Below are 72089 nucleotides of genomic sequence, written 5' to 3' on the forward strand. Positions count from 1 at the left end.
CCTAGACAAGAGCAAGAAACAAATATCATATTAGTCCAAAACTTCTGTAACCCAAAATGGGGTCCCAATGGCAGACGTTCAACACCACTATTGTCTGTAGTGTGGTCCACTTGATAACTGGATCTGTCTCATCTCCAGTCTCAATCTTGAGACAAGCTAGCCAAATGGATGGACGGCTGGATGCAACACATCCATCTGACGGTGGGGCGGGTGTGGCAAAAACCCAAACATCACAGTAGCCCCACGTCCACACACAGATGGACAGTAGGGATACAACACACGCACCATGGTGGGGCGTACCTAAAATGCCAAACCCACCATGATATTTATTTAATATTAAAATATTATATTATATAATAATATATATCGTGTGTGTGTGTGTGTGTGTGTGTGTGTGTGTGTGTGTGTGTGTGTGTGTGTGTGTGTGTGTGTGTGTGTGTGTGTGTGTGTATATATATATATATATATATATAACAGCAAGGTGGTTTCCACGTGGGGCCACCATCCCATATATACCTAATATGAATATTATATTATATAATATATAATATTACCTTTCTTTCTTTTTGAAAAGAATAACGTCTAGACATCCAAATCCAGGCCTGGATGGACGGCTTGGACGTAAACACATATATCAAGGTGGCCCCCACCGTCCAGGCCATGGACGGCATGGATATACCTCACGTGTGGGTCTCACATGGGTGGATGGCCTCGATTAAGATGAAAAACAAATTCCATATAGATCCAAAACTTTTGTGACCCAAATAAGGTTTCAATGGCAGGTGTTCAATTCCACTTTTCCCTGTGATGTGGGCCACCTGAACTCCAGGTATGACTGATTTTGGGAGAGGGCCCATGCTTAAAGGGGCCCACCAAATGCATAGAATAACGTCTAGACATCCAAATCCAGGCCTGGATGGACGGCTTGGACGTAAACACATATATCAAGGTGGCCCCCACCGGCATTGTGGGGCCGGTGTTTTTTTCCTTATTGGCTTTAGTGCATCCACTGTCAACTCACACTTTACTGTGAAGCCCATCCAGCATCCAGGGACACTGGACAGCTGCATATAACACATTTAAGGTGGGCCTCACCCATAGACGTGCTACTAGGGTGGGCCACCAAATGTTTGGATGGTGTGCATAAGACACATCAAGGTGAGGTCCATTTGATGAACGGTTTGGACATCTCACAACTCATTAAGTGGGTCACACAATCACATCTTCACACACAAAACAAATGAGAGAGAGAGAGAGAGAGAGAGAGAGAGAGAGAGAGAGAGAGAGAGAAGCACCCACCTCTAAATCTTGAACTCCTACTTCCTCCAATAAGTCTTAGAGCTCCAAGGAAAGAATTTCAATGGTTGAGATTGGTTTCAGAGGGTGGAGATGAGAGATAGAAAGGTGGGCCACACTAGCTCCTCTCATGGAGCCATAGACGTTGGGTGCTCGCATGGGGTGTTGTTTGAAACTGGAGAGAGAGAATGAGAGGGAGAGAAGTGATGGGAGAGGAGTGATGGGAGAGAAGGATGGATGGGTGAACTTGGGTAAGGGATAGAGTTGACTTTTAGGGGTTGCTTTTGTACTTGAGGATGAGATAGATTAATATGTGTACTTTGACAAGTGAAGTGATTGATGTAATGGATTTTCTAGGGATTGCAACGCACGGCGTTTTTCCTCGAACTGAACGCGGGCCCACATCTCTTGGCCTAGGTAACGGCTCGGCACGTAATACGCGGCGTCGGAACTACCGTGACAGCGCGGTCGTACTGGTACAAGTCTCGGGTCGAGCAGACTCAGATATACGGGAACATCTCAGGGTTGCATGCATACGCCGATAACCGATCGCGGGTTGCCGGAATTCGACTGCGATGACCGCGGAAGCCTACGGAACAGTACGGGCTAGGATACGGATCTTACATTACACCTGAAGATGACAAAAGAAGGAGAAGGAAGAAGCATGGACTCGACTCTATTTAAGAGTCTGATTGGAAGTCTCAGATACCTTGCAATCACTAGGCTAGATATCGTCTATAGTGTTGGGCTTTTAAGTAGGTATATGGAAGCACCAAAAGAATCACACTAGCTTGCGGAAAAAAGAATCCTCAGGTATGTTAAAGAAACTATGGAATTCGGTCTCTTCTATCCATACAATGATGAAGCAATATTATATCTATACTCATACAGTGATTGGAGAGGTGATCAAGATGAAAGAAAAAATATCACAGGATATGTATTCTATCTTGGGTCAATTGCCTTCACATGGAACTCAAAGAAGCAAAGTCTAGTCACTTTGTCCACACGTGAATCAGAGTATATGGCAGGATTGTCCACAGTCTGTAAAGCAATATGGTTGAAGAACCTGCTAAAGGAGCAGAAACATCCACAAGAGGAATCCACAGTTATATACATGGATAACAAGTCGACAATTGAACTTGCCAAAAATTCAATGCAACATGGAAAGAGCAAGCACATTGATACTAGGTATCACTTTCTAAGAGATCAAGTCAAGCAGAAAACAGTGAAATTGGAGTACTACCATACTATCGAATAAGTGGCAAATATTTTCACCAAGGCACTATCGACAAATGCATTCAAACGACTAAGGTCGATGCTCGGAATGAAGCCAGTTATGGTTTGAAGGGGAGTGGTGGACGTCCAAACCAATCTGTTCAGATTCATCCATATACATGCTTCTTGCTATTTTCTAGATTCAACCAGATACATCCTCCCCTAGCATTTTCCAGGTTTATCCAGATCCATTCTCCCTGGAATTTTAGATTCTTCCAGCAGATGCATTCTCCCTAGAATTTCAGATTCATCCCACAAATTTATCCTTCCTATTTAATACAGATTCATCTAGAAAAATGTTTGGCTGCCTAATGCTATTTATTATTTTCAGAAATTTGTAGTGTATTTACTCCTGGTGAATGTATCATACAGGGGCATTAGTGTCTTTTGTAATCTCTTCCTAAACTTATAAATAGGAATGTTGAAAACAGGTAGTTGCATTAGGAAAAGCAGCAAGTTCTTTACAACAATAGCTTGGTTTTGAAAAAGTAAATTTTAATATATTTTCTCTCTCCCTTGCAAGTGGAGGTGCACTTGTCACCATTTGGGGTTCGTAGAGCCAATAGGCCCTGCCTTTAATATGGGTTGTCCATCATTTGGGGTTGCTTTAGATATTTAAGCCATTCATGTTTAAGGGCCTACCTTTAATGTGGATAATCCATTACGTGAGCTTACCTAGACGTGGGTCATCCATAATGTGGAGCCCAACTTTGATATCGACCATCCATCATGTGGGCCACCTCTTATGTGGACCACCCGTCATGTGGAGCCTCATTTGGACCATCTGAGTAGCTGTACAGTGACACTTGTCAGAGGATGAGTAACCCTGATTTTATTTATTTATTGTCGAAGGCACGGGGGATTCTGGATAGCTGTCTTGGATACACTACAAGATTAAAGGTTATACGCGACCCTTTGGCGGGATCCTTTATCGGCGCTTGGTAAAACCGAGCGCTGGCACAAGATTAGTATAAATACAAAACCACAAAAACCCAACAACCCTAGCCCCTGCAGATCACTCTCCTTCTCCCCGCCCCCCCTCTCTCTCTGCAACTCCTCAACGAACGCTGACTCTCTCTCTCTCTCTGATCTCTCTCTACAACTCTATGACGGACGCCAACTCTCTCTCTCTCTCTGATCTCTCTCTGCAACTCCTCGACGGACGCCGACTCTCTACAACTCCACGACGGACGCCGACTCTCTCTCTCTTTCTCTGATCTCTCTCTGCAATTCCTCGACGAACGCTAACTCTCTCTCTCTCTCTCTCTCTCTCTCTCTCTCTCTCTCTTTACGTGTCAATCTCGAGCTCAATCTCTCTCTTGAGATCGAGTGTCTTCAATGTTGAAACCCTAATTAGGGATTTATAATGTTGAAACCCTAATTAGGGATTTACAATGTTGAAACCCTAATGAGTTCATAGAGGCGATTCCAAATGGCCTAGTAGGGGTTCTTCTTGTCAACAGACCAGGCGATTCCAAAAGGGTGAAGAGGCCCTTCAGCATCTGGCACGCATCTGCTATCATGTCACCATGTACAGTCATGGCCCACTTGATGAATGGACCTTGTCAGCAGACCAGGCTGAGAGATTCGTGCGTTGGCCCACCCCTGATTCAACTAAACGGGGATGCTTTTTTTTTTTTTTTTATAGCTTGGCTCCGCTAGATATGAAATTTTGAAGAACCTAAGATCGAGCTTCAAGCTCAAGTTCATACTAGATCCAGGGCATTTATTACAGGGCTGAGGACAATTAATATCAAGCCTGATCTAAAACCTGATGGGCCAGCCCAGCCCACCATTTGCCTTCTGTAATTGGGATGTGAATGTGGAAGACTGACCAGATTCTGATTTACAGTTCAAAGCAACACCTGTTTCTCATTGTTTTTTAGTTCAATGGATCCTCTGTTTTGTGCTTGGCATGGAGATTCCGGAGGTGGCTTTGGCTCCTGGAAATGGAGATTCTCCTAGGTGATCATTATTCCAAGTTCAACTATAAAGGAATTTAATTGCAATTTGTACTCCATTATGAATAACACTAACCGTCGATACAATTTGATCATTGCCACCTAATTGAACTGAACAATTGAAATCTAACTCAGGTGTGTTTCAAAATGCAGCGTAAAAGATGCATTTAGATCAATGGATTATTTCTAGCCTGGTGAACCTGTGATTAGCTCTGTTTCGAGCTTGTAGATTATCTTTGCATTAAGTCGATGAAATTCAATCAGGTCTTAAAAGATTTGAATTTTATTTTGTATCATGACTTGAATAAAAGATCTGATGTAATTGAAACCCAAAAGCCACAACTCAGTTTTTTTTTTTTTTGCAGGATGCCAATAAGGAATCTAAGTCTGTTACAAAAGCTTCTGCAATGAAAGGTGTAATTGTCTTTGTTCTTTGCATGTTTCATGCTTCCTGCAATAGCCCATTCAGAACTATTGTTGCTGAAAGTATTGTTAGTTTGCTTTCAGCAATCATGCGTTGGACGGAGAAAGATGTTGATGAAGTGGGGAAAATCACCCGCAACATAAAAACAAAATTAGAAGAAAATTCACCCATCTGAATTTTCTACTAGGCTGATCTCTTATATATGCATGGTTAACATGAGAGGTTCCTCACTTGATGAATGAAGTGGATTTCACACATATAAGTTGTTGGCTCCAAAGAGCCTGTTATAAATGGTATGTGTAAACCATATGGGAGCATCTGCTAGGGAAGATGTTTTTGCTGTTGATCGTCTTTTATCTGGTATACTCGTGCTGTGAATTACTTGGAGTAGTGCATATGCAGTATTCCATCAAGTTTTGTTGACATATTTGCATTCTGTTTTTAATTGTGGTCCAATCTAGTGAACATCTGCTCATTTGAATTCTTTTTCTGCTATTTTTGCAGGATTAAGCAACACGTCATTTACAGGTTAGTTCTCATTAGACAAACTGTATATGCAAGGCAGTAAATTTTAAAAGAAGAATGTTAACATGCCGGTTCAAATGCGATTCTAGTTCCATGTGCTATTTATGCTCAGTTTCCATGAATAATTTGCATTATTTGGTTGCAGCAATGATAATCTACTCAGCCAAATGGAACAAGATTGGATTTTTCCTTCCTTGATGTTGGGGCTTTTGGACAGTATCAAGGGGCTTTTAGACAGTCAAATCTCTCTCTCTCTCTCTCTCTCTCTCTCTCTCTCTCTCTCTCTCTCTCTCTCTCTCTCTCTCTCTCTCGCTTGATACTGTCAACTATAATATAGCCCCTTTAACTTGTTTTTTTTTAGTTTCCTCTATGTTATTGCCCTTTATTTTCAGTTTGTGCAAGTCTGGCCACCTTTTCATCTTTTTGGTGCTCCATTCATAGTGGGACCACAATGCCAGCATTTTGGGTTACTGAACAATAAGCCTGCTTGTAAAAACTGAAAATTGAAATATTACTCTGTAATCCTTCGTACAAAACATTGCCTAATACCTGTTGTACATCATGCGTTGTACATCATGCATACCAATTGTTGGATGAATTACCTCAAAAAGAGAATGTTTTGTGTGGATGTCACTTGTACGCCCATTCTTTCTCTATCGATGAATTGTCCCATATGGCTGTATGGTTGGAAGACCATACCATTGATACAAACCTGTGCTAGGTTGGCACATTTTACAGTTTTTGCGTTATGCTAACCTACAACCAGTTAAAGGTGAGAATTCCTCTTCTATTTTTCAAGGGGAAAATGGTTTTTAAATGGGTTGAAGGTTAAGTTAACCTGCAGCCAGTTGTACTACAATCATGAGAATTCCTCTTCTCATGATTTTGTGTGTTTTTTTTTTTTTTTTTTTTTTTGATTTGTAATGTCTTTTAGCATCTTATTCTCTTCTTCCAGCAACTTATTATCTGTACTTTAAAGTTTATTACCAAAATTTATCAAACACTTGAGCCTCACTAGATTCTTGTGTTTCACCAGTCTGTTCATTCAGTTGAGGATGTAAAAGTTTCTCATCTCCAAGCTGTACAAAAAGAAGTACCAATTTTTTTCTTTCTAAAATCATGATATAATTTTAGAAGACTTGCAGTGTGGTAATTTTAACTTGGCTTTTATAGTTTATTGGACTGACTACTAATTTTTCTTGTATTGACAAATAAATAATGGGATGTTGCAATTGGATATGTTGCATAATGCATTACTTGACCTCTGTATTCTTAACCATAATGCATAATGAATAATACTTGTGATTGAGAATGACAATAAACAACTTATATATATAAGGATTTATTTTTTAAGGGGACATGATATTCTTGCAGCCTATGGTATGGTGCTCTAATATTGTTTATATGTTACTAGTATGTAGTAGATATTACTAGGTTAATTTATCAAAACAAAATTTGTTCCTTTAGTTTAAAATACATTCTATTATTAGTTAGCTAGATGATGAATGTCAATTGCGGTTATGTAATTGTTTAAGTATAAGACAATCAGTTGCCCATTTGAAAATTTTTATGTGGCCAAGTATAGATATAGTGTGCTTTTAGAGGCATAAAAATTCTCAAATTGTCCCACGTTTGGACAATTCAAGGCTGGATAGATTAGAATGCTTTTGGTTCCCTGATTTAAATGCACATGCTAGTTCTGCATTGTATCTGTCCTTTTCTCTCTGGTTATATTTCTTATATTTATTTCTAATGTCAAATATCCTCACATTATATAGATACTTGATGTGGAAATCAAATGCAAGATCAACGTATCTAGAGAGACGTGGGGAGATGCTGCCGGAATTTTGGTGTGGACATTTAAATGAGAACGTAAAAGCATTGCAATCTATCCAGTCTTAGATGGATGACTAATTTAGCCAGTCAATTAAAGATATCATTAGGGATTCTATAGGAATCCCTAAATCGTCATTGCTTGTGGGGTGAGTAATGATGGTGTTTGTTTCATTGTAATTTGTCTCTTTAATACTCTTCCTTGAATTTCTCTTATACCCATTCTAGTTTATCTCTCCTAAGAAGCTTAGTCGGGCCCACGTTGTATTTCAACTAACTTGTCGAATTAGCTAAGGAACATAGTGATGGATAAGAATTGGATTCATTTGTTAAGGCATCTCAGTAACTTCTCCTTCCAGTTGTTATGGCCCAATGGTTAAGATGCATTGTTTGATATGTCCTCCAATTGCATTGAATGATTTAGGGTAAGTAATGCATACTTAAGTGGAGCTACGGAATTTCTAGACTTTGCATTTACAAATACAAGTGATAGAGGGAGGATCCTACGTCCATGTAAGAACTACAATAACAACTTCCGGGTATCTCGACAAGAAGCATACGATTATATTGTGTGTGACGGATTTAATACGAGTTATACTCATTGGCGTTTTCATGGGGAAGCCACGTCTTCTTTTATGCCTAATCTGGATCCAAACGATCTTTTTTGCTTTACTTCTTTGGTTACATCAAATATTTTTCCTATTGTTTAATGTTGTGTTTGGTTACATCAAATATCACATTTCATTAAATTGCATTAATAATCAATCCAGTTTGGTGCAATGAAACTTCATGATATTTGGTTCAACCAAGGGCAACCTTAATAAAATATCTAAAAGTGGCATGTAGCTTACACGTCACGCGTCATTGGGACGAACACTACGCTACATGCTATTCACTATTTAAAACACAGCCACAATTTGATTTGCACCGGTAGTTTGACTCGAAGTTTACACAAACTATTTCATCATGGCTATCTTTCTCTGCAGGTTGCAATTGTTGTAGCACATGAACTTGCACATCAATGGTTTGGAAATCTTGAATGGAATGGTGGATACATTTGTGGCTTAATGAGGGTTTCACGACATGGGTATTTCTCATGGGTTCCTTCATCTCTGACATTAGTGCTGGGTTGACAGCATAATCTTGCAAATGATCAAGTGAACTGCTGTGTTTCAGGTGAGCTATTTAGCAACTGATTGCTCGTTTTCTGAATGGAAAATTTGGACGCAATTTCTTGACCAGACTACTCAGGGCCTTAGGCTGGACTGGCTTGCAGAATCACACGCTATTGAGGTAAGAAGCATTAAGCATGGTCATTATTTCATTTATTTGATGTTGTGTTCTTAAGGAACCATAACCTCTCATTTTCTTTTGAATAAGATACTTTGGCCTAGGTTCTGGATTTCTGTATGATCATGCTTGTTCTAGAAACTTAATTATGGGTTATCAAGATTACTTTTAATCATTACCAAAATCTCTAAATAAAGTAGTTTGAGTCATTTTAAGTGGCAACCAAACAGGGCCTAGGATTTGATTTCACAGTCTCATATCAAGTTCTGGTATGGTTCAGTGCAAGGTTGACTTATATTATGTTATGTTGCCAGGTTGTACTGTGGATGCTTGCTATGAGGAAAGAAGAGTCCAGCAAAACCTGATACACATGGGATATATCTATATATACATGTGCAAGTGTATGTGTGTGTCTAGGTTCCAGAGGGTCTTAAAGTTTTTTTCTTTCCTTTTCTTTTATTTTTTTTTCCAGCCACATATTGACAAAACTTATTTTCATGCATAGTTTCAACCAGAATCTCCCAGAAAATCGTTATCATATGAAAGATAAAGGTTCCTCATCAGAATTTAATCTCAGTCGTGCCACTTGTTTAATTATATATTAGTTTAACACCAAACTGTTTATGTTATTTTCTTATATTGCAATTCTTTAACATCTTTCTAATGTAATAGTCTTATGGAATTTAGTTTATTAGTTTATTCTCTCATCCATTTTCTTCTTCTCTGTCTTCTTTTCTTTTATATTAAATAAATAAATAACTAAATAAAAAGGAATCTGCCTCAGGCAAAGTTCAAATAATTCCTGGCGTACATTCATATAAAAAGAATTCCTGCATTTAAATTACTAACATTGGAGAACCTTTGGCCAGGAAGATAGAAGAGGCTGCAGCATTGAGGATGCCAAAGTTGTTTGTGAACCCCATATTTTGGACCAGAATCTGTCTATATGAGTAAAAAGACCCACAACTTTTTCTTCTTTTCATTTTCTGAAGTTGGTTTTGGTTTTTTTTTTTCCCTCCTGTTTGGAAGGGATTCTTGGATGATCAATACACACAACAGTTCTTCCAGGATTAACTGTTCATTATAAATTAATAAAATGATTTTAAGGATTAGAAAATATAGGTCTAAAATGATTTATTTTAGCTTTCAAAAAGTGGTGAGATTTTGAAACTCCTGATGCTATTCGATAATATTGTTTGAGCAAAATTTTGAGATGATATTGCAAGATGTACAAAATCTCAGAGATATTTGTCGCACTGATTGTAGGATCCTATGTGATAAGTTTAAGCTCATTTTGCATAAAAGTTTCCTCATTAATGTGCATAAAATGAAAGTCATCTCACCATATCACAGTCTCTTGTTTCATTAAACCCCTCATAAGGGAATCTTAAGTTGTTTCCAGATGGTGTACTTGTCCTTGAAAGTGTGAAAAATGGTGATGCTATAGCATCTTACTGAAGTGCTCTTCTTTATGCTTTCAACATGATTTATAGATCATAATTATATGTATACTAAAGTCTTCATGCACAAAGCTGATATGGCCCAAAAATCAGACCAGTCTCTGCTCACTATGGCAGATTGCAATTTTTATTCTTATCAGCTCTAATATCTGATATATGGCCCATTGCACCACATGTTATTACATTTAACTCCTCTTGGGGAGGGCCCACCACATGTTATTTGCTTGACATGCCTCTGTTGAGAGCATGTCCAACCTTTCTCGAACAGGACACCATTGAAATTTATGAAAAGTTATTTGATTGGAAGCTTTCACCTGCACCAAAAGTAAGCTTCCTCTAGTAGTGCCTACATCAACACATTCTAACAAAAAGCAGATCTTCTTTAGCAGGTCCTACATCAACACATTCCAACAAAAGACAGCTTACACAGCTTATTTCATTTGAAAATACGTGTCCTTTATAGCAATGGGCATGAATATAACAACCACGCACCTCTTTTCTTAATTTCTTTCTTTCTTTCTTTTCTTATCGCAAAATAATTGCAAGTCTGGAAATATTATGGTATTTTGACCATCCAATCTTTATGTAGATCATATTCTTCCTATGAAAAAATATTGAATTATGTAAAACTGGTATTTGGTAGATCATAAAATTGTAATTAATGAACCAGATTTACAATTGATATGTGTCACTTGTACACTTGAATGTCACGTGTGAAGGGTGCATATGGATGGACAGGCGTGTATAAAACACATGCATCAATGTGGGGCCAATAGATGTAATGGAATTCAAGTTACAACATTTGTTGCCTTGATAGTTTTTGACTTTTTAAAGATAGAGGATCAAAGGATTTATTGTTTTCCATGCATCAATTTGTTAAATGCTACTTTTTGACTTTTTCCTTTTTTCTTTTTCCTTGTATATAGGAATTTAATCAATTGTGCTTAAATTTAGTTTGAATAGACCACATAGAGGATTTGTTTTTTAAAATTTTTTTTTTTTGTTTTTTCTAAATTTTTTAATTTTTTAATTTTTTTTAATTCAAGACCAGTTTCAATTGAATTATATATATATATATATATATATATATATATATATATATATATATATATATATATATATATATATATATAGGCCTGCGTTGGGGCCTCTCAAATCTATATAAAGACTTTTACTGGCGCTTGTATAGACCTTTGTCGGCGCATTTCCATGAGTAAAAGTGTCCAGAAACCATACTTTTGTCGGTGCTTGGACAGACTTTTGCTGGCACTTCTGTTAGAAATACCAACGGCCAGCAAAAGCGTTGATGAAGTCAGAAATGGCTATGTAAATTTCACGCCTCAAGAAATTTTGTTGCTTGCCATGTGGTGCGGGGGAGCAGATTAGGTGAGACCCTGGCCTCACCCAAGACTATGCAGCCCTTGCCATAGGGCCCACTTTGACGTGTGTATTATATATCCGCCTTATTCCTCCATTATTTCATATTATTTTAGAGCCTGGTCTCAAAAATTAAGAAGATCCAATTATTAGGTAAACCATATTCCACTACTGTTAAAAACTTCTTACCAAGCACCTTAATGTTTCATAGTTTTTATTTGCCATCCAATCTCTTGATAAGTTAACCTAGGCCCCGATGAATGGAAAAAAGAACTATCAGCTTGATCTAAAACTTTTGTGGCCTATTAATTGGCCAATCACCATTGTTTCCTATGGTATGGTCCACTTACTAATTGGATCTGCTTCATTTATTGAATAATGCCCTAGAGAAAAACGGATAAACGGAGTGGTTACCACGGTACCAGGTCTTGCCTAATCTGCTCCATGGTGGAGCACATTGGGAGGGAGAGGAAAAATCCAATAGTGATGACATGTAGAGCTTTCATGGGCACCATTATAATGTATGTATCAGATCAACACCATCCATCTATTTTTCCATTTTACTTTAGGGAATGAGACAACAACTAAGAAAGACCCAGGCTCAAGTGGGCTTCACGGAGGAAATTGGACGCCAATTATTGAAAACTTCTTAGGGCCACAAAAGGATCTGATCAAGCTGATATTTGTGTTTTCCCTTCATCCAGGTTTGTGTGACCTTATGAAGAAGTTAGATGGCAAATAAACCTTGCAGTGGATCCTAGGGAGGTTTCAATTGTATTCGTTCAATACCTCTACTTTGTGTGGTCTACTTGAGATTTTGATGTGTCTTATTTTTGACATCAAACTCTAGAATTATCTTTCAAATTTGATGGATGGTGTGGATTTTAAACATAAATCATTTTGGGGTCAAAAAAGTTCCACACGTGAAGAGTCATGCGTAGCACGCAGTCTATTTGGGAGAGAAATCGGGCGTATCTTGTTAGCTAGAGTCATTGGCAATGATGTGATCCGTACTCATATGTACGCGGATTTCCTGCGAAAGCCTATGGCTCAAAGTTCCTGCACTGGATGTCACGTGGGGTCTACCGTGATGTTTGCTAAAAATCCACCTGTCCATCCGGGTTTGCGGGGTCATTTTATGATATGCAATAAAAATAAATAAAGTGTATGTATCCAAAACTCTAGTGGGCCATAGGAGAGGGAAAACTGGGGAAAGTGTTTCCTACCTTTGAAAACTTCCCGGGCTCCATCTTAATGTTTATATGCCATCCAAACCATTCATGAGGTAATTCCTACTGGGATGAAGTGTGTATCTTGATAGGTAACTTTTGTGGCCATAAAAATGTTTCAACGGTGGTCACAGAATTTCCACTGTTGCCTCTCGCGTGGATTCACCTCATTTTCAGTCACATGTCCTAAAATAACCTCACAAAACGGATGGATGGGGTTGGCTTTCTAACAAATATCACAGTGGACCTCACTTGGCATCCCATTGCAGGAACTTCCTGCAGAAGGATTTTGCAGGAAATCTATGCCCCTTGTTTTGGACACGGATTTCCTGCTAAAGCCTTTCCTAGGAAGTTCTTGCCCTCCAAACTAAGGTGGGGCCCAACTTGATGTTTGTGAGAGATCCGCCCTGTCCATCTGTTTTTTAAGATCATTTTAGGACATGGGCCAAAAATTACCTGGGGTCCACCATCAAATAAGTTACCGATTATGTGTGGCTCACCTTCAATATCCACCGCACATCATGTGGAGCTCACCTTTGATGTGGACCATCCATTGTGTGGGCCCCACCATCGATGTGAGTTGCCCAACTTGTGGAGCCGTCCTTAGACATGGGCCATTTATCCTTAGGGGGTCGACCTTTGATGTGGACTGTCCATTATGTGGGGAACACCTTGATGTGGGTCATCCATCATGTAGGTCCTGCCTTAAATGTTATTGTCTGTCACATGGGACCACCTTCAATACCCACACCCACAACTCCTCATGTCCATCCATCGTGTGGGTCCCACCTTTCAATATGGGCTATCCATCACGTGGATCCTGCTTTAGATGTGGGCCATTTATCACAAGGGCGTACCTTTGATGTGGATAATCCATTACGTGGGTTCAACTTGATGTGGGTCATCCATAATGTGGGCCCCACATTTGATATCAACTGTCCATCGTGTGCGTCCCACCTCTTATGTGGACTGCCCATCATGTGGAGCCTCCTTTGATATGGACCATCCATCACATGGGGGAGGGAGAGAAGTAGGAAAAAAAAAAAAAAAAACTTACCTGTATAAATAACTTTCATCACATGAGTAAATTTTATAACGTGCTGACCAAACTTAAAGTTGAAAAATCAACTTATTAAAACATAAAAAGTTTCTTATTGGGTGGTATCCCTACGGGCCGTCAGCATCCATGGTCACAAAACCTTCAAGAGAGGGTGATTCCAAGGTTAGCACGAAGCTTGATACCTGCCACGAGGGGCTCTTTCATCCTAAGAATAACAGTATAATCATCAGTCATGTCGGGGCCATCCCCATCAGCGGCAACCCATTCAAACTTGTTAATCAGATTAGCCAGGGTGAGGCCCACCTGAAGCTTGCCCAGATCCATTCCTGCACAAATTCGCATACCCGCTCCAAACGGAAGAAAAGACTGTTCCATGGCCACGCTGACATTACGTGCATTTTCATTCAGGAACCGCTCTGGCATGAACTGCTCTGGATGATCCCAGACCTTCGGATCGTGATGGACAGCATAGATATTTACCATAACAGCAGTGCCCTTGTCGATCTTCCAACCCTTCAATGTAGTATCTTTCACTGTCTTGTGGGGGATGGCGAGAGGTGCAATCGGCTTCATACGAAACACTTCATTCACTACAGCTTGAAGATATGACATCTTATTCATTTGATATACAGTCACCCTCTCTGTCTTCTCATCTCCTCCGCTTACTTCTTTAAATAGCTTCTGTTGGATTTCGGGGTTTCGTATAAGGAATGCTAGAGCCCAAGCAATAGTAGACGATGTGCTATCAACGGAGAGCACGAACATCTCGAATAAGATAAAGATAATGGTTTCCATCGGGTAGCCATGCGAGAGGAGGAAGTGCAAGTAGCAAGTGGTGCATGGCGATTTTGATGATTGGTAGTGAGTGATTTCTGACTGTACCATCGACACTATACGACAGCGAATTTCAAATGCTTGTCTAAATGGACCCCACAAGCCCGGGATGTAGCGAATGAAAGGGAAAGCATCGGAAAAACGGGCAAGACCGGATAGGTTGATGACATCGTCGATAAGAGGGTCTATGCCAATAACAAATCCCTCATTGTTGAAGTCAGGGCCAAAACAAAGGCGCCCAACTACCCGTATTGTGTTGTGTCGAATGTAGACCAAGGGGCGGATAATTCCACCATTGACCATAGCTTGTTCTTGAATTGTTTGTGTCATGGCAATCGCTTCGTTTTCTTGAGATAGTGTTTGAGTAGAGATGGCTGATGGATTCATAGCATAGCCCTGGACACCTTTTCGAAGGGATTGCCAATATGGGCCATGATCGGAGGTGGAAAGAGTTGTACAGTTAGCAGATATATATTTAGTGATGTAAGGGATCATTCGCGACGCATAATCGGTGGATTTGTTTACAAGAACCTCCCAAGCTCCTTCATGGTCGCTTACGATAATCGTCGGTTTCATGCCTAACCACGCTGTCATAATCCCACCATACTTCTGTGACATTTTGAATAAGGTGATGTGGATCAACTCATCACCACCACCGATCTGGCGCAGGTTCTGGTGCAAGTTCCCAATTATCGGCAATTTAGGCGGTCCCGGCAGCAATTTCATTGTTGATTTTGGCCTTCGTCGTCTTTCCAACACGATGAAGATCATTCCCACCACCATGGAAACTATTATCCACAGGTTTATGTCCATCTCTCCCCTCTCTCTCTCTCTCTCTCTCTCTCTCTCTCTCTCTGGTGTTGTTTTTCTTTCAACTCCTTCCTCTCTTTTTAAACGCCAACTGCATGGAAGCCCTGAAGAGCCTATACTCGTGTTTTAGTACTGTTTAACCATTTTAAAAATGGAAGTGGCTCCTTACACTGCACGTGAATTAATTTTATGGTAGTCCATACGTTTTAAATTGATGACCTAAATATGGACGGAGCATGGCTGAAAATTGGGGTTTTGACGGTACTGGAATCCTTGTATGGTCAATTCCTTGAAGAGATTCTACCTGCCAAATATCATGAGGGTAGCCATCTGGCAAGCTCCTGAAAGTTTTTTGGACCAATTTGCCCTTGTCCTTGAATCAAGTTGTACCATTAGGAAGGCAGAAGAAGTCACTGTGTTATTTCAATCCCTGGAAAGTGAATTGGATAGAAGTTTTCATTGTGCCCAGTGAAATGTATATCAAATCCGTTCATTTTGTTTGAAGCCCTTTATTTTTATACGAATATGTTAGCGTCTTGCTGACACCATCTCTCCATGGCCCACAAAACCTGATAATCTGTAACGGTGTCTGCTCTATATGAAATATTTTCTATGCAACGTCTCTAAGTTTCAGTTTGGGATTTTGATCAAATCCGATCCGTCCAATCTCTTCATAATTTGAAAGAAGGAAAATGTCAAGAGAATAATCAAATCTTCGTATCTGAAGGCCCACAACAAAACTAGATAGTAGGTATTGTACAAGCAAACCATTGGTCCTTTTTCCTCACTATGGGCCACAGATAGCTCAATACGACATGAAGATTACATATTTTTAAGGAAATCGTGAGCCTTGAATATTATTAACAGATTAGATCTATATTAATTTTAATGACCCCGTGATTAAAATGGTAGGATCGACCCTTGGATTTGGGCATCCAGAATTGTGAATCACTCCGGCTTCTCACCCACCTTCTTTTACTGTACCTACATGTGCTTAACCAAAACGGTACAAAGCCAGTTTTGTGGGGCCCACAGTGATGTTTATATGTCATCTAACCTATTCATTATATCACATATACATCTATAAAGAGATGGCAGAAATATCATACTTATTAGCAAGGTGTATGGCCCACCTGGTAGTTTTCAATGGTTGTTGTGCGCAACCCATACTATTTATTATGGTGTGGTCCACCTCATTTGTAACTAACCTTTAGATTTTGGGATATATATTAGGATGAACTTGCACAACTAATGGACGTGTAGATTGAAAACTTACATCACAATGGGCCCACAACTAGGAGAATACCATCCAACACAAGACTTCCAGCCGTCGTCCTCTTTGCATCATCGTTACTTAATTTTGTGTGCAAGCAAATGGTCCGAAAAACTTTCTGAAGCTTGTTAGATGGCTACTTTCGGAATATTTGGAAGGTCAATTCTCTTTCGAGAAATTGACCATGCAATGATACCAACACGGTCCAAATCCCCTAGAAATTTTAATAATAACCATCTGATTTTTCCCACCAACTCCAAAATGAACCAGTCACGATTGAGTATAGCTTCTTGTTATTATTATTATTATTTAAAAAAAGAAAACAAAAGTGGGAACACTCCACTTATAAATTTGTTAAAAAGACTAGATGCATGTGCACACATTCAAGTAGGCGCCACAAAAAGAATAGGCTATCGTGAAAACCGTGAAAAAACTTTATATAAAGTAAACAGGATGAAGACAACCATGACAAATTATTGGAGAATCTGAGTACGTCGATGGCAACAGGTCTGGTAAGATAGTCATGGAAGTGAATGGAAGATTGAACAAATGTGGCGTCATCCGTCCTCGCTTCGTGTCGATGTCAAAGAAATTGAGCCTTGGACTACAAGGTTACTCCCCTCCGGACAGTTTGGCTATATTGTGTTGACAACGTCTGCAGGCATCATGGATCATGAAGAGGCCAGAAGAAAGAACCAGGGTGGTAAAGTTCCAGGATTCCTTTACTAGGTGGAGGCATTGGAATTGGAATTCTCTTTTCCTTTTCTTTTACTATACATTATATCACATATACATCTATAAAGAGATGGCAGAAATATCATACTTATTAGTAAGGTGTATGGCCCACCTGGTAGTTTTCAATGGTTGTGCGCAACCCATACTACTTATTATGGTGTGGTCCACTTCATCTGTAAGTAACCTTTAGATTTTGGGATATATATTACGATGAACTTGCACAACTAATGGACCGTGTAGATTGAAAACTTACATCACAATGGGCCCACAACTAGGAGAATACCATCCAACACAAGACTTTCGGCCGTCGTCCTCTCTGCATCATCGTTACTTAATTTTGTGTGCAAGCAAATGGTCCGAAAAACTTTCTGAAGCTTGTTAGATGGCTACTTTCGGAATATTTGGAAGGTCAATTCTCTTTCGAGAAATTGACCATGCAATGATACCAACACGGTCCAAATCCCCTAGAAATTTTAATAATAACCATCTGATTTTTCCCACCAACTCCAAAATGAACCAGTCACGATTGAGTATAGCTTCTTGTTATTATTATTATTATTTAAAAAAAGAAAACAAAAGTGGGAACACTCCACTTATAAATTTGTTAAAAAGACTAGATGCATGTGCACACATTCGAGTAGGCGCCACAAAAAGAATAGGCTATCGTGAAAACCGTGAAAAAACTTTATACAAAGTAAACAGGATGAAGACAACCATGACAAATTATTGGAGAATCTGAGTACGTCGATGGCTACAGGTCTGGTAAGATAGTCGTGGAAGTGAATGGAAGATTGAACAAATGTGGCGTTATCCGTCCTCGCTTCGTGTCGATGTCAAAGAAATTGAGCCTTGGACTACAAGGCTCCTCCCCTCCGGATAGTTTGGCTATATTGTGTTGACAACGTCTGCAGGCATCATGGATCATGAAGAGGCCAGAAGGAAGAACGTGGGTGGTAAAGTTCCAGGATTCGTTTACTAGGTGGAGGCATTGGAATTGGAATTCTCTTTTCCTTTTCTTTTATTATACATTATATCACATATACATCTATAAAGAGATGGCAGAAATATCATACTTATTAGTAAGGTGTATGGCCCACCTGGTAGTTTTCAATGGTTGTGCGCAACCCATACTACTTATTATGGTGTGGTCCACTTCATCTGTAAGTAACCTTTAGATTTTGGGATATATATTACAATGAACTTGCACAACTAATGGACCATGTAGATTGAAAACTTACATCACAATGGGCCCACAACTAGGAGAATACCATCCAACACAAGACTTTCGGCCGTCGTCCTCTCTGCACCATCATTACTTAATTTTGTGTGCAAGCAAATGGTCCGAAAAACTTTCTGAAGCTTGTTAGATGGCTACTTTCGGAATATTTGGAAGGTCAATTCTCTTTCGAGAAATTGACCATGCAATGATACCAACACGGTCCAAATCCCCTAGAAATTTTAATAATAACCATCTGATTTTTCCCACCAACTCCAAAATGAACCAGTCACGATTGAGTATAGCTTCTTGTTATTATTATTATTATTTAAAAAAAGAAAACAAAAGTGGGAACACTCCACTTATAAATTTGTTAAAAAGACTAGATGCATGTGCACACATTCAAGTAGGCGCCACAAAAAGAATAGGCTATCGTGAAAACCGTGAAAAAACTTTATATAAAGTAAACAGGATGAAGACAACCATGACAAATTATTGGAGAATCTGAGTACGTCGATGGCAACAGGTCTGGTAAGATAGTCGTGGAAGTGAATGGAAGATTGAACAAATGTGGCGTCATCCGTCCTCGCTTCATGTCGATGTCAAAGAAATTGAGCCTTGGACTACAAGGCTCCTCCCCTCCGGACAATTTGGCTATATTGTGTTGACAACGTCTACAGGCATCATGGATCATGAAGAGGCCAGAAGGAAGAACGTGGGTGGTAAAGTTCCAGGATTCCTTTACCAGGTGGAGGCATTGGAATTGGAATTCTCTTTTCCTTTTCTTTTACTATACATTATATCACATATACATCTATAAAGAGATGGCAGAAATATCATACTTATTAGTAAGGTGTATGGCCCACCTGGTAGTTTTCAATGGTTGTGCGCAACCCACACTACTTATTATGGTGTGGTCCACTTCATCTGTAAGTAACCTTTAGATTTTGGGATATATATTACGATGAACTTGCACAACTAATGGACCATGTAGATTGAAAACTTACATCACAATGGGCCCACAACTAGGAGAATACCATCCAACACAAGACTTTCGGCCATCGTCCTCTCTGCATCATCGTTACTTAATTTTGTGTGCAAGCAAATGGTCCGAAAAACTTTCTGAAGCTTGTTAGATGGCTACTTTCGGAATATTTGGAAGGTCAATTCTCTTTCGAGAAATTGACCATGCAATGATACCAACACGGTCCAAATCCCCTAGAAATTTTAATAATAACCATCTGATTTTTCCCACCAACTCCAAAATGAACCAGTCACGATTGAGTATAGCTTCTTGTTATTATTATTATTATTTAAAAAAAGAAAACAAAAGTGGGAACACTCCACTTATAAATTTGTTAAAAAGACTAGATGCATGTGCACACATTCGAGTAGGCGCCACAAAAAGAATAGGCTATCGTGAAAACCGTGAAAAAACTTTATACAAAGTAAACTGGATGAAGACAACCATGACAAATTATTGGAGAATCTGAGTACGTCGATGGCAACAGGTCTGGTAAGATAGTCGTGGAAGTGAATGGAAGATTGAACAAATGTGGCATCATCCGTCCTCGCTTCGTGTCGATGTCAAAGAAATTGAGCCTTGGACTACAAGGCTCCTCCCCTCCGGACAGTTTGGCTATATTGTGTTGACAACGTCTGCAGGCATCATGGATCATGAAGAGGCCAGAAGGAAGAACGTGGGTGGTAAAGTTCCAGGATTCCTTTACTAGGTGGAGGCATTGGAATTGGAATTCTCTTTTCCTTTTCTTTTACTATACATTATATCACATATACATCTATAAAGAGATGGCAGAAATATCATACTTATTAGTAAGGTGTATGGCCCACCTGGTAGTTTTCAATGGTTGTGCGCAACCCATACTACTTATTATGGTGTGGTCCACTTCATCTGTAAGTAACCTTTAGATTTTGGGATATATATTACGATGAACTTGCACAACTAATGGACCGTGTAGATTGAAAACTTACATCACAATGGGCCCACAACTAGGAGAATACCATCCAACACAAGACTTTCGGCCGTCGTCCTCTCTGCATCATCGTTACTTAATTTTGTGTGGAAGCAAATGGTCCGAAAAACTTTCTGAAGCTTGTTGGATGGCTACTTTCGGAATATTTGGAAGGTCAATTCTCTTTCGAGAAATTGACCATGCAATGATACCAACACGGTCCAAATCCCCTAGAAATTTTAATAATAACCATCTGATTTTTCCCACCAACTCCAAAATGAACCAGTCACGATTGAGTATAGCTTCTTGTTATTATTATTATTATTTAAAAAAAGAAAACAAAAGTGGGAACACTCCACTTATAAATTTGTTAAAAAGACTAGATGCATGTGCACACATTCGAGTAGGCGCCACAAAAAGAATAGGCTATCGTGAAAACCGTGAAAAAACTTTATATAAAATAAACAGGATGAAGACAACCATGACAAATTATTGGAGAATCTGAGTACGTCGATGGCAACAGGTCTGGTAAGATAGTCGTGGAAGTGAATGGAAGATTGAACAAATGTGGCGTCATCCGTCCTCGCTTCGTGTCGATGTCAAAGAAATTGAGCCTTGGACTACAAGGCTCCTCCCCTCCGGACAGTTTGGCTATATTGTGTTGACAACGTCTGCAAGCATCATGGATCATGAAGAGGCCAGAAGGAAGAACGTGGGTGGTAAAGTTCCAGGATTCCTTTACTAGGTGGAGGCATTGGAATTGGAATTCTCTTTTCCTTTTCTTTTACTATACATTATATCACATATACATCTATAAAGAGATGGCAGAAATATCATACTTATTAGTAAGGTGTATGGCCCACCTGGTAGTTTTCAATGGTTGTGCGCAACCCATACTACCTATTATGGTGTGGTCCACTTCATCTGTAAGTAACCTTTAGATTTTGGGATATATATTATGATGAACTTGCACAACTAATGGACCGTGTAGATTGAAAACTTAACATCACAATGGGCCTACAACTAGGAGACTACCATCCAACACAAGACTTTCGGCCGTCGTCCTCTCTGCATCATCACTACTTAATTTTGTGTGCAAGGGCAAATTGGTCTGAAAAAATTTCGGAAGCTTGTTAGATAGCTACTTTCGGAATATTTGGAAGGTCGATTCTCTTTTGAGAAATTGACCATGCAACGATACCAACACGGTCCAAATCCCTTGAAAGTTTTAATATTAACCATCTGATTTTTCCCACCAGCTCCAAAATGAACTAGTCATGATTGAGTATGGCTTCTTGTTATTATCATTATTATTTAAAAAAAAGAAAAGTGGGAACACTCCACCTATAATTTTGTTAAAAAGACTAGATGCATGTGCACACATTCAAGTATGCGCCACAAAGAATAGGCTATCGTGAAAACTTTGAAAAAACTTTATATAAAATAAACAAGATGAAGACAACCACGACAAATTATTAGAGAATCTGAGTATGTCAATGACAACGGGTCTAGTAAGATAGTTGTGGAATTGAATGCAAGATTGAACAAATGTGGGGTCATCAGTCCTTGCTTTCATGTCGGTGTCAAAAAAATTGAGCCTTGGACTGCAAGGCTCCTCCCCTTCAGACAATTTGGCTATATTGTGTTGACAACGTCTATGGGCATCATGGATCATGAAGAGGCTAGAAGGAAGAACGTGGGTGGTAAAGTTCCAGGATTCTTTTACTAGGTGGAGGCATTGGAATTGGAATTCTGTTTTCCTTCCCTCTCACCCCCCAAAGGATGGATTTAAATATTTTTGGCTTTCCAGTTGACTAATTCTTTACTTGTTTCAAACATCGATATCATGAATTGTTTTTCTCTGTCGAACCTAAAACAATTGAGATTGTCTGCCATTTGGAGTAATTTTAAGAGTTCTTGCTAAGTCTAAGCTAAATAAAAAATAAAAATAAAATAAACAACGGCAAATGCTAATTAAAGACAGAAACAGGGCCATGATAGACTCTGCCTCTTGTAAGCTGATACCTTATATCCAAGAAGCTGCTCAAACAAACCTGTTATGAATATTGGCTATGGTTGCATTCTCCATAGCCAAGATACATCTCATCTCTCTTGGAAGGTTAGCCATGCTTTTAAAAAAGACAGTGCACTACGAAAAAGGGTCAAAGGCTATGGATAAAAGCCGTTGCTAAAGACTTATGGCTACGGTTCTAGTCCGTAGCACGACCATAGCCATTCATAGCTATTACTTTTGAGGAGATGGCTACGGATTTAATGCATAGCTATAAAATTAGTGGCAACAGATCTAATCCGTATCTATACTCTCTGTAGGTAAATGTACATACAACTACGGATAATCTTTGTAGTGAAAAGTAGAATAAGATCCACAGCAATGGTTGAAGTTAGCAATAGCAACAGTTTCCAGAATTAGGTCTACGGCTAATATTTGTAGCCATTGTCTTTTAAAAATAATAATTTATAATAATGGTGTCTTTTACAATTGCTAGTACATACCTTGATAGAAACTCATCTAAGCTAATATAGATAAAACTTTATTGGCAAGAGAAATATTATGAAAAGATTAAGAAAATAGTGGAATTTTCTAGTGGAACTTAGAAAAGTTAAAAGAGATTATTTAACACTTAAACATTACAAAAACAACAACCAACTATGAATAATGTGTTTCAATTGTATTAAGGTCCAAAGTATCCATTGTCAAACAAAAGTGACTAGTATCTCCAAAACAAGTAGAAATCAAGATAAGCTACTTGAGGCATAAGTAGCCTAAGTAACTTACGATCCAAATGTCCCCCCAATGGAGCTGGGCAGAGCTACCATGTGCTGATCAGAAGCAAGGCTGTTGAGAGAGCTGCTCGCCAAACAAAAATTTCCAAATTCCCAATCCCAAACCTGATCACTCTATTCTTACATGAAGGAGAAGGAAGCAATCAGCCTTCTTCTTTTGTTAAACCTGACATAAACTTCTAAAGGTAAATACAATGCAAGCAACCAAGGCACCAACTCCCAACATCTCTGCAATAAGGTACAGAAGCATCAGCTCCCCAAACATCATAAGAGAAAACCATACAACAACACACCCTCCAGTCTCACTACACAAGGCTTAAAATAAAATATCAGCACAACACCAGCTAAAAGCCAATTCAGCACAAAAACCCAACATTTGACCAGTGGCCACCATAACTTTGGAAAGGATACAAGCAATCCTCCAAGTCGCTGGCTTGAATTGGATACTCACACCTCCAATTGGCCAACATAACTTCGGCAAGGATACAAGCAAAGGTTAGTGCATTATCAAACTGATTCCATATATTTGGCCAACTAAAATTCATGGACCTTAGAGGAAAAAAGGATCCACACAATTTAAGAGCAAGATGGCTATTCCATCTTGTTGCAACATAATCCTGTAAGCAAGGGAAATGGAATAAGTCCAATAATTTAGGAGCTCTAAAACATCTACCCTACTTGTACCAGCTTCAAAAAAATAAGTCAAAGCCAACTACATATTCTTGGACTTGCATTATAGCTATTGAGAGAATTTCCTCATATGTGAGATAACGATGTAAAAGCACAAGCCACTTTTATAAGCACCATAGATGCAATCATGTTTCATGGACCATTCGCAAAATACACATATTGGAGATTATATTGCATCACCATTGCTAGGTTTTCGGTGCATAAAGTTAGCAAGTGCTTCTCAATGAATACAGGGAAATGCTATTTGAAGCATACAAATGAATGCTCCGTATATAAGCCCCACACATGCGTCATGGCAAGTGCGTACAAAATCTGGGATGTTCATCAGGCAAATGCAATGGATGCTTTCTAACCTGGAATTAAGTCCACTCATTAACTGGGCGAGACAGGGATGTAATTAGTTGCAGACAGTTGGTTAATACTTCTACTCACTATGTAGCCATCCTTTTTTTCCCCTCCACTTCTAACACACCTGACGGGTGTGTCAGCTGGATTTTTGCACCAAGGAATGTTCACCGTGGACTGCATTTGATGAACAGGCTAGATCTCACACACGTGTGCCACATTGATTCATCTGGGCTGCTTGCATTGGTGCCCACCACTACACCAAAATCTCTATTTAGGAACAGTTGAAAATCGTTCCTAAATGTTTTAGGAACGGTTTTCAACTGGTTAGAGGGCATTGCAAAAATTAGGCACGGTTGAAGTGGTGCAAATTCTCAATTTCGGAACGGTTTTAAACTGTTTCTAAAATAGGGCGTCACAAAAAGTGAGGGACGGTTTAAAACCGTCGCAAATTTTCAATTTCGATAGTACACTAGAAATTTATATATATATATATATATATTTTTTTTTTTCATTTGAAAATCGTTTGCAATTTTCTTAGTTAAGATAATGATTACATCCAAACTCAAGTGTAAAGCAAAGTTGGATCAAGAAATAAATTTTGAACAGTTTGGATTAAATCACCAAAATGATTAATGTAGTTGAATTCTAAGTCTTGAATGGGTCTTGGTTTTGGGATATAAGAAGAAAATGTAGTGGCGAATGTGATGGACAGATTGGGTATCATGCAAACAACATGATGAGCTTCAAACCCACATTATCAACAAACAACACTTCATGGAAAATGATTGAGAACCATGACTCCCTCCATAACTCCTAATAATACCAAGAGTCTTTGTATAATTTAGTAAGAAATGCCGCAGCTGCTACAATGGAAATCCTGGAGCTCTCCACAAAATCCTAAATCTTGAGATGAAAACACTTGATAAAATCACTATGTACACTTATGTGGAGCCCATTTTGGATAACAATTCAAGCGATGTATCTAATTCCACTAGGATTATCTTTCTCCCTCCCTAAGTACTCCCTGTGTATAAGATCTTCTATCCATCTACTAACCAACTTAACGTCTGGCTACAGAATCAAATCATCAATGTTCATATTTTGTCTATTGCCTAATGAGAAATGCATTTCAAATACTATGGCTCATTTGGATGTCCAACGGAAATGGATTGAAAAGTTCAGTTCAATAAAGAGTAAATGAATAAAGATGACCCATTTCGGTGAACTGAAAATTGTATAAAGCATAATGGAAAACAAACCTTTTGGCTCATTACATCATCTGCACATTTGACCCAAGGTCAGACCTTCAGTTACATGCTGCATTAGATGAAATAAAGATAACTGACAAATGAGTAGAGAAAAGAAGGGTCCAAAAAACCATGACTTACAAAATTTGGATAGTATGTGTTTGATAAAGAATGTCATTAACTTCTAAAAGAGCATATATATGTGTATCAGTAATAAATAAAACTTATTTGTAGCTTGAAAACTCTAGAGACTATAGTATTTAACGGTTCTCCTCCCAAAATTGATGTTTATATTGTAAGTGGTCCAAACGTACCGTTGGCATCCAAGACTGCATGTCTTTGGTGCACATTCCAAATCTGGCCCTCTGAAGTTTTCAAGTGAAAATTGAGCTTTTCGCAAACCTGCGTGATGCAGGACAATTAACCACTTGATCTAAAAGCTCGAATTGTTAGAGTATGACGAACTAATCCCTTTATCTCATAGCCCAGGCCCCACATCTCATGGGTTAGGACATCGGCCGAACTCCCTTCGTGAGCCCTAAATCACATGGGCCGCTCACCCCAAGTGTGTCCCCGCATCCCACGGGCTACCCCACTTGAGCCTGGTGTGAAATGCACATTAATCACCCCCTGGTAAGGAGTCTCGAACACGAGACCTCCCCCGTGGGCCCCAAATCGCATGGGTCACCCACGCCAAGTGTGCCCTTGCATCTAACAGGCAACCCCACTCGAGCCCAGTGTGAAAATGCCCCTGCATTAATCACCCCCAATGAAAAGTCTCGAACACGAGACATCTTGATTTGATACCAATTTGATGCAGGACAATTAACCACTTGCTCTAAAAGCTCGAACTGTTAGAGTATGGTGAATTAATCCCTTTATCTCATAGCCCAGGCCCCCACATCTCATGGGTTAGGACCTCGGCCGAACCCCCTTCGTGAGCCCCAAATTACATGGGCTGCCCACCCCGAGTGTGTCCCTACATCCCACGGGCTACCCCACTTGAGCCCGGTGTGAAATGCGCATTAATCAACCCTGGTAAGGAGTCTCGAACACGAGACCTCCCGTATGGGCCCCAAATCGCATGGGTCACCCACCCCGAGTGTCCCCCTACACCTAACAAGCGACCCCACTCGAGCCTAGTGTGAAAATGCCCCTGCATTATTGCGGCTCATGATGATCAAAAACTTATTTTTTGGCTTAGGCAACATGAAAATTTCACCACCCTTGGTACCTACCAACAAATTTAAAATCTGGAAGATGACCATCTCATACAGCAAGTAGCAAGTGCTGCGAAAACTTAAGTACTATGCCTATATGGAAAATAGAGTATGCAATAGCATATGTGCACATTGACACATGTCACATGTTGGGTGCTTGAAATTTTATTATGCTAAAGTCTAATAAAGGGGGAAAACCATACTTTCAGCATTCATTTTGAGAGTCTTGGCTCCAAACTGCAGTTATGTTACATTCCATTTAAGACATGAAAGAAAAGTAACAGCAATTCGATGGCCACTTCCTCGTTGAAAAGCACCAGTTACTTCGCTAACTTTTGTCAATTGCTCTTGATTAAATTGAATGCAAGCAACTCAATTGACACCCATAAAACCAACAACAAAGATATTAACAAAAGAAAATGTAGAAAAGCAGAACTCACCTTCTAGATTCTACAAGAAGGGCACCCTCTTTGGTAGTTTTTTCTGAATGTATGTCTATCACCTTCTAGATTCTACAAGAAGGGCACCCTCTTTGGTAGTTTTTTCTGAATGTATGTCTATCACACTCACAGTATAACTGTATAAAGATGAGCAGCGCCACAACATTAGGGACATATTATTCATGATGAAATAACAAGGATATCTCCCATTTTATGGTGAGATCAAACATTACTTGACCATAGAAGCTTGTTGTGCATGAAAAACAAAATAATATATGATTCCCCATCATATGAGCGTGCATGACAATAAACCCACCAATAAAAATTGATGAAGAACAAACAAAACATTGAATCAATCAAAAAAAAAAAAAGTCTGTTTAACCTTTACTGCACAGAAACAAAAAAGTAAAAATAAATAAATAAAAAGAAAATGAAAAAAACCTAGAAATAGGTAAAGAGTTAACCCAGCAGTATCGTGGTCATTAATTTGGGAATCTCCATACAGGAGAAAGCAACACTTTTTTTTTTTTTTTTTCCATTGGTGTAGGAGAGATTCATAGTGTGTAAAAATACCTAAATGGTTCTAAATGTATGCATCATACAGGCAACTTCTGCAAATTCAAGAACACTGGAAAAACCTGGGGAAAATTGAAGGGCATTTGAAATGTCTAGAGAACAAGTGATACTTGGGTTGTTCATTTGAATCTAACCAGCATCGCAAATGTATCAGACCTACAGCTAAGAATTGCTTATGGATATTTCACAAAACTGCCAGACCTTATGCTGAATGTTGAGTGGTTGGTCCCTTCACCTGGAAGACAACAAATGCAAAGAAGAAATTCCTGAAACTAAATGGTAAAATGCTTTATCCAATCCGCTTTACCTGGAAGGAAGAACTGCTTGAGGAACAAAAGGAGCATATGTTGTCTCCCTCTCAGCAGCAAGCCGCTGAGCTTTCTGAAACTTAACTGCTTGGAAATCTTTTGCAATTTGCATCAGCTATCTTTTGGCTGGCCTGCATTTAGATAGAAGCTCAATGTATAAACACAGCATCAATAACAAAATGGAATTTTTATGCTTAAAACTGAATGACAAGCGAAGGTTGACAAAGATGCATGTCTAGTGTGGGAAAATTCACTTCAAATGAGACCTTCAGAAAGAAAGATAAAATGAACATGACAGTTAATTTACATTTATGGCGTGAGCATGAGCATGCACATGAATAAATTAGCAAAATTCAGTGTTCCCATGGATGTGAAGCTTTCAGGGAAGCAACTTAGCAAGCTGGCCCCAAGATCATCACTCCCATTCCCCTTTATGTCCAGCTCAGCCAAATACCTGTAACCCATATTAAATTTTAGGATCTCCGACAAACAGCGTAACAAGCAAAAGATTAAATAAAGGGACCTAGAAATTCTCAAGTATTCAGGTAATAACTGAAGTAGCACAATTTGAATCAGGAGGAAAAACTCTGATTACCCAAATCTGAAAAGAATATTATATTTCAAGAAAAACATCTTCTACCTCACCTGAACATGGACAAACAAGCTACCTTTTTAAGATAGCTCAACCATAGTGAGAATGTAACATACATACCAGAAATGATGCAAACTTGATTGGCTGTCACCCTTGAAAGTTGTTTTAGCGACTGCTGCATAAAACCTGTCCATAAAGTGTATGATCGTGACATTGTGTACATCCAGTAAATGTTGGAACTTACACATGACCAGTTTTAACTTACATCCCTAGAGTCATTACTGTCAAGACACCTGAAACATCAGCCCCATCTTGAGCGTAGCAGAAAAACATGGTAGACATTTTACGAAGTGGTGAGGATAAAAAATGAATAGTAAAATAGGTGCCACCTTTGCATCAAATCCATCATATTTTACTATTCTTTTTCCATTGATATGGTATTTGGCATGAAAGCAAGCGAAAAGAAAGAAAATTATGCATTCTGCAGAACAACACGACAACGTGCTGCCTTTTTTTAAAAAAACAGAATCATACAAACTAACATAAATGCATCACATACGACAATTTAGAAACCTGTAGCCAAAACCCAAAAGCTAAAATTTATAGGAGTCGGCTTATATATAAAACTTGGAATTCAGGTGCACTGAGATAATATATGATCTTCATCTAGGACTAGATTTAAAAGTAGGAAGTAACCTAACATAGAAAACCAATTAACTGTAGCCTTCTAAAAACAGATGGACTGATAATTCAAGAAAGAGAATAATGATTAAGAATGAAAAAGGTCTTGTGCAAATTATTCAAGAATAGTTTGTCCTTGGTGTTGTCAATTTTTTAAATGGCTTATGTTTGCTAGCTGAAACCTGAATGAAATCCATATGCATTTGAACAAGAGATCTTAGTAAATGGGAGGGAAAAAAAAAGGAAAAAAAATAAATATAGAAGTAACAATTGGAGATCTGCAGCATGTAATCTTTTTCACGGAAAATTTTATATTTTCTCATCATCATCATCTTAATAATTCAAACAAGTATTTTCAATCCAGGTACTGAACAAGAGCTGCAAAAGATTTTATTTTCTTATCTTAATAATCACCATGAGAATTGATTCTAGCAAAGGTATCCTCTTATATGATATGTCATCCAATTTAATTGAAGTGAATTCTCCAAAGAATCCTTTTTTTTTATCCCGAAGTGAAAAAGGAAAACAGTCTTACCTGGGAATCCAACAACTAAAGATCATCAGAAAACTAACACTATAGAAAAAGTTCATCAATGCCGCTTGATCCAAAATAACAAACTTATTGGGGCACACTTCTCCATTTTGTTCTCTCCTTTTTTTTCTTTTCTTTTTTTATTCAGACTTAAAGCCAGATTAAATACGCAGAAGAAGAACTGGATACGAGAAGAAGTGAATTTAAATTCCTATATAAAACAAAAGAGTGAGATTCAAGAAATTTGTACACGATATACCTCAATTGCAGACACAGATGTCTTGCACTTTGCAATCTCAAAGAGATTTGTATCAGTTTTCAGTCTGAAACTCACCCTGCAAGACGTATAGAAAGAAACAAAGTATGACATAATAATATCATTTGCAATAAACACCAACAGCGAAAACGTATGCTTAAATTTATAATACGAAGGACAGATGTTCAATAATACTCCATCAAAATCTTGTGTTGATAATCACCATGTGATGCACCTAATCCATTTCTATCATAAGACAATCATAAATTCCATGAACACCCTTGCCAATGTGCCCCTATACAAAAGAAGATCAAGTGATCCTAAGCATCCAATGGGGGTATTTTTGTACACCAAATCAATCATTACTCAGTCATCCATTTGCGACACAGTAATATAATAACTAAGATAATTCTACCACCATAGCTTTTATGCTATAGCTGATCATCCATCTGCTTGATAATTGAATCAAAGGTCCAAATAATTGTAACCATGTTTCACATGCACGGCAGAGATGCACATCAAACTCCAATAAAAGTACAACTATCAATTGTCGTTTGCTTTCCCATGCTAAAGTAACCCAAATAATTGGGATCAGAGGTGCCTATGTAACAGTCTATATACCTAAAACAGGACACAGTTATGCCCATCAGATTAATGATAGATCTCAGACAACTTAGTCACCTGAAGTAGCAAAAGAGTAGGAGAAAAGAAGCAATCTTAGGACCTGACACTGCAAAGAACCATGAGATCTAAGCAGGTGCAGGTAGAAAATTCTTACAAAATCATTTAGATGAGCTGCAATGCTTCATTTGCTTCAATAAACAAAGGCTTACATCAAGATTCCTGAAATAGCATAAAAGGCTGCAAAAAGATACATAGTGATCAATAGTTTTAAGAAATCTCGTACATTTTATGGATCAATTCATATTTTAAAAAACATGGAATATGATATAAACTTGGTATTTCAGTCCCATTTCAGTCCCCTAATTCGACTGACCGTCCTGTCTTTTTTAAATCAGCATTTGGATTTCCATACTGAAGGCTGGATAAATTGGGTCAACTATATGAAATTCCAAATTGACTGGTAGGTTTCTGAGCCTTGAACTTAAATTACAAAGAAGACTGATTTTGGCCACAATCAAAATGGAAACCCCAAATAAATGGCTGTTATCTAAATTACCGGATATGTTTAGTTGAAATTGTTTGGACTTTCCAATTAAATCATTGCCACGGGGGGTGCATCAGTGACAAAAGCACAAGACGGAAAAGAGAAAAAAAAAGGTGGGCGCACTTGTTGATGGGGACATCTCGCGCATACGCACACGCACGCCGCCTCACCTACGCACGTAAGCACAGAGTAGGAGGGCCCCACCATCGATCTGTCTCGATGACGACGTCTAGGGAGGGCCTCCTACCTAGAAGACAAAGTTTGGTTCAAAAGATTGAGCCCGATAATCAAGAAAAGCCTATCATGGGATCTCATGATTGTGGCCCACTCGTCGGATTGATTTCATATTCTAAGTTTTGTTTATTGTTATTATTTAGAACATTGTGAACGCTTTAGATTTCTCTGTTTGGTTTTTTAGTTTACTTCATCGCCAAGTAATAGGTTGCATATATGGTGTGAGTTTTGAGGTATAGGATTTTCCTTATAAATAGGCACCCCTTGTAGTTCTTTTGATTCATTGAAGTTAATAAAAAAAATTTCTACTTTATTTTTCTGCTCTCTTTGTGAGTTGTGGAAGAATTCAAAAGTGGGTGCAAAGCCCTTCCTTTTTGAAGGGCTAACTACCGTGGTGCGAAGCCACATCGATCCCGATTCATCCCCATCCTCCATCATCTTTTTTTTTCATCTTCTCCCACCATCCATACTTCGAATTCGTCCTTTTGTTGCATCAGATTTCTTCATTACAGCAGGTTTCCAGATTTCGGCCCGTAGGCGAGCTGAAACTTCGGCGGAGCACCATGCACAAACCGTACATCGGATCGAGCTGAGATTTGGGGGTTTTGCAGCCTAAGCCTAGCCGACCAAGGCCTAGGAATCCATTTCTGGATTCCGTCCCCCACCACACGTGCGCCCGCACCTGGCTCGCTGCCCACACGCAAGGACTGTCTCGGGTTTAGGTTTCTTCCTATTTTCCTCTCTTTTATACATGATTTCATAAATCCTGACCCTAGATTAGATTATTCCTAATTGATTTGCCCATTTTCTCATACTAGGGTTCCTTTAATTGAGATTAGGGAATCCTTTGGATTAGGGACTGATTCTTATGCATGTGTGGGTGATTTCTATTTTCCTTTGAGTATTGTTTGGTTCATAATTTTCATTGATCCAGCCCTAACGTGTGTAGGCCTGGATCCACATAGATTCCCCTTTAATTGAATGTTTGGATTTTCATGTGGGATGTGGAATTTGTGTGATTGTTTCTAAAATGGTGTGATCTAAGCCTGAAATCTTGCATATCATATTTAAATTCATGTCCTGCATCACTTGTACCATCATAAGGCTTTTAAATAGAACACTAACCTTTGAGGCAGCAGATTTGGGTCATCTGACATCATCATATGCTGACCATCATTATTGTGAAACCATGATAGTGGCTGCGCTTGTTGTTCACCACCCATTATTAACGGTACATGCATCACATTCCGAAACTACAAAATCATGATAATATCAATCACTATTTTTTTAGAAATATAAGACATTTGTATTATCCATGCCCATGATCAATTGGGACTAGATTTTATCCAGTTTCTAACCTAAGCAAAACATTCTAGTGACATAAGCAGTTATTTCCCAAAATTTTCCTGTCAAGCATTACGAATGGATTCAATATGCAGTATAGAGCTGCAATCTAGAAGAACAACTCCCTTCTTTTTTCTTTTTTCTTTTTGAGAGAGAGATAAACAACAACTCCTTACTAGGATGAAAAATTAATAATAATAAATGAGAATAATTAAGACCATTAAAAAATACAACAGGCCAAAGAGCGTTCTATTCAGTATTGTCCAAAGAATGGGCACTATTCGATCAGCCAGAAACTGAAATTACGCAGATTACATAATCCTCAGTCTGACTAATGGATTTTTACCCTGGACTGTGGGGCAGTGCTCATTTCATTTTTAACCTTACATTTCAGGTAAAAAAATCACACTGCTGGGATCGTCCAACCAGTGGTGAAAACCTACCATAGTGGACCAAGATTAATGAGTTTGGGCCATGTGTATAGTGGAATCACCAAGATCATCTAATTACAGAGATCTCCTCAAAGCTATGTTGCCCTAATTAATGGTGGCAGGTCATCTTAAAATCCTAAAGTATTGGTGCCAACCCATCTTATCGAAATAACCAAAAGAAATTCAATGCATATACGCCATAAGCCATTCCATAGATGCAAATCAAACTCTTAAATAGGAATCAAATATGTACATCAAGCTTGTAAGCATAACACATTGTGCAAAACATATAACCCAATAGTAAAGGCATACCTTATGTGTCTGGATTCGACTGAGTGATTCCTGGAGAGATTCTTCCAACACCCTAATATGGTCTACACTGTTGATCTCATCCGGATCAGTCCAATAGCTGAAAGAACACCACAATAAGATACAGTTTGAATTATTAGATTTAATGGCATCAGTCAAGGCATGATGAATGCATATGTACACTTTCAGAATAAGAACTTCAGGAGATAAAGAAGACATTGTGAAGTAAAAGCTTCCTATAGATGAGTGACATGGAATACTACATTAAACAGTGCCAGCATCCTCTCCTCTCTTCTTCTTTGATACTGGTCATCATCCCAGCTGCGGCATGGGCTGCCATTAATGTTGGCATAAAACCTCAAAAAAAAAAAAAGTAGTCGACCACTGCTGGTCTTCAGTACCAGCGCCAGCAGCCTCTGGATGGTGTCCCCTGTTGAAACTCTTGTCGTTCTTTCGCCGCTGTGAGTAGCTGCGACCATGGTTGATGACCCATTCAATGGGTTTTATAGAACCTTTTCTTCTCACTTACTCTTTGTCGTCCATCACATCGGGATCAGATTCAGATGACCGTGGCCGTGCTTCTTTTTTTTTATGCCTGCTAAGGTTGATAGTTGCCCTTTCTTATTCTCTTCATAAGAATCAAGAAAGAAATATCACCTCCATGGTACAAGACATGCAAGGATCTGTCATTGAGCAGTAGACCTAGATTTCGAGAAGAAATCCTCTGTGATTTGGGGAAAAAACCCGCTGTTTCACTAGTGGATTTTCACCAGACGGGTGATGGTTGTACAACCACAGGGAAGATGGTTGCACGGCCACAGAGAGAGGATGCGTGGGCTGTAGGAATGAGAGGGATAGAGAGAGAGGGAGGGAGGGAGGGAGGAAGAGAGCGTGGGAAGCAAGGGTGAGGGAGAGGAGCTGAGATCTTGAGAGAGGAAAAGAGAGTGGGAGAGAGAATCTGATGGTTTTTTTTTTTTTTTTTCGAAACATTGAAATGGAGGAAGACCGCTCCAAATCGGTAACAGCCGAAAGCCGTTCCTGAACCCAAAGACAAAATAACAATTTTGGTGTAGTGCACCTACAAAATTACATTCCTCAACAGTGAAAGAAGCTGGAAATGTTCTAATATAAACGAGCACCAAAGAGCATAAAAAATCACAACACAACCATGAACTCCAAGAAATCACTCTCACGTCTTACTAATGTGAGATACATTGGTTTCTTGCAAATTGAACACATTATCATCATGTATTCAGAAACACATTACATCTCGTCTCTCTTGGAAGGTCAGCCTTGCTTCTAAATAAGACATTGCCTCCACCAAGCTACCTAATATGGCCAAATTGTCTGCAGAAGAATTCGCACCCCAGAAGATATGATAAATTTTATAATTTATGTATAGCTATAGCTTGTTTGTAGACATATGCTTCATCCACGACACGGCCCACAATTTGGACAATCTGAGTAGCTATCTAGTGACACGTGAGAGGATGAGTCACAATGATTTTTTTTAGAGTGCGGATGGTTTGTGGTGAAGGCATAAGATATTCAATGCCATCGCTCCTCATTGGTACAGATCATCGCCGATGACTCCAGCTAACAAGATAAGCCGGTTTTCTCTCTCAAACAAAATGTGTCCAACTTTTTTTTCTTTTTCTTTTGAAAAAAGGTGGGAACTTCCACCTGGATGTATATTGTAAAAGGAGAGAATTACTCATGATTCGAGCGGGCCCAATACAAAACACAACAGGTCACACCTATCATATAGGCATGCACAAGAAAAAAGAAAAGGAAAAAACTATGCAAGAGAGATGTTGATAAGCTTCTGAAGGGCCAAAAAAAATGTCCAAACAAATTTGGATATTCCAACAAAGGCTGAGGCGAGGAGCAGGCCCAGACAATGCAGAAAAAGGAGACCGGCATGGGAAGGCAACAAGCAGGATGAACGCAGTGGGTGGGCAGAGGAATCAGCCACAGGAGGAGCTAGAAAAAGGGCCGGGAGGGGAAAATCATCCAATTCCCTTCTTGGAGAAGGATCTTCTAGTGTTGCCAACACCCGCCTTGTCCATGACGAGAGAGCCTCTAATCAACGGCGGGAGACGAGTTATCTCTCGAAAGAATGAGTCGGGGCAACCAACACTAGCTAACTTGGCAAGGCCATCCACCATCGTGTTGCCCTCACGCTAGGTGTGAATGAATTGGATGTTCAGGGGACTTACTTGGATTCTGAATAGCTCCCATATGGTACCAGATATTCCAGCAGGAACATTGTAGGGAGTGAGAGGCAGCTTCGAAAATAAAACGAGAATAGGTTTCTACTACAATGTTGCACAAGCCCAGATCGGAGCAGAGATTCAGGCCATCTAGAAGGGCGCGCGCCTCAGCGACGGAGTTTGAGATCTGCCTGTAGTAGTTGTGAAAGGCACAAAACAAGTTGCCTAAGTGATCCCTGCAAACCCCACCACCTCCTCCCTCTTCAGGGTTGCCTCTGGCCGATCCGTCTACATTGAGTTTGAACCATCCCGGAGGAAGTCTCTTCCATTTGATGATGCAAGGAGCGTCCTCTGAGTTGATGATAGGAGAAAAGAAGTCGTTGGAAGGTGAGGGGAAGATCCGTCTCAGGTGAAGGACTGGAATTGGGAGCTGAAATCCCAACTCTTTCAGCCAGTTATGGAGTCTGCAAATAATGTGAGGAGCAGCAAACTTGTGGTTGTCGAATCTGGAGGCATTTCTACCACACCAAAGTTCCCAAATGATGAAGGGCGGAGTTAGACCACGGAGGTTCTGCCAGGAAGAGGATCGCTTCGCAAGAGCACTCCATTGAATGAAGCAGTGAGAAATAGGTGGATCGTGGGGTAGCGGTACACGTAAAAACTGAGAGAAGTGGGTCCATACCTTGGAGGCGATGAGGCCATGGCAAAGGAGGTGGTCTAGATCTTCCACCTCAGGGGAATGGATGGAAGGGAACTGGTTAGGAAGATCGGTTGTTGGCGGGAGGGGGAGAGAAGGGGGGCTAGTAGGGTAGGCTGCGGTCAGTAACGCAGCAGGGGCGGGTTGGTATTGAGTCCAGAATGGGCCAGGGAAGAATGGGAAGGATGCAGGAGGCTGGACTCTCCAACGTTGAAAGAAGGGAGAGGGGGATTATGGTGAAGGAATCTAAGTGGGGTGGGCTCATAGGCTGGGGGGGAGGGCGAGTAGTGACTGAATTCAGTAGCATGGGCAGCAGGAGAGCCTACTTGGGTGGGAGAGTTTGAAGGAGCGGGGGGAGTGGATAGGCACAAGGGGGGGTGGGACGGCTTACAACATTCACATTTGGAGGCAATGGAGATGTCGATTCTTTAGACAGTTGTGTCCATTGGCACTGCTCGATGCATGACTTTCCAGAGGAAAATTGCTATCTTCGGAGGGACCAACATGTTCCATGCCTACGAGGTCCACAGATGTTTAGGACGACGAGATCGAAGAGCATTCCAGGCTGATTTGATAGAGAAGCTTCCGGAGGGATTCAACTTCTAGATGAGGTGGTCCCTTCTATCAGAAATGGAGATGTTGTTGCTAATGATGGATCTAATCACTGCTTCTGGGATGAGGCCTTCAACAGAAGAGTTCCAAGAGCCTGAGGAGCTCCAAAAGTCTTTGACCATGGCGTCTTTTAACTCAACAAGGGGAGGAGAAGTGGACACGCCTATCAGTAGACCTCCACCCATCCAGTTGTGGTTCCAGAAGTTGATGTTGCCTTCGCCCACCATCTATCTCGAATTATGGATGACGAAAAGTAGATTGGCAGACGTGTCTTTCCAAAGGTTGGGGGTTCTGGAGTGAGCTGGACTGTTCTGATAGATGAATTTCTTCATGTATTTAGCTGTGAGAAGTTTGGCCCATTGAGATTTGCCGATGAGGAGCCTCCAGGCCATCCTGCAACGGAAGGCTTGCATGACTTGGGGTAGTCGTCTAGTGCCAAAAACACCCTCGAAGACAGGGTAGCAGGTTTCGGCCCATTTGACCCAATGGCATTTGTTACCTGAGTCATTACTTCCCCAGAAGAAATTAGCTAGAGAGCTCTCAATCTGATGGATGGCCTTTTTAGGGATGTTGAGGGCTGATAACAGATGCAGTGGGAAGCTGGAGAGGATGTGATTGATGAGCACTAACTTTGCCCCCTGGTTAAGAAGCCTCGCCTTCCAGCCGGCAACCTTAGATTCTATTTTGAAAATTAGGGGGAGCAGCTGAGGGTATCAGATTCTTCCCTTGACGATCGGACGCCTAGGTAGGTGAAAGGGAGCTTCGCTTGCTGGAAGCCTGTAATAAGGCTGATTTTTCTAGCACTGGGCATTAGGGCTCTTTGAGGGAGAATGAAAGAGCTTTTGGAGGCATTAACTCGTTGGCCAGAGATTCTCTCGTAAGCCTTGATGAAAGCCTGGAGAGAGCGGATGGATGAGATCCTGCCATTAAGAAAACTAATGGTGTCATCAGCCATTAAGAGAGTGGATGGATGAGATCCTACACAACATGACTTTTAATGTGTAAAACTTCTCTGGCCCCACAATGATTTATGTTTTAGATCCACACCGTCCATCAATTTTTATAGATCATTCTAGAGTATGAGCCCAAAAATCAGGCATATCCAAAGCTCACGTGGACCACACCACATAAATCAACGGGGATTGAACGACTAACGTTGAAACGTCCCTAGGGTCCACTGTGAGGTTTATTTGCCATATAACCCCTTCATAAGGTCACAAAGACATGGATGAAGGGAAAACACATATTAGCTTGATCAGAGCCTTCAGTGGCCCCCAAGAAAATTTCAACTGCTTGTACCATTTTCGCGTCGCTCCCGACAAAGTCAGGGAGAATGCTTGGCACATCATTGAGCTCGAAGTGCCATGAAGCTCCATCCAAGCTCTGAAGGACTCAAGATGATCGACTGAGTCTCTAAATCCAGAGTAAGGGGTGATCCGAGGCATACGGAACCTTGACGGGAGTTGAGACTTCATGATGTCATCGGCAAATGGATGTTCTATTTCTTCCAACATGGCTTCAACAGAGGTTGGGATACGAGCCCGACACGCCTGTTGGATGTCACCGAGCTATCCTCGGATCTCTTTGAGCTTAGCTTCCCACGGGACCTCACTTTCTACGATGACTTCGAGGGCCTTCCCACGCCTCCTTTTTTCTAAGGTGTGGCGTACGCCAGATTCTGTGAGTATGGTTGTACCTGCGGTAGTGTGGGAGCTTGACCATGTTGCCCTGGTGGTCACTGTTTCGCCATGAATGAGCCGTGAGGTAAATGGGGAGGCCGGGATAGTTTGGTCGTTGCACCAGCTTCTGCACCAAGATCGGGGGGTGGTTGTTGTCTCTCTAGTATCTGCATTATCTGGTCAACATTGCCGACTAGGGCCTCAACCTACTTTTCCAAGGAGGTGAGTCGACCCCCTATATTGTGGGGCCTTTATGCAGCCACCACCGGAAGAGGGTTAGTATGATGTTCTGAAGGCGGATCTTCAAGTTGTTTGTCTAGTACAGGGATTGATGTAGTGATGGTGGCCAAAGCCTTCTTTCTTCCTTTAGTGTCGATAGGTGATTTCTAAATGGCTTTATTGTCACTTCCCATAGACGACACTAAATTGTTGATGCAATAATCTGGCTGGTCTTACTTGTCCTCCTGCTAGCCTGTTGCACACTTGCAAAATAGAGAGATACTAGGGGTACCAGTTGTAGTCGGGGACCCTCGGATGCCTAAGTCAGGGTAGGCACACAATGGGTGTAGATGAGTTAGGGTAGTTGTGCATACCTTTCTCTTTAACAGGGGGTCACTATTTATAACCCCTTGAGACCACTTACGCGTGTGGCAATGAATATGCTAGATAGATGCGTACCATAGAATGAATCTGTTCCCGAATATATCACACCTTTCTCGACGTGATTGTCAGCTAAGATATCGAAAGGTAATCCCACATGTATACGGAGAGGATCCTCCCTTCTATTCTGAGGTAGCGGTCAGTCCCCAGGGCCGAGGTCGATGGTCGAGGCCGACCTCTGAGTTCGGGGTCCTTGGTAGAATCTGGTCCTCGAGGTTGACAGTCGAGGCCATCCCTCGAGGTCGGGATAGGAAGCCGACCGCCAAGGTTGTTGGTCAAGACTATGAAGTCTTAGCTCAGTGGCTAAGGTCGGTATTCATGGCTGCTACTTGGGTTGGTCAAGGAAGTCGTGATCGACACCTATTTCCCCTAATCTTCCCATTTTATTGCAGGTGTTTAGTCAGTCCGATTTTACCTATAACATTAACCATCTGATTTTTCCCCACCAACTCCAAAATGAACTACTCCCGAGTATAGCTTCTTTATTTAATTTTATTTTTGAAAGAAAATTGGGAACACTCCACCTATAATTTTGTTAGAAAGACGAGATGTATGTGCACTCATTTTGAGCAACTGCTACAAAAAGAATAGGTTATCCTTTAAACCGTGAAAAGAAGAAGAAGAAGAAGAAGAAGAAGATATTTTTCCAATGGGATGCCTACCTTTTTAGCTATGTACAGTAAACCACCTACTTTTAATCTATTTCTCAGAACCAGCCAACCTATTTCACATACATCTTACAGTCGCTTACAACAATGGATACTTGATGGATTGAGTTGTTAACTACTAAAATGTGGATTGAGTTGTTAACTACCAAAAAGTCCATTTTACCCCTAGCTGGCTGTAGATATTGTTGTTTAACCCTTACCTTTTCCAAATGTCATTACTGCCCTCCACCAATGTTTCAGCTGCTTCATCGATTGTATGAATGTAAGACATGGGGATAGGTGGGGTACACATGAACGTCTTTGCATGATGATAGGTACGGCCCATTGGAACAGTGCTAATTCATCCATCTTTATGTGACCCGATCAACAGGTTGGATGGAATTGTTTATTGAAAATATTACAATGGGTCTTAGGAAGTTTTTAATGATAAGGTGTTCAATCAACATTGTTTCCTATGGTAGGGTACAACTGAGAATTGGATCCACTTCATTTTTTATATCATGCTCTCAAATGACATGGCAAAATGGATGGACAGTGTTGATATAGAATATATGCATCAAGATGCACCCCAGGGTAAGGGTCACACCATCTTGGGTGGGGCCGGGGGACGAGCCGCACCTAATCCGCTCTCCCCATTTCTCTATCAATCATTTCATGCACTGATGTACATGAGATTTTGCCGGAATGCAAGTCTGACTGTACATGGGGGCCACTGTAAGTTTATGACAAATCCACTCCGTTCATTTGTTTTTATAGCTCATTTTAGAGAACGGGCCCACAAATGAGTCAGACTTGAATTTCAAGTAAGCCACATGATAGAAAAAGTGAGATTCAAGGGCTATTGTTGAGACATCTTGGGGTCATCGTGAGGCTCGATTACCAAAAAAACAGGGCAATGCCGACAGACCATCGGGAAAGCAGGCATCAGTGTTGCTCGCCAACGGATTTAAACCGTCGGCATTTCTCATTAATTAAAATTTTTTTTTAATGAAAATTAATTGCCTAATCAACGCACATCCAAAACTAGATATACTCAGTTCTCCGAAGCCCTAAACCAACAAACCTATTTGAGAAGAAATCAAAATCAGATATATCATCCAAATTCCAAACATAAAATTTGTATTATTTCCATAAAACACCATTAGTTTCGAGATAAAGATGGAAGTGTTACAAGGAAAACACATTTTGGTACGAGAATACCAAAGTTTCTTTCTCCATTTTACAGGCATCACTTATCTATTCATAATAGAGTACTGATTTCTCAAATACCCAATCACTTAAATTAAAAGAATATTAAAAGATTTTTAATAAATTGACTGTTCTGCTTGTTCAAAACAAACACCTCCGGAGTTTCTACAACGCAAAGTCTTTATGACCGCCGATGTCTAAAAGTTAACATCATTTGTTAGGGTGCAAGAATGTTGCTGCAGCTTAAGGGTACATCTAAAAAAATAAAAATAAAAATAAAAATAAAAAAATAAAAAAATAAAAAAGAAAGAAGAAGAAGATATGCCACATGGGAAGTCACTTTTCTATTTTTCTATCAAAAACCCTTCCAGAATGCATGTCTAAAACCCATGTTTTTGTCCAGGACTTCATACACATTTGTGTCAAGTTACATACTTTAAAATAACTAAAACACATGCAGTAATGAAGTCCACACCATAGAGGTAACTTAAAATTCTTACCCGTGCTCTTGAAGTGGCACCAATCTGAGGGTACTTCAATATAGTCCAGTCAAATACATAGTCGAATTGATAACCTGCAGTTTTCAGGAGACAAACGCAGCTAGAAAGTTTTAAAGCTCTAGAGTAAGCTGAGACACCCATCTCAAAATCTCAAAACGTGAATTTCAACAATTTCAATACCTCCATCTGTTGCTTGGCGAGCTTCTCCTCCTGTTCAAGTTGATACTGCAAATGCAAAGCAGAAAGGGACACCAAACTAATTATTAAAAATATTTTTTAAAAAATCCAGAACATGGACCAAACCAGCATGATGGTTTTCGGGCATGCCCAAAATGTAAATAGATTGGAAGGAGAATAAAACAAGAAAGAGGGATTTGACGATCCTTGACAGGAGGCTATGCACGATGGGTCATGATCCAGTGATAACAATTGGTGTGCAGCCCACCTTGATGTGTTTTTTACATCCACTCCGGCCATCATGCACACCATACCTCGTTTGGTCATGTGCCTAAAAATCAGGCCAATACGTAACTCAAGGGAAGGCACGAGCAGTTGGGAGGGGAGGGCATGTCCTTTCAATTGTTCCCTATGGTGTGGCCCATCTGATGGATTGGCATTACTTTCACTCAGACCAATTGACTTACTGCTGTGAGGGTTATAAGGGGAAGGAGAATGCACAACCAGTCTCAAATGCAATTCAATGACTTTGAAAAGTCCATTCATTTATTAAAGTTCACATTCTCATTTCCATGTTCACAAATCAGAAATGTCTAACCATTGTTATTTTTCGACCATTGACCAAATGCTATTGGAAGCATGAAATCACTAACATTTGTATCTTACTCAACAATTCAACAACGTACATATACAAAAACAGGCTACATTGTCTGGTTAAAGGCATGATGTGTTCCTGAAATTATTTATTTATTTATTTATTATTATTATTTTTTTTTTAAAGAAAACAATAATGAAGAGAGAGAAATCATTAGTGTTGAGAGCCAGTGTATGGAAACCATAGTTCAGTAATCCAAAAACTCTTAACTCAACTTGGTGTCCAGTTAGGAATTGATTGAGTCTTCACTCAACTCATTTAACTAAACATATAAATGAAAGGTGCTTGATGTGGCACATGTGCATGAGATCAGATCTGGTCGTGGGATGGCAAGTTTGATACTCTGCTAGAGTGTGATGGTCGACACTCATGCATTAATAGATATTGTGAATGGGACATACATTGAGACAAATATAACCATCCAAATAGTTGACACAGCCAGGATATAGGTCATATAGAAAAATCAAATTGGTTAATCAATGAGAAACTTTGATTAGTTGATCAGATCAGTTAATCAATGAGAAACTTTAATTAGTTCTCATTTCAACCATCCATTAAAGGTACCCAAATCAGTGTTTCAAATAGCACCCGTAGTATAGCGGTAGAGTACGCTACGTAGCGTAGCATGGCCGTAGCTCTACGCAGCATCCCAAATAGCGTAAATCCCCTGTAGCGTATAGTACGCTACGTAGCGTCCGCGGCGTAAGCTACAATGTATTTTTTTTACTATTTTTTTTTTATTATTTTTTTCACGTTTTCTTTATTTCTAATGTTGAGGAATGTGACACTTGTATTGTACTTGATACTTTTAACCTATGAGATTTTTATTTCTTTTCATAATTGTTACTTGTGGTTTGCTTAGAAAGTTGTTGATGTGATAACTATTTGATTTGACTTATATATGTGGATTAGCTTTTAATAAATGATAACTAATAACTTTTTTTTTTTTAACATGCTTATAATTGATAAAATGAATCATCTTTTAGGCATATATATATATATATATATATATATATATATATATATATATATATATATATATATATATATTTCACTATTTATTATATTTGTTCTATTTTTAAATTAAAAAATAGAAGTATCGTGTAGCTTACGCTACACGCTACGTATTTACACTATAGAGGGCTGAGCGCTACGCATCACGCTACCGCTATTTAAAACACTGACCCAAATCTTCTAGTTGGAAAGCTGAATCAGTGCATATTTTGGTTTAAGATGCATCTACGTGAGAGCCCATGATTTGAATTGATTTGGTTTGGCTTGCGCGCTGAATGTTGAATCAGTGCATGTGGCATTTGGAAGGCCCTCTCATATGTAAGATCAGGAAATAGAATTTGAACAGCAAGAAATGGAAAATGTTGTAAACATGGCAGCATTGCAATTATGATCCACGTGTAAAATAAGCTACGTGTGAAGTACAAAACCCCATAATACATGTGACAAACATTTACAGTGATTCAGACCATTGATATGGTGGGCTCCCTGATGTATGACCTATAAGAGAAATTTTAACCATTAGACAACTTTGACTGCCTTTTTGAGTGTTTGAAGTGGAATGTAGGCCATTGCTCAATTTTGGTTTAACCCACAATTATTCAGGCCCCTAATGGATGGCCACCACAATCAATCTCCTTGCATTTTGTCAGCTCAACAAACCAATAGTCCTGATCGCCATGCACACATTCAACCTCTACCATAATATGTATTGGAGTGCAGTCCATGAAGCGTTCAGACATGATATTACTCATTAAAATAGTTGCAGAATCCTGCTTTTAGTCATAAAATTCCAGACAGCAAGCTCATTTCCCCAAGCAAGAATCCATTGCGAATAATCACAAAACAGATTGAATGGAAAAGAACCCAAAAATTTCTCACCTCATAATGAGGAAAGGGTGGTTACAGTAGCAACACATCATGTGGGATGCAAATACAAATAGAATCCAAAGCAACGATCCATGTGGTTACACAAATAGGATCAAAGAATAATAACCATAAACAAACTCTCGAAAAAAAATATTTGAATGCAAAAAAAAAAAAAAAACACCAAGTCACCATATCCAAGACCACAACTGTTAGTAGCATCTATCTCTACATTGTCATCTCTACATCATCTCCAAAAAATGTAAACAAAATAAGCTAAGTTTCTTCTTCTTCTTCTTCTCCTTCTTTTATAGTATTTTTGTTTTTGAGTGAGTAAATACAGTTAGAACATGTAATAGAAGGAAACTACCATGTTAAAGTATCCATCCATTCCTTTTGGACCTGTACATTCCAAAATATCTTTAGGTTTAAAGACTAGTTCCTTTCCACATTTAATGATTTTTCACTAAAAACCAGGGGGAAAAAAAGAAAAATAAAAATGAGAGAGGGCACAATGATGATAATGACCTTCTTAAGCTCTGATTAGTGGCTTAAAAGAAAGTTTGTGATGTGCGCATGATGAATTGCAGTCTGATAGAGGCTTGAGAGATGAATTGGAGGCTGCAGTTAGAGATCTTACCTCCCGATTGAATGTGAAACATGAGCAGATGCTATCTTTTGATGATCAGAATGCTTCCTTGGTCCATCTCAGGCAACATTTATTGGATCTGGAAGTGGAGAAAGTCAAGAGTGAGGAATCTCTTGTTGCATAGCGAGGAATGCCAAAGAAAGGTGAATGAAGATGATTTGTCCCTTTGTCTCAAAGTTCTGGATCTGGAAACTTATTTGGAAACCATGCATGCATACCTGTTAGTTTCTGAAGTTGAAGTTGTTTACGTAGAAAATCAGTTCTGGAAGAGGATGCAGGAGGTTCTTGAAAGACTAAGCTCTTCAGAGAGGTGCAATGAGGATCTTCTTTTGAAGCACCTGGATGTAGTGACCAAGCTGAATGGTCACATGGTTGGCGAAGCACAATGCATTGAAGAAAATGCAAAATTGATTATGGCTCTCCAGTCCTTGAAATCTGAGTTGGAAACTAATGTCAGTGAGAGGAGAGAGCTTTTGATTACGTGGATAAAAGAAGTGCTATGCGGGTTGAACTCGAGAATTGTAAGACTATGGCAGTCGTGGTGGAAGCTGAAGCTAGTCGAGAGAAGCATAGGCAGATTGAACAATTGAAAAGCATGCTGGTAAGTTCTGAAGAAGAGATGGATAATCTACAGTCTTGTAGGGATGAGCTGGAAATCACAGTTATAGTCCTTAGATCCAAGTTGGATGAACAAGTTGCCCAGTTATCATTGCTGCAGGAATATGAGGATGAGCTGATGAAGTTGTGGCATGAGCATAGTGTGCTTACCTACAGGCTTTCTGAGTAGATATTGAAAACGGAAGAGTTAGAGAAGACCCATTTAAAAGAACACAAAGACAAAGCAGATGCTGAGAGTATCCAAGCCTGTGAGAAAAGAGAAACTGAAGAATCAGCCATTGCTATGCAGGTTACTTTTATTTGAGAACAGTGTGAAACTAAGCTGCAAAATGAACTATTGAAATTGCAAGATGCACTTGATCATATTGAGAATCTAAAGAGAAGTGAGGCCAGTGACATGAAAAGAGATGAAGAGCTTTCTATGAAAATCTTGGAACTGGAGATTGAGCTACAGACAGTACTCTCTCACAAGCAACAAAAAGTCAAGGCTTATATAAGACTGAAGGCTTAATCAGAATGTTGTATGCTAAGTTTTAACTGTTGTAAAGAAGAAAAACTAAAGCTTAAAATTTTTTTTGCAAGAATGCAACAAGGAAAGGGCCAAAGTTGCAGTTGAACATTCAACAAAGGAACGGCTTGAAAGCTCTGCATCTCTTGCAAATATTCAAGAGCGAGGACGCCATGAACATGTTAAGGGTCCACATTCATGAAATGATGAAAATTGCCAAGGGTCCACATTCAACACACGTGGCATGCGTGATGAGTGGAATAACATGATTTTGCCACCTAATGTTTTCATGGCACTGATGTTTTACACAAGTGGTATATGCCCGCAAAATTATCAACATGACACCACTGGTTGTGGTACATTGCCAGTAGGTGATTAGTTCTCAATGAGAAAGGGTCAGAATCACTCCCACGGTGGGACTTGTACAAACGTAAATACTGTTTGTTACCTTGATTCTATTATCCTTGACTTGCAATAACATCAGCCTCTCATCTTGAAGGCCTACTTGTGGTAGTAATGAGCGGGCTGAGCTGCATGACCGAAATGCGAATGTGAGACCTGGATTAATACAGGAACCAAACTCTGAGGTAAGTTCTCTTGAAGCTGGTGATGTTGATGCATCTAAGGCAACAATACATGTTTACAATAGAAGAAAAAAATAATCTTCCGTTAAAAAAATGAACGGATGAGCAATATCCCAAATAACCAACAAATCAGAAGATCCTAGCCATCCATTCTCTGGACAATTCTCCACTGAAAATGAATCTTTTGCTGCCTTTTTTTTTTTCTGAACCTTCTATTTGCAGGGCACCAGAAGAAGGTTTAGGATTGCCCCATCATTGAAATTTTGAGGCATGGACCATTCATAGTGATGCCTATCAGATCAATGGTCTGGACTGAACTGTGGGGCTCACTTGCACAAACTGAGGACCCAGGCATAGAATCCATGCTACTCATTTGGCTGCAGAATATGTTCCTAGGACCTGTTGTCTTATAAAAGAATGGTTAGCGATTACATGGTTAGGATCATCCAATCAATGACATTTCTCTGTTTGTCGCCGATCCACAATGTGACCCAGAGTATGACAGTCTAGATCATGGACTGTTATGCCATATTTTCAATATCAACCCAATGCACTGAATAAAACATTTTCCAGCTGTGCTCAACAGATTTTTATTTTTATTTTTTAAATAACTATATAACAAAAATGGAGAATTTGGTTAAATGCCATAGAAGGACTGAAAGAACTGCGATAGATAACAAGATTCAATCATATAACTAGTTTAGCTCCACAAAATGAAGGAAAAATAAGAATAGCCATGTGAAAATCAACGTTAGAGAACAGGGACCACATCACACCATCTATCTAATCATAATGGAGGCTTTCAATCCATGGAGTCGATTTTCAACTACAGTAGCAGCTATTCAGCTTTACTATGTGAAATTCTGGTGTTGCTCTTTCATCACTGTATTTATGACCCGATGGCAGGAAATTCGTTTCATTTCAAGATTGCAAATGGTAATTCAAAACAAAACCGTGGGTATCTGATGGACTTGCAACAGGTCTGACAAACAGTAGGAGAAAAAAAAAAAACTCAGACACAGCTCCTGTAGAAACTTGAAATGCTCATCAGTGTAGTAAGTGTACTCTTCATTACTGATTAGTTTTCTTAAGATAAGGTTTAGGAGCGTTGAGTACCATTTAGTAACTGGTATTAACCTTTATTGGCGTATTTTGTTATGGATCCAAACCGTCCAATTAGTGGACCACCTCTTGGATTACCCATAGCCCAAACAATAGCACCAATTTGATGTTCGTTAATCCCAATACTCACCCACTTTGGAAAGTCAAGAAAAGTTTATAGCAAAGGTCCACAAGAAAAAACAAAACAAAAAAAGGAATCAGGTTACGAACATGAAGAATATATTATGCAACCGCCACCAACCACCCGGTTCAACAGATCTGGTTTGGCATCTAAGCCCATCTCTACATCGTTGCATCACCATCAACCCATCTCTACATCTATGTTGCAAAAACACCTTCTTTAGATAACTGAAATCCGCCCAACAGCAAGCCATTCCGCTACCGGAGGCCCAAATCTCTCTACTCATTCATCTCAAAACCGGCAATCTCCATTACAACCCCTCCCCAAAAACAAATCTTCCGTCTCCGGCCCCTTTTTCTCCGTCTCTGTTGACCACTGTGCGTCAACAGCCGTACCATTGCGGCTGTCAAAATAGGGCGATCTCTGCTTTTGGCAGTGATCATTTGATTGCCTGAGAGAGTGGGAGCGAGAGAGATCTGGATCTTGGGGGTAGAGAGCGCACGGTTTTGGGAATTTTTTTTGTTTTTTTGCGGGGGAGGGGGGGAGTAGTTACTTAAAAAGAGGGAAGCGGATTGCGTCTTACCCCCGCCGGACAATGATACATTTGGGCAGGGCTTGTGGCGCCCATCATGATCTAAAGACTTTATCCGTGCCATTTATCCATTTTCTTAGATCATTTTAGAAAAATAAAAAAAAATGAGGCAGGTTCAAAGCTCCAGTGGACCACACCAAAGGAAGAAGCATTGATAATGACATCCACCGTTGAAACCTTTTTTAAGGGCCACCATGATGATTTTTTACGATCCAACCTATTCATGAGGTCATGTAGACCTGGATGAAGTAAAAGCACAAATATCAGCTTGATCCAAAACTTTTGCAGCTACCAAGAAGTTTTCACTGGTAGGCATTCAATCTCCACTTTGTGGTCGACTTAAACATGAGTTCTGGACAATTTTATGCGTCAGACACTAAAATGATCTCTAAATATGGGTGGAAGGCGTGGATTAAACTCTTACATCAAGGTGGGCCCCACAGAGCCCTACCCGGACTAATCATCGTTTGGGCGGGGTAGGACGCAATCCACTTTCGTACGCGGTTTGGCTCGTGACGCTGCAGCCAGTTAGGTGGGTAGTGGCAAGTGCTCTGTGGACCCTACTATGATGTTTGTGCTTCATCCATGCCATCCATCCATTTATCAAGATACTTTTAGAGCTTGATGCAAAAAAAGAGAAATATCTAAATCTAAGGTGGACCACATCAAAGGTAAATAAGTAGTGACTGAATGTTCGCTACTAAAAAATACTGAGGATTTTCTAATTGGCCGACGGCCTTTAGCCGTCGGAAAAATACTAAGGGCCGTCAGCATTGATCATTTTTTTAAGGTAGTGGGTTTTACTGTAAGGGGGGGCACTATAAGCTTATGACAAATCCACTCCGTCCATTTGTTTATATAGCTAATTTTAGAGAACAAGCCCACAAATGAGTCAGACTTGAATTTCAAGTAAGCCACGCGATAGAAAAAGTGAGATTCAGGGGCTGTTGTTGACACATCTTGGGGACATCGCGAGGCTCATTTTCAGCTTCATCTTTCTCATTTTTGAGTTCCTGCCCTAAAATGAGCTGAAAAAACAGATGGAACGGGTGGATTTCCAAAAGCCATCAATCGTGGCCCGACGAACGGTCTGAGTTGGGTGACGCGGATTGCGTACTGACAGCAAGAATAGCCAAGTGGCTACTGATAGTACTCTGTTGGCCATCCATTTTTATAGAAGTCGTCCATCTATTTTTTCAGATCATTATAGAGCAGGAGCCCGAAAAGGGAAATCCAAATCTCCAGTGGACCACACGACAAGAAAACAACGATGATTGAAGGCCCCCCATTAAAAACTTCCTAACGCTCACTTTAATGTTTGTCATCCAACCTGTTGATAAGGTCACGCATACATGGATGAAGAGAAAACGCAAATATCAGCCTAATCCAAAACTTTTTTAGCCCCTAAGATGTTTTTAATGGTGAGTGTTCAACCAAGAAAGAGGTCCATACAAGATTTAGATCTACCTTATTTTTTTATCTAATGCCATCAAATTTTCTGGAAAAATGGATGAAATGTGTGGATAGGATACGTACATCATGATGGGCCCACAGAGCACCGTTGAGTTGGGTTGGCACCACAATCAACGTCAATCAATGTGGACATTTAAGTCCAAAGGGCAAAAGGTTCTTTACCTTAGGTAGAGCCCACCATGATATTTTTTACAAATCCACTCTGTCCGTCTATTTTACCACCTCATTTTACAGAATGGGCCTAAAAATTTTGCTGATCTAAATCTCAAGTGGGCCGAACGAACATGGTAAAGTATGAATTAAATGCCACCGTTGAAACATCTTCTGGCCATCCTGGCACCACTCTTACCTATTGATCTGCCTTATTTTTTGACCCATTCCCTAAAACGAGTTGAGAAAATAGATGTACAAGGTAGATTTCTAACAACATAAAAGTGGGCCCACGTACGGTTAAGGTTAGGTTTACACAGGAATCAACGGTAATCAGTGTGTGAGAGCCAGAAGTTTGGTGAACAGTAGGTCCATGGGGTGAGAGTTGCTCAATCATTGGTGAGTTATAATTATATTTGTGACAAATCCACTCCGTCCATCTGTTTTGCCACTTCATTTCAAAACGCGGGACAAAAAATGAGGCTAATCGTGAGAGCATAAGCGGGCAAACGAACATAAAACATCTGAAATTGAATGCATCATGTTGAAATATTCGTGGGGTCATAAGACGTTTGTGAGAAATCCACCATGTCCATCTGTTTTTCCATATCATTTTAAGGACCGGGCCAAAAATGAGAGCAAATACCAAGCTCTAGTGAGCTAATTGTTTGGAAAGTGGTGAATGAACACCACCGTTGTAAATTCATGTGACCATCGTGGGCCCACTTTATGATTTGAATCTGGTTCTTTTTTTTTACTCATAACTGAAGTGAGCTGGAAAAACAGATGAATGGCTTGGATTTCTTAGAAACAACAAGGTAGGCCCCATGTAAGGTCACGGAGTGGCGCCTGTGAATCTGCCGTAACGAGGGAGATTGTAGGTGCGGTAAATTGAGGATTGTTTCTTCAATATCAAAATACGGTATTCCATTCGTATAGGTAACTAAGAGTGGCTTAATATCTAGCGGTGAAAACTATGCTCGGGTTCTGAGAAATAGTTTAATAGCGGGAGGTTTTTGGTCCACAGGGAAAAGATAACACCCATATGGAAAAATTCCAAGAAATTAAAAATAAAATTATATAAAATAAACAAGATGAAGACAACCACGACGCTAATTACATACTGAGAAACAGGGCTATATATGACAGACTCCACCTCTTCTAAGCTGATACCCTTGCCCAAGAAGCTGCTCAAATGAACCTGTTATGAATACTGGCTACGACTGCATTCTCCGTAACCAAGATACCTCATAGTCTCTCTTACAAGGTCAGCCTTGCTTCTAAATAAGACGTTTCTTCCACCGAGCTACCTAATCTGGCCAAATTGTCTGGAGAAGAGCTCGCTTCCCGGAAGATATGATAAATTTTATAATTTATCTATAGCTATAGCTTGTTTGTAGAGATATGCTTCATACACAACAGGGCCCACAATTTGGACCATCTTAGTTGCTGTACAGTGACACATGTCAGAGGATGAGTTGACATGATTTTTTTGATCGTTAAAGGCACAGGAGATTCCAGTGCCATCGCTTCTCAGTGGTCCACATCATTTCCGAATGACTCCAGTTAATAAAATAAGCGGGATTTTTCTCTGACAAATAGCTTGCTTGCTACACAACTTTTTATGGGTGGAACTTTTCTAAATCCTACCGTGACTTTTGTTTTAGATCTACACTGTCATCAATTTTTCCCAATAATTCTAAAGCATGAGCCCAGAAAACAGGTACATGCAAAGCACAAAGTAGATCATGTCACAAAAAGCAGTGGCGATTGAACAAACTACTGATTAAACTTTCCTAGGGCCAACCGTAATGCTTATTTTCTATCTGACTACTTAATAAGATCACACATACCTGGATGAAGTTAAAATACAAATATCAGCTTGATTAGAGAAGCTTTCAACATTAGTATCAATTTTTACTGTTTGCAGTGGTGTGGTCCACTTTAGTTTAAAGGTTTTTTTTTTTTTTTTTTTTTTTATGGGCATATTCTAAAATAATTGGAAAAAACAGATAATTGGCGTGGATCTAAGAAATACACCATTGAGGGCACTACGTAAATTTCACACATCAAGAAATTTGGTTGCTTGCTATGTGGTGCGGGGGAGCAGTTTATGTGAGACCCCAGACGGTGCAGCCCTTGCCATGGAGCCTACTTTGATGTGTGTATTCTTTATCCACCCTAAAAATTAAGAAGATCCAATTATCAAGTAGACCATACTCCACTACCATTAAAATTAAACTTCTTCGCATGCACCTTTATGTTTTCATAGTTTTTATTTTCCATCCAATCTCTTGATAAGTTCACATAAGCCCAAATGAATGGAAAAAAAAAAAAAGAAATGTCAGCTTGATCTAAATCTTTTGTGGCCCATTAGCCAATCATCATTGTTTCTTATGGTATGGTCCACGTATTAATTGGATTTGCTTCATTTTTTGAATAATGCCCTAAATTAACAGGGAAAACGTAAAAATGGAGTACTTACCATGGTAAGTGCGGCACTGTCTTGGGTGAGGCCGGGTCTCACCTAATCCGCCTCTGTGGTGCAGCACACTGGGAGCCAAGAAAAGAGAAGAAAAAAGAAAGGAAGTGATAGCATGAAAAAAGAAAGGAAGTGATGGCATGTGGAGCATTTATAGGCACCATCATAACGTATGTATTAGATCCACATCATCAATCTATTTTTTTCATACTATGTTAGGGAAAGACAAAAAACAAGAAAGACCCAAGGCTCAAGTGGGCCTCACAACAGAAACAGTGGAAATTCGAAGTCAACTATTGAAAACTTCTTGAGGCCACGGAAGGCTTTGATCAAGCTTATATTTGTGTTTTCCCTTCATCCAAGATTATGTGACCATACCAATAAGTTAGATGGCAAATAAATCTCACAGTGGACCCTAGGGAGGTTTATTAATTTGGTAGTCATTCAACACCGCTACTTCCTGTGATGTGGTCTACTTGAGATTTAGATTTCTCATTTTGGGTTCATGCTCTAAAATGATCTGTAAAAATTGATGGGTAGGGTGGATCTTAAACCTAAATAATTGTAGGGCCCAAAAAAGTTCCACACGTTAAAGTCATGTCGTGTAGCATGCACTCTATTTGGCAATGACGTGGACCAATGACAAGCAATGACTCTGAATTTTCCAGGTGCCTTCAACGCAACAATCCATCCTCATATGGAAGCCGATTCCCTCGGTAGCCTTTCCAAGGAAGTTCCTGCAAAAGCCTTTCGCCACAAGGTTCATGTGCAGAAAGGCTTTCCTAGGAAATCCGTGTCCCTTGTTTCGTCATACACTATTCTTCTTACTTTGACTATGTTGATGTGGTAAACTTCCACGGACTCTACCATGAAATATGTTTTATATTCACGCCCTTCATGTACATTCATTTTTTCAAATCATTTTACGGCAAGAGCCCAATTTAAGAAAATCAACTCAAAATGGATACATATTTCATGTTTCGTCATTTACCTACGTGTTTCCTTTTTAGTCTCGAATATGCTGACATGGCAAACTTTTGTGAGCTCCCATGAACTTCATGTGTTATATCCACACCGTTCATTCATTTTTATTTTTTTTTTGGATTGTTTTACGGCATGAGCCCAATTTAAGAAAATCAACTCCAAATGCATACATATTTTGTGTTTCATCACCTACGTATTTAATCTTTCTAGACTATGTCAATATGGCAAAAATCTACGAGCCTGACCATGAAGTATGTGTGTTTCTTTTTAAGTCCCGACTATTCTAATGTGGCAAACTTCTGTGGGCTTCCATAAGTTTTTAGATCATTTCAGGGCATAAGCCCAATTAAAAATAAAAAAATAATAAAAATCAGAAAGTATGTATTATCTCTACACTCTCCATTTATTTTTCCAGATCATTTTAGGACATGAGCTCAAAAATGAGTCAAATACAAGCCTCAACTAGACCACACTACAAAAAATAGTGGTGATTGAATGGTCACTAGTAAAAGCTTTATAGGGCCCACCATGCCATCTAACCTGTTTATAAAGTCACACAGACCTATATTTACCGGGAAAATACAAATATCGTCTTCATTAAAAAATTCGGTGGCCCCAAGAAGAAATCGTACTATAAGCCTCTAATTTCCACTATTCCCTGTGGTGTGGTCGACTTAGGCATTAGATTTGCTTCATTTTTAAATAACCTGTTCGTAAAGTTACACAGACCTGTGTGCAGGGAAAACACAAATTTCAGCTTCATTACAAAATTCTGTGGCTCAAGAAGTAATCGTACTATAGGCCTCCAATTCTCACTATTTGTTGCGGTGTAGTCCCCTTGAGTATTATATATTCTTCATTTTCTGGACTTATGCCTTAAAACGAGCTAAAAAAATTGTTGGATGGTATGGATGTAAAAGACATACATCACAATGAGTCCACCATTAGAGCTGGGCACGAGATGACTCGACTCGTTCAACTTGTTCAGACTTGACTCGACTTTAACCGAATGGGTGAGTTGGCCCGAACTGAGTAGGCTTCGTGCAATCTGAATTCAAACCGAGTTGAGTTCGAGTTACCCAGTAACTTGACCCGACTCGACCCGAAACTCGATCCGGTCAGACTTGACTCGATCCGAAACCGACTTGACTCAGATTCAGATATATATATATATACATATATATATATATATATATATATATATATATATATATATATATATATATATATATATATATAAAATCCTATATGTTACACCTAACTCCAACCCCGAACTAATCCCAAACTCTCTCTCTCTCTCTCCCTCCTACATCCTCCTCTTCCAAGCTTCCCCACCCCCCCCCACCCTCACCACCCTCCTCTCCCCCCCCCCCCCCCCCCCCTCTCTCTCCTCTTCCAAACCCGGCAGTCACCCACGATCATCACCACCCTCCTCCTCTCTCTCCTCTCCACTCCCTCCCTCCATCCTCTTCCAAACCCAGTAGTCACCCACGACCATCACCACCCTTCTCCTCTCTCTCCTCTCCACTACCTCCCTCCTTTTCAAACCTAGTAGCATATTGAGGGTTAAATATTGTACATTAGACCCCAATTATTACCTGATTTTATGAACATAATAATGCTTAATGTCCTATTTTAATCGTATTTTTGTTACAAGGTGAATTTAAAGAGCTTGGACTGAAAAGGGTATTAAAAGTATGAATTTAATGCTCTAAAATCACCAAGGCAAGGGACTGACCCCGGGGACCAAGATCGAGGAATTTACATGCCAAAAATTCGACAAGATCAAGTGATTGGGTTTAAACGGGCCCGAAAATCGCCCAGAATGCAAGATCACAGGGTTTCCACCATATTCTCGGCTCGAAAATTTATATCTGGCCTGAGGACCCCAAATTAACCGTACACACAAAATTTTAGCAATTGGATCCTTGTGAAAGTGGCTCAACGGATATATCATCCCATAAAACTCTGATCTGGAGCCCACTTGAAATCTGGATATATTTAAATTTTGGTCTCAACCCCTTAAATATGGTGGAAAAATGGATGGAAGAAGTGGATTTTACATACACATCACGATGGACCCCAAATGCTCACGTGCGTGTACATAGCACATGCGCACGCGAGCCACACCGGACATGGGATCTGGTCAAACTGATGGCTGACTGACTATTTCTAAAAAAAAACTTCAAGACACAATAGCGTCTTTGCATACGCCGACCGTTTTTGTGTAGTGGGGCCCACCCATCTCACATTTCAGCAATCTGGAACGTCCATTATGTACAGAGTGGAGACGTGACCATCACCTAGCTTTCCTTTTTGGCCCATACACGTATACGCATGTAGATCGTTGGGAAACGCAGGATGGACGGCGGAAGAAAAGTATCAGTGAACCGCACCAAAACTCGACCAAAACCACCCCTTCCCGGCTATGTTTTCGCCACGAATTCAATGGACTGGGTGGATTCTTCCAGAAACATCACTGTGGGGCCCACTGGACACATCAGCGCACTCTATTACGCAGGAAAGTGCGTCCGTAAAACCCGGCTGTTCCAGGCCGTTCTACAATCATGGTTAGGATCGGATCTACGATCTTGACCGTCCAAATGGAAAAGGAGTCCTAATCGTCCCCAAGAAGTCAGATCAAGTAGATCTGATCACAGATTTCCAAACTATTCACCACACGCATGACTGTCTTTGCAGTTTCACAACAAGAAACAGAGCTGCGGTTTCGCGATTTCTCTACGCTGCGTAGAACTCCAGCCCAGACGACCTATTGCTGCCTATAAAAGGACGTGGGAAAGAGAGAGAGAGAGAGAGAGAGAGAGAGAGAGAGAGAGGCATCTGAACGTAGACGAGGATGGGCAGCCGTGGAGGCAAGAATGGGAGCAGGCAGAGAGAGGGAGAGAGATCACAATGTGGAGCGTGGCCTGATTTCAGAGTTTTCTCCTTCTTCCTTTTCCTTATTTGTTTGTTTTTAGCTTAATTATGTCTGTGATAAGCTAAGCCTCTTAGCTAGGGCTAAGAGGTGAAGCTTGAAGCGTGATTAGGAAGGTGGCTTTGCTTTGATTTATGGTTATTGAACTCTCATGGATTCTAGTTTGATTAGAAGAAATGTTTTTAGTTTTAACGGTTTGTTTTGACTCAAATTACAATAGATCTGCAATAGCTTGAGATATTCTCTTTTCATGTATTAAGATTGTGAACTTGGAAACCCTAGTGTTCACCATCGTCTCATGGGCATGGTTGGGTGATGGAGCCTTTCCTAACTTTCACAATTCTCTCATGATTGGTTGTGAGATTGGTAAATTGTTGTTGTTTGCCATAGTCTCCTGGGCATGGTTAGGTGACGGAATCACTTCCAAATCTTTGTCATTCTTATCTATTGATGATTAAACCCATGAGAAGTTCAGAGATCTGACAAATCTCTTCCTACCAATTGGATAGAATAGGACTCTGATTCCAGTTGTGTTCTTGAATCAATGCAAGATAATTTCATAATTGCTACAAGTGGATCCTTGGCACCATAGTTTCCTACCTTTGAATTTCACGAGTCTTAGTTAAATAAATTCACAATTATATCATTCCTTTTACCTGATTTAGATTTCATCTTACCCTAGTTCTAATTTAAGTTATTTTCATGTTACGTACAAGATTCAGTCTCTGTGGATTCGACCTTGGTCTTACCGAGTTTATTACTACATCACAACCTTATACTTGGCATGTGAACATAGCCACCCGCCACCATCACCACCCTCCTCCTCCTCTTTCTCTCCTCTCCACTCCCTCCCTCCCTTATCTCTTAATCCAAATCGATGGCAACTCGAATCGACTCGGTACTTTTTGTAAGACCCGTATCCTAAACCATACCATTCTGTAGGTCTCCGCAGTCCTCCGGTCGAATTCCGGCGACCCGCGATCTATTATCAGCAGTTGCGCACGACCCTGAGTCGTATCCCGTGGATCTGATTTGGCTTGATCCGAGACCTGTACCCTAGCAACCGCACCATTGCCGCGGTTCCAATGCCGCATTTCGCACGCCGAAGCAATTCCCGGGAAAGGAGATGGGGGGCCGCGTTCAGTTCGAGGAAAAACACCGCGCATTTGTAAACCCAAGAAAGATTTCAAATCATGTCCCATCAATCCCACCAATCACACCTTATGTCAAGTACACATCACCCCATCCCCAAGCAACCCTCAAAGTCAACACTCTCTTACATAAAGTACACCCATCACTCACTTCACCCATCACCCCATCACTCATCCATCCCTCTCTCTCTTACAACCACTCTCTCTCATCTCTCTCTCCCTCGTTCTCCAAGCAACCCACGTCCAAACTTCCATGGGAGAGAGCTTGTGTGGCCCACTTCCTACCTCCCATCTCCACCATCCAAAGAACATCTTGACCGTTGAAATCGTCTCCCTGAAGCTCTATATCGTGTTGGCGGAAGAAGGAAGAAGAGATCAAAGGTAGGTGTTCTTGGATCTTCATTTCTTTATCCTTTTGTGATGTAAAGGACCACTTATGGTGGGACCCACCTTGATGTAGGCTTTGTATCAAAGAGGGCCCATAGTAGCGGGGCCCCTCTATCCTCGCTGATGTCTCTCTCCTCTCTTTCTCTCTCTCTTTCTCTCTTTCTCTATGATGAATGGCCCACTTATGATGGGTGTATTTTACCCATGCCGACCAACTAGTGGGCCACTTGATCCCGATTCGGGGTCCGCATGACCGGGTCATCACACAACCCGCATGAATGGGAAAATACATATCACCTTGATCCATATATGATGGCCCAATACGTGGGACCACCGTGAAGTTTGAGTGCCATCCAGCACCGTCCAGCTTGCTGGATGGTGGGCTGGACACGTTGGAGATGGGACCTACCATGGGAATCGGATTGGCTGGTGTACATCCCTACTGGAGTCACCAGGTTCTGTGGACCCACTTGTATGGATTTCACCCACACCGTCCATCTGTTTTCATACAGACAGACCGTCTGATGGACGGTAGCCAGCATGCAGCTGGCAGCTGCAGCGTCAGCAGGCCAGGTGAGCCCTGGCCATGGGGTGTGGTTTGCATCCACACCGTTCATAATACAGTGGGCCTTCCCATGGCTGCACGTGTGGATCCTCACCGTCCATGGCTCGGACGGTGGGCCACATTGATGAATGTATTTCATCCAGCGTCCATCTGCCTGGACGCTGGGTAGTTTAAAAAAATAAATAACAATTATAATAATAATACTAATAATAAAATAACTTTTATATATATATATATATATATATATATATATATATATATATATATATATATATATCTGGTGGGCCCCACGTGGGACCCACCTGCGTGAGAAAAATGGTGTGGCTGGTGAGTACGTCACCAGTTTCTGTGGACCCACCGCATATGTATGGGTCTTATCCACCGTACATCTGTCCAGACGGTGGGACCCACTTCAACTCGTGTATCGTCCATCACCACCGTCCAGAATGTCTGGACGGTGCAGTGGGCTCCAGCAAGATGCATGTGCCTCAAATCCACACCGTCCAGACCTCTGGACGGTGGGCTGGTCACCAGGTATGTATTACATCTAACCGTCCATCCATCATGACGGTGGGACCACCTGGATGAGGCGCTGCATCCACCGTCCAGCCCATGGACAGTGGATCCCAGCCATGATGTATGTGTTTTACACATGCCGTCCATCTGTTTTTTATGATGGGACCCACTACCATCTGTCGACTGCAAGTTCTGTGTGTTCCACTACCAGGGACGTCAGCAGGGGGGTTTGGGACCCCACCATGATGTATGCTTTGTATCACACCGTCCAGATGGCTGGATGGTGGGCCCATGCTTAATGTATGTGTTACATCCAAACCGTCTATCCATAGGGTGAGCTCAGTCTAAGGCTTGAGACCAAAATAAGACAGATCTAGTTATCAAGTGGACCACACTGCCAAAAACAGTGGAGATTGGACGTCTACCATTGAAACCCTTTTGGGTCACAAGAGTTTTAGACCAATATGATATTTGTTCATCAGGTTGGTTCAAGTCCTTATGACTTATGAACAGACAAGATGGAAAACACATGTTATGTATATGAGGTCCATGTGCAGGGCACACCTGTGATGTGTATTAGGCCCATTGTGGTATATTTGAGGCCCATGGGCGAGGCCTATTGTGATGTGTTCAAGGCCCATGGGCAAGGCCCGATGTGATGTATTTCCGGCCCATGTGACATGGTCCATTGTGAAGTATTCAAGGCCTATGGGCGTAGCCCATTATGATACACTTGAGGCCCTTGTATGAAGCCCAATGTGATGTATGTGAGGCCTATGATTAAGGCCCAATGCGATGTATGTGTGGCCGCTACGTTGCGTATAAATCCCTTATGTGGGCCACTCCTCGGGAGCCATGTTGGTTAGATGTCTACATTGAGGGGCAATGATGGTTAAACGTCCTCATTGTGACCTTCCCTTAGGCTTTGTTAGACCCATTATCTTCGTGTGTTAACCCAAATAAGTGGACCCCATTTACCGTAGACGAATGACTCCGTGCTATCAAGTTTGATATAACCACGGTTGAGTGCCGATATTTATACTATGGTTGATTGGCTGATCATCTATGGACCCCACTTTGTTAATCTACTGATTATCAGTGTCGATTATCAAGGCTGACGCCGATTATCGACTCGATTGCTAATACCGATTGACGTGACCGATTTGCCGATTCTGATTATCGATCGATTCCGATTGTCGTGGCCGATTGTCGATTAGCGATCGAGGCCGTTTGTCGTGACCGATTGCCGATTCCGATTGACTTGACAGATTGTTGATTAGCGATCGAGGCCGTTTACCATGACCGATTGTCAATTTTGATTGTCGTGATCGATTTGCCGTTTCTCATTATTGATCGATTCCAACTGTCACGACCGATTGTCGATACCGATTAACGTGACTGATTTGCTGATTCTGATTATCGGTTGATTCCGATTATCGTGGCCGATTGTCGATTAGCGATCGAGGCCATTTGTCGTGACCGATTGTCGATTCCGATTGACTTGACCGATTACTGATTAACGATCGAGGCCGTTTACCATGACCGATTGCTGATTTTGATTGTCGTGATCGATTTGCCGTTTCTGATTATCGATCAATTCCAACTGTCACGACCGATTGCCTGTACCAATTGACGTGACCGATTTGCCGATTCTGATTATCGATTGATTCCGATTGTCAATACCGATTGACGTGACTGATTTGTCGATTTTGATTATCGATCGATTTCGATTGTCGTGACCGATTGCCGATTCTGATTGACGTAATCAATTTGTCGATTCTGATTATCGATCGATCCCGATTGTCGTGGCCAATTGCCGATTCCGATTTTCATGGCCGATTACCGATTTAGATTTTCGTGGCCGATTGCTGATTTCAATTTTCGTGGTCGATTACCGATTCTGATTGTCGTAGCTGATTCCGATTATTAAGGCCGATTGTTGAGACCGATTCCAATTGTCAAGGCCGATTCCGATTGTCGAGGCCGATTGACGAGGCCCAATGTGGGGTATATGTGGCCCGTATTTCAGGTCCATTGTGATGTGCATTTGGTCCATGTTTGAGGCCCAATGTGATGTATATATGGCCCGTATTTGAGATCGTTGTGATGTGTATTCAGCCCATGTTTAAGGCCCAATGTGATGTATATAAGGCTTATGTGATGAGGCCCATTGTGATGCATTTGAAGGCTAGGCGATAGAGCCCATTATGATGTATGTTAGGCCCATGAGAAAGGCCCATTGTGATGTATTCATGGCCCATGATGCATGGCCTATTTGATGTATTCGAGACCCATTTGTAGGGCCCACATGTCGTGTATTTGAGGCCCATGAGCAGGGCCCGCCTGTTGTGTATATGTGGCCCTTGAGTAAGACCCACTGTGTTGTATATCAGGCCTTTGTGTGAGGCCATGAGATCATTATATGTTTGACTCTATGTGGGCCATTCCTTGGGGGTAATGTTGGTTAAATGTCCACATTGTCGAGATCGATTGTCGATACCGGTTGTTAATACCGATTATGAGTATGTGACAGCTTAGCATCATGATACATGCCCATACGCATGTTTGTTATGAGATGTGGTTGATCATTGCATATCTCATTGAGCATGTTATTATGAGACTCCCTAATAGGCGGAGGTTATCTCACATGAGCACGCGGTATGCGTAGGATTGATGCATGACTAGATCGTATGACTCATACATCTCGCATTATGATTACTGTACACCCTAGCGACACCAGGGTCGTAGCCTCCACATGCATATCATGGATGGCCAAATGGGACACCGGAAACATTTAGTTCTAGCATACGGGCACCATATATGTCCCTAGGTGAAAATTCCTAAACCTCCGTGGTCAGGAGACACCCCAACGTCGAGACCGAGTGGATACATGAGCGCCCGAGTGCCGAATACCACGAGGTTATGTCTCCCACTGTGTCGTGGTCGATTGGGAGGGGGTGTGGCCTTACCCGCCCGAGGATAGGGGGCAATACTAGGCTGAGTTTGACCAACTCGTGAATGGGTCCGCTATTGACGTGTGGATAGGTATTGATAGACTATTAGTCAGGCGGATAGTGAGGTTTCTTACGCTCACTTGGATTGTGCGGCTGGGAGAGCGACAGTGCCATTTGGAGTGTACTAAACCCCGGTGATGATCCCAGAGATGAACTGTACTGATATGTGGATTTAGTGAGCAGGAGTTGCATACTCACTCATGCATTCATTCATTCACTATCCACTCGGGTTAGTGGTGTGCAACTATTTATTACATGTGCCTTCGCAATGACCAGGATTTCGGTTGGGGCGCACGACTAACTTGAGATCAGGAGTTTACCACATTGAATCTGCATATCCAAATTTAGGTATGGGACTGGTTTGGATAGAAGTCCCTTGTGATGGACCCCATAGCCTGCGATACTACGTACTATCATCCCGACTTTACACTCCAGTATGGTCATTCCATTCACACCGCATATTGCATAACATCCGCAGCATACAGCATTTTAGGTTGTTGTGTCTCTGCATTTATATGGCCTAGGTACGGCTGACGCTATTTGTGTTACTCATCAGAAATGTATGTTGTATTGCATCTGATATTTGGCTATCTATGATTCCCCATTTGCATAGTTGTTCTACATTACATATTCTAACATTAATTGACTTATGGACTTGTCCATATTTTCGCTTACTCTGTTATCGTATGATTTATGATCTTGTTAATATTCTGTTTACTATGATAATTCATGCTCTTGTCAGTACTTCCGCTTAATCTGATTACTCTGATATTGAATACTCGACACTTACCTTGTGCACACACTTACACCACCCTCTAAGCTTTCTATAAGCTTATGCACGATAGATGCGTGCAGATGATGTTAGGTTGCAGTAGTGTTGAGCTTGGAGCGTGTAGCGGTCTTCTGGTGCTTGATTTTCGATTTATTTATTTCCCTTTCAGCATTGTACTCAAATGATTATATTAATGGATATGTGATGATGATGTTGCCTTTTTGAATTGGGTAATCTTGTGGTTATGCTTATTATGAGTTAAATGTACAAAAAAAAAACCCCTCCTTGTAGGACCCTAGGATCAGAATCTGGCGTATGGACACTAGGAGCCAAGAATGGGGTACTACGGAGGCTGTCAGCATCGGATTCGGCAATTGGGATTCCTGTGAATCTGATTTCCGGGTTTGGGGCGTAACACTTTTGACTAGGTTGGACTTGGTCCCTCAAGTCCAGGCCAGACCCGGACTCGGATCGGTTCACGCATGTTGGACTCAGTACTAAGTCGAGTTGAGTTCGGGTTAGGCCTATTTCAAAACTAGATCAAGTCGAGTTAGCCCTAACTTGATCCGACTCACTCCTCAATCCCCCACCTGCTTGTAGCTGACAATAGTCCACCAACATCCCCTGCTCCAACAGATTTAGCTATCCTCACCCCTGACCAAGGCGGATGATGCTTAGAAGTGGACCTCTCACCCTACTTCTCCCTGGTAATAAGACCTCCCAGTGATCAGGATGAAAGCTTAGATGAACACACTATGGCAAGGCTAGCAACAAAATCTAACATCACCCTAGGAATGGGTGGATAACTCAAGTCGATTCAGGGCCATGTTTTACCTATCTCTATGACAACAGTATCCCAGGAGCAGTCCACCTTGCCAAAGGAACCCGATCGTACGCACAGAAGAAGACTAAAGATCCAATATTCAAAAGGTTCATGGAAATGTAGATTAAGGAGATTAAACAGAAGGGCCGTTAACACAAGATGTGGGACTGATGGATAAAATACTAGTGTGGAATGCTCGAGGGATAGGCAATGCTTGCATTATCAGAACCACAAAGAGACTGATAAAGAAGTACAACCCCCTTATCATTGCCATCCTAGAACCGATGATAGGAGAAGATAAGAGAGTGGGAACTGGCCTCTCTCTTGGCTTCCACTGCTCCTTCTCCAATGGCGCAAATGGAGGGAAATTTTGGGTCTTTCAAGGACCTTCTTTCCCTCTCAGTTTCTATTTCAACTAACCAATTAATCTCTTTTGCAGCTACTATCCCAAACTTTCAGCAGATGATTTATCTGACAGTGGTGTACTCTAGCTGCGATAGGATCCAAAGGAGATCTCTATGGAACTCTTTGGCCAACATCTCTGCTTCAATTCAAGGTCCCTGGGTAGCTTGTGGTGACTTCAATGCGATGACAACTGCTGAGGAAAGAAGAAGCTGCAGAATGGCAGACAGGGCTAGCATGAGAGAATTCTCGGATGCTATAAATGTTGCCGATCTGATTGATGCAAGTTTTTCAAGGAATCGTTTCACATGGTACAACAACTAAGGAGGGCAGGCCCATTATGGGCTAGGCTTAACAGGGTGCTTAACAATGCGGACTGGTCTTTTGCATTTCCTAGTTTCCACGTAAGCCACCTTCCCCATGTGAACTCGGACCACGTGCCCCTCCTGCTGGATTTCCCTTCCACACTGCCTAGTGGTCCAAATCCATTCCGCTTTCAATGTATGTGGCTGCTACATGGCTCATTCCAACAGGTGGTTTAGGATGCCTGGAAAGTAGAGACCTCAGCCCACCCGTTATTTAATGTTCTTCTCAAACTTAAGAGAGTTAAGGAGGCCCTGAAAAAGTGGAACAAGGTGGTGTTTGGCAGTATCACCTTGCAGGTAGCCCAGGTTGAAATGGAGCTGGCAGAGATAGAAAACAGAATGCTGGGCAAGCAAGATGATGCTACGATGCAGAGTGAATTGCAGTCGAATTTCAGGACTATCTCTTCCAAGCTTAACCGATTAGAGATCATGGAAGAGACTTTCTGGAAGCCAAAATCCAGGGTCAATTGGTTGGATGTGGGAGACAGGAACACGCACTTCTTTCATGTTGTCGCTACAGAGAAGCAGAGAAGGGCTGAAATTAGAAGTATTAGGCTGCAATCAGGGGACCTTATAACCGATCTAAAGAACATCAAACGTGCTGCAGTGGAGCATTTTGCTCAGTAGTTTTCAGCAGTTTCCTACATTGATCAGCCCTTGCTGATGGAGGTCATACTGCATTTGATTTCTAAGTAGCAAAATGCCGAGTTAATGGTCGTTCCTACCATGCAGGAAGTTCACCAAGTTGTGCTTTCCATCCCCGTGGATGGGGCAGCAAGGCCAAACGGTTTCTCCAGCACTTTCTACTCGGGGTGTTGGAATATCATCGCCCAAGACATCCTCCAAGTAGCAATTTATGTCTTCCAAGGTGGGGCAATTCTGCGCTCAATAAATGCATCTCTCATTTGCCTCATTCCCAAGTCTGTTACGCCTAGAAGTTTCTCAGACTTCAGACCGATTAGTCTGTGCAACTGTCTCTATAAGATCATCGCCAAGATCATAGCAATCAGGTTAAGCACTATTCTACCTTTCCTGATTTCCCCAGAACAAGGGGCCTTCATCCAAGGCCGTCCCATAGCAGAGCATATTGCGCTAGCCCAGGAGCTATTCAGAGACATTAATAGGAAGACCCGGGGAGGAAATCTAGTGATGAAAGTGGATATGGTAAAAGCATATGACAAGGTGGATTGGGGATTCCTCAAGAATGTGTTGCTTTAGTTCGATGGTAGAAAACTGTTGGGCCAGTGTTTAGTTGTCGGTCCTAATTAATGGAGAGGTGACTGGATTCTTCAAGTCTTCCAGGGGCCTTCGGCAAGGAGACCCGCTCACCCTTGCCCTCTTCATTTTAGCTGCTAAAGTCCTGAGCCGCGGGCTGAAAGCGTTGATCGCCCAAGAGATTATCCTTCCTTTCAAGTTGAGAAGAGGATGCCCAATTATCACTCATCTTCTCTATGCAGATGATATGCTGCTTTTCCTCAATGGCAGCTTAGCATCGATTAGGGCCATGAAGGCTTTCCTAAACGACTACCAGGTAGCCTCCAGTCAAACCATCAACTTTAACAAAAGCTCCTTTGTCTGTGCAAACTCACTCTCACCAGCTAGAACAGAACTATTGAAAGAGCCAGTGGAATCTCTAAATCATCCCCTCCCCCCCCCACATTCACTTATCTCAGAGTCCCCCTACGATCGGTAGGCTAAAAGCCTCAGCCTTTCAGCCTCTCATTGATAAAGTCGATGACAGAATTTCGGGATGGCAGGCCAGGTTTCTCTCTCAAGCTGGTAGAACGGTGCTGATTCAAAATGTCTTAGGCAGTATTCTAGTCCACTCTCTTACAGCAACGTATCTCCCTTTGCAGGTGTTATCCTCCCTGGAAAAGTGATTGGTGAATTTTCTATAGGGATGGTCTGACGACAGACACAAACTCCATTGGCGGAGTTGGAGGATGATATCACATCCCAAAGAGGAAGGTAGCCTGGGAGTTAGGAAGCTAATAGATATAATGAAGGCTTTTAGGCTCAAGATGGCCTGGGCCATCAAGATCAAAAACAGTCACAGCCTGTGGAGTACTTTCATTGTGGCTAAATACGACCACAACCACAATTCTTGTGGCCAGCTACATACGTTAGCCTTCGCCTCTCCTATCTGGAAAAAAAATCTAGCAACTTGTCCCTTTATTGGAAGCGTCCACACAACAGCAAATAGGCTTTGGTGAGAGCAATTTATGGAGCTCAAATTGGATAGGGCTGGGTCCCCTTCTCCAGATAAAAGGCATTCAAATCCCTCCTGACCTGCGTAGGCTAAAAATCAACCGGTTCCAAAGCAAGATCGGCCCTCTGCCTCCATCGACAGTTCTTAAAATCCTCCCCCAAGAAGTGATTGACTTCATTTTTCAAGCAGGTTTTTACCTAACTTCTGACCCTGACCATCCATTTTGGCCATTCACTCCCTCTAGGGAGTTCTCAGTTCATTTGGCTTGGGATCTTTGTAGAGCGGGCCAGTCGCGCAAGTAGTGGGCCAGGTGGGTCTGGCACTCATCCCTTCCCCCAAAAATCTCCATTCTGGTTTGGAAACTCTTAATGAAGGCGATTTTGGTCGAGGTTGAGATTTAAGTTAAAGGCATCCAGATGGCCCTCAGATGTATTTGTTGTGATTGCAATTCGCCGCAAGGCCGAGCTGACCTAGACAGCAAGTTCATCCCCCACCTATTCCTCGATGGTAGCCCGGCAAGAGCGGCATGGGAGTTCATCGGGACTAGTTTCATAATCTCCATCTAGGGAGCCACTTCGGTGGGCCAACGTCTATCCCAATGGTGGTCAGTGTTGGCTGTAGTCAAGCCCAACTTTGGGGCGCACAAGCTGGCCCCTTGCGTCCTTCTTTGAGAGGTATAGAATGCAAGGAATGCAACGATGTTCTCCGAGATCAAGCCCTCCAAACACAGGCTGATAACATGTATAGGCTGGTGGATCCGTTTCATCAGGGACAGAATTGATGCACGGGCTACATCAGTGACCCTTCCCCCCCATCTCTATTTAGCTAGGGGGCCATTCCATCAGAGAGATGCACAGTTGCAAGGTCTAGCTCAATCCGCATCCCCTGCTCGTTCCTGTCCCCCAATCTCGATTGTGAAATGGAAGCGGCCTCCCAATGGATGGGTCAAGATCAACGTGGACGAGTCGTCCCTTGGGAACCCAGGATTGTCAGGTGGTGGGGGAATATGCAAAGGAGACTCAGGAGATTTTCTGTTTGCTTTTGCTGACGGCTATGGAGTGTGATCCAACATTCACACAAAACTCAGGGCCATCCATGACAGATTACATTTAGGACTGAGCATGGGTCTAAAACAGATTATTGTTGAATCTGACTCTGAGTTGGTCGTTGACTTCCTCACTGGAACAGCTTCCCCTAGCTAGAAATGGAACTCCTGGCTCTCAAGAATTCGCGGCATGCTTTCTTCTGATTAGATGATCTTCTCCCACACTCTGAGGGAAGGAAATGCCCTTACGGACTCCATGGCAAGGATGGGCAGTGGGACCCAAATTTCCTTCTTCTCTAGCAGCATAGCGGATGCTCCTACTCACATCAGAGGCCTCATCTTCTTGGACAAGGTGCGCCTAGGATCAATTAGAAGCATGTAGTTCATTTCCCTTTGTTTTGCGGCCCTGCCCCTGGGGTATGACACCGTCCCCTTTTTTGTTTTTCCCTTCATGATAGGTTGCCCCAGATTCTTTTCATTCTGGGCAACCCAAAAAATTGTAAAGTTTGATCATCTGATCGTTATATATGAAGATCATCCTTTAAAAAAAAAAAAAAAAAAACTCGATGCCCAACTCTATCCACTAGTGCCTACAGGGATATCCAAAAATTCCCTTCGATTTTATAGATGCCTTGCCTCACATGTCAGGCTAGCCAAATCCATACAGAAATGAATTACTGATATATTGACAGATGGTCTCCACATTCTTTATGCAAGTGTGCTCATCTTGTTATTAGATGGGCCTGATTTCTTAAGGCAAGGAATCTACACCATCAGGATTACCAATAAGCAACTCCAATCTCACATCTACCTATTATTCATGTGTAAGATGAGTGCCCAAGTGAAGGGCGCGGGTACTTTCCTTAACGTGTTGACTCGCTGAAATGCACTAATGCAATCAGATATGATCCACAGCATGTCATCCACTTGTAACTCACCTCATGAAATTAATTACTTGATTTTTTAGCATAGTGTATGTGCATGCTTACCTATTTGAATATCGATTGGCTCTGATTCTTGTAGGAAACTCATCAACGCCATCAAGATTGTCTAATGAGTGGCTCAGATCAGTGTAACAAAGATGAAAGTTGAGGCGACCGACACTTCATTTACCAAATCAGGCTTAAATGTGTAGCAAGATGTGAATGATCTAATATGTGACCCATAGCCCTTATCATCTCCACCTTTATTAGTGGCTTTTCAAGTCTTCTCCTTCATTATTAACTTTTCAAGTCGTTAATTTACCTCTCTATGAGGGAGAAGTGGGTCATGGTAGCGTGAAAAGTTATTTATTTAGGAATTAATCAATCACCCCATAAGCGCTACCCTCCAATATGGACTCTTTTAGTTACTATTTTGCTCTCTTGTAAGGAAAAAGGTTAGTCATAAGGTTGTATAAAATCTATTTAGGTAAGGAGCATGAAAAGGTACCCGATATCCATCCATCATACCACAAGCCCCACTTTTTCTGTGTTGCTAGGTGTTTCATACTCTTATTTTCGATCCAAACTTAGGATAAATGAGGATTGCATAAACCTCCTTAACTTCTGTTAGAGGTGGGCATCGGACCAAGTTGGATCGGATTGGGTCCGACTTGACTCGAACTGAAATTTACGTGGCTTGACTCGAACTCGATCTGATCCGGGACCGAGTCCGGGTCATCTAACTCTAACCGATCCGAACTACTGCTGGCCTGATCTGATCCGAGTCCGACTCGGTCAGGAAAACCGAGTTGGATCGGACTAGTCAAGGTTCGGATTCATTTTCGGTAAAAATCATTATCCTCGCTGCTATTTTCGGTGTGGTCCATTTGAGCTTTAGATATGATTTTTTTTTTCAAATGCTCTAAAATGATCATGAAAAATGGATAAATGGTATGGATATAATAAATACATCATTGTGGGGCCCATGTAATTGATCTCATTTGAGGCGTTCGTATAACCCGAAGCTCGCGGCGCGTCTATCTACATGTTACTGTGTTGACATGCACAACACGAAACTGTCACTTGCGTGTAGGCGCGGATTAGATATTGACAAGGTCAACACCAAATTGCTACGAAGTGACGCCACTGAGCTTTATGGACCCCACCATGATGCGTATGTTGTATCCATACCATCCAACCATTTGTAGAGATGGTTTTATGGCATGAGAAAAAGAATGAGATAGATCTAAAGTTCAAGTGGACCCACCACAGAAAACCGTGAGATCAGTCACACCCACCGTTGAAACATTTATAGGTTCCACCATCATGTATTTTTTTTAGATCCAACCTATTCATAATTTAACATAGAGATAGATGAAGTGAAAACAAAAATATAAGCTTGATTGGAAACTTCTATGGCACCTAAGAAGTTTTGAACGATGGATGTCACTGTCCCCACTATCTTCTATGGTGGGGTCCACTTGAAATTTAGATCTATCTCATTATTTTTCTCATGCCATAAAACAATCTCTCCAAATGGATGGATGGTATGGATACAACACATGCATCATCGTGGGTCCACAAAGCTTAGTGACGTCACTATTGCAGGTTAGAGGCTACAACATCGGTGCTCGCCTTCGCACGACATGTACCTACAAGCTACGGGCTACATCGTCAGGCAGCTATAGGCTAAAAGGTTTGAAATATCTAGCTTTGGAGAGTGTTGTTTGTATCCAGACACGTGCATTCTAAACACAATCACTTCAAAAGTGCCTATGTGCCATGCATGTGAAAGATCCATACCGTTCATTAATTAGATCCAACAACAAATAATATTATCCCAACAAACAAGGGATGGAAACTGAACATATAGGAATATGACACAAATACATGTGAAGAAAATAGTCAGAAAAGAAAACTAATAGTCAATATTCAAGAATGACATTTGTCACCCCCTGATGAGTTGCACCAGCCTGATTTATTAAGCAAGGACACATTCACCAATCGGCCTACATGGCTGAATCTAAGTCCACCTGGCTGACTTGTGTGTGGCCCACCTGCATGCGCTGATGTATACGATTCATCTTTTTTTTAATGATATGACATGGTTTGCTTCCAGGAAGCTTCCTTCAATGGGCGTTTTCATTCATTTTAAAAAAACCTCACCTTTTCAAAATAAACCATGGTTGAGAATACATGGTTATATAGTTTCAGAGAAATGATACAGTAAGTGTATGGAAACCTGACTGTATACCTACTTTTATTTGATTTAGTTATCATCCCCTCACTCCAGATCGGTTTGGATCGGGTCAGTCCAGATTCATTCGGATTGGGTTTTTGGATCTGATCGGTCCGGATTGACCACAATCCGATCTCGATTGAAAAACTATCAGATTTGAACGGCCTTACTCGATCCGCACCGATCCAGGCCGTCGGTTCGATTCGGAACGGGTCGAATTGGGTCTGATCGGGTCGAATCCACTGGATCGAGTTAGATATGCCCAACTCTAACTTCTATCATGAATGATGGGGACATCACGCGCACACACACACGCATGCCACCCCCCTTACTCACGTATGCAAGGAGAAGGAGGAACCCACCATCAATCTGGATTGATGACGACGTCCAAGGATGGCATCCTAGCTAGAAGACGGAGCTTTGGTTCGTTGAAGTGGGCCCGATAGTCAAGTAAAACTCATCATGGGATCTCATAATCGTGGCCCACTAGTCTGATTAATCTCATATTTTAGTTTTTGGTTATTAATGTTATTTAGAATATCATGTACGCTTTAGATTTCTTTGATTGATTTTATTTTGGTTTACTTCATCGTCAAGTAACAGGTTGCGCACATGGCACGAGTTTTGGGGTATAGGGTTTTCTTATAAATAGGCACCCCTTGTATTTTTTTAGATTATTAAAGTTTAATAAAATTTCTGCATTTTCATACTCCGCTGAGTTCTTGAGTTGCCGAAATCCAATTAGGTGCGAAGCCCTCCCTTCATCGAAGGGCTAATTACC

At 40.9% G+C, this 72089-nt stretch overlaps 2 protein-coding genes and 2 long non-coding RNA genes across 4 annotated transcripts; 1 reads left to right on the forward strand and 3 right to left on the reverse strand.

Moving 5' to 3' along the window:
* The first annotated feature begins 6875 nt into the window (after nucleotides 1-6875).
* On the forward strand, nucleotides 6876-9774 carry LOC131257389 (uncharacterized). The gene is made up of 5 exons (XR_009177355.1): nucleotides 6876-7463; nucleotides 8301-8401; nucleotides 8491-8607; nucleotides 8919-9009; nucleotides 9474-9774. It is a non-coding gene; the product is annotated as an uncharacterized LOC131257389 (long non-coding RNA).
* Nucleotides 9775-13780: 4006 nt separating this feature from the next.
* On the reverse strand, nucleotides 13781-15647 carry LOC131258174 ((S)-canadine synthase CYP719A21-like). Its single transcript, XM_058259289.1, has 2 exons — nucleotides 15410-15647; nucleotides 13781-15376 (listed from the first exon to the last, which is right to left on the reverse strand). Coding segments are annotated over exons 1-2 (1506 nt in total). The 5' UTR covers nucleotides 15411-15647; the 3' UTR covers nucleotides 13781-13871.
* Nucleotides 15648-25078: 9431 nt separating this feature from the next.
* On the reverse strand, nucleotides 25079-27381 carry LOC131257390 (uncharacterized). Its single transcript, XR_009177356.1, has 3 exons — nucleotides 27322-27381; nucleotides 25674-25731; nucleotides 25079-25485 (listed from the first exon to the last, which is right to left on the reverse strand). It is a non-coding gene; the product is annotated as an uncharacterized LOC131257390 (long non-coding RNA).
* Nucleotides 27382-44942: 17561 nt separating this feature from the next.
* Nucleotides 44943-48804, reverse strand: LOC131258175 (uncharacterized). Its single transcript, XM_058259290.1, has 5 exons — nucleotides 48371-48804; nucleotides 46097-46192; nucleotides 45810-45977; nucleotides 45547-45666; nucleotides 44943-45407 (listed from the first exon to the last, which is right to left on the reverse strand). The coding sequence occupies exons 1-4, from the start codon at nucleotides 48565-48567 to the stop codon at nucleotides 45585-45587; spliced, it is 543 nt and encodes a 180-aa protein (XP_058115273.1). The 5' UTR covers nucleotides 48568-48804; the 3' UTR covers nucleotides 44943-45407; nucleotides 45547-45584.
* Nucleotides 48805-72089: the final 23285 nt, after the last annotated feature.

This window comes from Magnolia sinica, chromosome 10 (assembly GCF_029962835.1).
Source record: "Magnolia sinica isolate HGM2019 chromosome 10, MsV1, whole genome shotgun sequence".
NCBI lineage: Eukaryota > Viridiplantae > Streptophyta > Magnoliopsida > Magnoliales > Magnoliaceae > Magnolia > Magnolia sinica.

What these genes read in the sequence shown, in the direction of transcription:
- LOC131258175 (XM_058259290.1), bottom strand. Translation starts at nt 48,567, where the DNA reads ATGAGTAGAGAGATTTGGGCCTCCGGTAGCGGAATGGCTTGCTGTTGG. An exon ending in TCTACTCAGAAAGCCTGTAG is followed by an intron (nt 45,978 to 46,096) that starts GTAAGCACACTA and finishes TGTGATTTCCAG; the next exon opens with CTCATCCCTACAAGACTGTA. An exon ending in ATAGCACTTCTTTTATCCAC is followed by an intron (nt 45,667 to 45,809) that starts GTAATCAAAAGC and finishes CACTACATCCAG; the next exon opens with GTGCTTCAAAAGAAGATCCT.